Source organism: Lissotriton vulgaris, chromosome 4_1 (assembly GCF_964263255.1).
Source record: "Lissotriton vulgaris chromosome 4_1, aLisVul1.2, whole genome shotgun sequence".
NCBI classification, from domain to species: Eukaryota; Metazoa; Chordata; class Amphibia; order Caudata; family Salamandridae; genus Lissotriton; species Lissotriton vulgaris.
This window is the reverse complement of record NC_141691.1, coordinates 494174570-494246658: the sequence shown is the minus strand read 5'-3', so window position 1 is coordinate 494246658 and position 72089 is coordinate 494174570.

Below are 72089 nucleotides of genomic sequence, written 5' to 3'. Positions count from 1 at the left end.
GGGGGAGATCCCTTGGCTCCTTGGGGGCGACTTTAACGTGGTACTTGATGTCTCACTCGACCGTTCCTTTCCCCCTCTCACATGTACTACAGCCTCCTCTAACCTGCAGCTCTTAAAATACTGGATAGACAGTTGGGCACTCTCGGGCATCTGGTGGGAACGCCATCAGCACTCCAGGGTATATTCCTTTCATTCCCCGGTCCAAAATCTACATGTGCGCCTTGACCGCATACTAGTATCCACGGCTCTACTCATTCTGGTACAGCCTATTGACTACCTTGGTTGGACACACTCTGATCACAATCCCCTGGTGATGCACCAGACCTGGGAGGCGCAACCTCCTCAGATTCCGGCCTGCACTACAATACACAGGTGGGGTCCGCTGATTTCAGGTGTCACAATGACTACACTTAATATAGTAACCTGGAATGTCATCAGCATTCACACACCATCTAAGCGGTACGCCCTCTATGCCTATCTGCAGCGTCATGCGGCAAGTGTGGTGCTATTGCAGGAGACACATCTGTCGATGGTGGAGGCTACTCGCTTACGACGTTGCTGGCGGGGTCAGCTATACAATACCAACTACTCATCCATGGCTAGAGGGGTGGTGATATGGGTTAGGGCTGAGGTTCCATGGGAGGAGGAGGAGGTCCTGACAGACCCAAGTTTTAGTGAGCGGTAATCTGAACGTCCAGCCAACCAGTGATGTGGTTCCATATATGCCCCCAATGTCATGCAGGGCACCTTTCTTAGTGATCCTTCGGAGGTCCTGCTCCAGTGGGGGGAGATCCCATGGCTCCTTGGGGGCGACTTTAACGTGGTACTTGATGTCTCACTCGACCGTTCCTTTCCCCCTCTCACATGTACTACAGCCTCCTCTAACCTGCAGCTCTTAAAATACTAGATAGACAGTTGGGCACTCTCGGGCATCTGGTGGGAACGCCATCAGCACTCCAGGGTATATTCCTTTCATTCCCCGGTCCAAAATCTACATGTGCGCCTTGACCGCATACTAGTATCCACTGCTCTACTCATTCTGGTACAGCCTATTGACTACCTTGGTTGGACACACTCTGATCACAATCCCCTGGTGATGCACCAGACCTGGGAGGCGCAACCTCCTCAGATTCCGGCCTGCACTACAATACACAGGTGGGGTCCGCTGATTTCAGGTGTCACAATGACTACACTTAATATAGTAACCTGGAATGTCATCAGCATTCACACACCATCTAAGCGGTACGCCCTCTATGCCTATCTGCAGCGTCATGCGGCAAGTGTGGTGCTATTGCAGGAGACACATCTGTCGATGGTGGAGGCTACTCGCTTACGACGTTGCTGGCGGGGTCAGCTATACAATACCAACTACTCATCCATGGCTAGAGGGGTGGTGATATGGGTTAGGGCTGAGGTTCCATGGGAGGAGGAGGAGGTCCTGACAGACCCAAGTTTTAGTGAGCGGTAATCTGAACGTCCAGCCAACCAGTGATGTGGTTCCATATATGCCCCCAATGTCATGCAGGGCACCTTTCTTAGTGATCCTTCGGAGGTCCTGCTCCAGTGGGGGGAGATCCCATGGCTCCTTGGGGGCGACTTTAACGTGGTACTTGATGTCTCACTCGACCGTTCCTTTCCCCCTCTCACATGTACTACAGCCTCCTCTAACCTGCAGCTCTTAAAATACTGGATAGACAGTTGGGCACTCTCGGGCATCTGGCGGGAACGCCATCAGTACTCCAGGGTATATTCCTTTCATTCCCCGGTCCAAAATCTACATGTGCGCCTTGACCGCATACTAGTATCCACGGCTCTACTCATTCTGGTACAGCCTATTGACTACCTTGGTTGGACACACTCTGATCACAATCCCCTGGTGATGCACCAGACCTGGGAGGCGCAACCTCCTCAGATTCCGGCCTGTCGTCTGCTGACAGCTGCCTTGGAGGACCCCCTCTTCTGCAGCTCACCGAATGGGAAGCCTTTAAAGTAGTGATTAGGGGCCATTGTCTGGGTCAGACCTGGAGTATTCGTAAACAGCTCGACACCTCTTTATCCATTATTGAGAAGCAGCTGCTTCCACTTGAGACACGGGTTGCCCACTGCCTGGATCAACAGCAGCACCTGGACGCTGCTCATGTTGAGCGGGAGGCACTTCTGGACTGACTGAGGTGCAGCAATTATTTAGAGCACTCGGCCCGTACGCACTCTATGGCAGATAAGGCCGGGAGATTGCCGGCCTACTTGATCAGGCCGGAGCAACCCCAATGCCCCATACATTTAGTTTGTAGCTCATCGGGAAGGCGAGATTCAGAGCACTAAGAGAAAAACAACACCCATTTGGTGTTATAGAAAGCCCTCACTCACCGACCTAGTCGGTGACATGCTTCATCATTGGGCCCCACTGGGAGTGGCCGAGTGTCCCCCCAGTGTGCTTCAACGCTAGATTTACTGCGGAGCCGGTAATGTGAAGTCGTGAGTGGCTAGGTGGTTGTATAGGTGAATAAAGGAAGTGTAAGTGGTGAGGTTAAAAATGTCTTAATTGTATCAAATAAAATTCCTTTATTGCCTGATCAATAAGACATATTAAAATATGTGTAGGAAAACTGAGCCAAATAGATTGAATGGCTTGTTTACTATAGATTTACGTGCTGGTCAACATGTTTCTGCCAATGTTGGTGGTAATTTACCTGGCATTCATCAGGACCTATAGTGTACTAAACCCCGGCGGTATGGACACGCTAAGGCCCACTCTACCAAAGGACGTGAAAGTAAAAAGTTATGTAAAAAAAGTGCAACAAAATGATAGGTACTCGCAATTTTGGAGACCACGCAAAAATTAAAATGCACCTGTGAAGGAAAGGGAGACAGACAAACAATTAAATATCTTAAATCAGAGGTGTGTCAATTGTCAACAGTGACTCTGTGCTCTGGTGATACCAACCACACATTCCCACATGGGGGACTAGCGGTAAATTCGGGGCTCCGCCTGTGGATAGTGCAGGTCTGCGATAGTGTACAGCAGACCTATAATGCCTTAATCGATGGACTAGGCTCTGATCGATAGGTACAAGGATGCGCCCATCAAGGCGCGTGTGTGTATGAGAGCGCCTGCAGCCAGTGAGCTATAAGTGATCACGAAATACTAGCGCTACATATCCGGAACTGCGCTTGGTATAGCGCGTGGGAGCAAGTGAAGAATCAATGGGCCAAAGGCCTGTGAACTCTGTTTAGTGCAGGCGAAGTTAAAACAAAAAATAAAAACTTTTTAAAAAAGGGTTCTCACATGACAGGTGAGATTCTATCACACCATAGACCTCGGGAGGGGGGTGGTGACGCAATTGGCACACCCTAGGGGAGGGGGGGGGAACACAGGGGTTAGACTACATCAAGTTCGCGAAAAGGGAAGCAAACTACTTAGCTGATAGCGATTCTGTGGCGTTTCAAGCACTTACGCCCTAAGCATCAAGCACCCGCTTGGTACCTGCTACTACCCTCGGGAACCGGGTCTCGTGGATGCAGGGCTGAGACCGGTGCCGGGATAATATGGACAGAAAGCGAGGACGCTCGCATTTCGTGGGTGGGCGGGGCCTGCGAGGGAACTCTTACCGTTGACCAGTTCCAGGAGCTGCATTCGTCCCTCATGGAGGACAAAATACAAGGCACAATATGATCCTTGTCCTCCGGTAAGACGCTGGGTCCGGACGGCCACCCGGCCAAGTTTTTCAAAATGTACGCAGAACATTTAGTACCACATCTCCATTCATTGCTTGCATAGGCAATTTTGGATGGGGCTCTACCCCCGACCATGCGCACCGCTAATGTGGTTTCTTTGCAGAAACCTGGGAAGGACCCCACATCCCCTGGCTCTTATTGGTCGATCGCAATATTAAACACGGATTTTAAGATCCTGGCAAAATTCCTGGCCAACCATCTGCTCTGCTCGTCCCTGATCTGGTGCACTCCGATCAGAATGGCTTCGTTCCACAGCATAATACTGCTTTGATCATAGAACGCTACTTTCGGGTGGTGGAATATGCCTCAATTGATTGGCCATGCTCGGGCTGCATGGTGTTACACCTTGAGAAGGCCTTCGATTCGCTGACTTGGAACTTCCTTTTTGCCGTTCTGGCCTGTTTCGTAGTCGGCCCCTAATTCCTTAGTCTGGTGTGGCTGCTATATCACAATCTGTTGGTTCGGATCCGGACGGGACCCTACGTTTCAGATCCAATCCAGGTGTGACGTGGAACCCGACAGAGATGCCCGTTGTCCCCGCTCTTGTTCGCTTTGGCAGTGGGACCGCTGGCGGTCCAAATTCGCACCCACGTCAACATGGGGATTGCACTGGGGGATGGCATTCACACCATTCCACTATACGCAGATGACCTGCTGTTATATATTCAAGACCTTCATAACATCCCCTCCGCACTTGACCAAACTCTCAACCATTTTGCACATGCCTCAAAACTATGAGTCAATGCATCGAAATCTATACTCTTGCAGTTTCTCTGAGAGACTCCTGATCCAGGGTATGTGCTCGGGGGGACACCTGTGACCTGGTGTGTAAACCCTTTACCGCTATTTGGGGGTCCGAGTTTATTGTACAAGAACTGATCTCTTCAATGGAAACATAATCCGAACCCCCATGGCGATTCAGTCACAGATGAGCTTCTGGAAGACTGCCATTGGGGATCTCTGGGAGGATCGCCCTTATCAAAATGGTGGTTCTTCCCCGCCTTCTCTACTACTTTGCCACTCTACCTCTCATCATCTACCCCCATTTCTTCAGGCAGTTGCAAAAGGTTGTACGGGACATTATTTAGGAAACATGGGAAAACTTTATTTGCCTACCGAACTGGGTGGCCTAGCGGTACCTAGCTTCGAACATTACTGTTTGGCTTCCCAGTTGCAATGGGTTGCCAGGTGGCTATCCTCCCATCACTTACCAGACACGGCTTCTCTACAGCCCCCACTGACATTGGGTACCCTTTTACAAATTTGCCACCCTTGCTCCAAGTCTAGACCCGCGATATATTTCTACTCAATGTAGCATATAGGTGCTTCTCTAGGTGCCTTTTTCTCACTTGAACCACCATTCCTTATGCACCCGCTATCCCATTGCTGGGAACTTCACGAGGGGACACTTACGCAACAGTGACTGAGTTACAACACTGGGCCTCGGAGGGAATACAGGATGTGGGAGATCTTTTCCAGGATGGCACTCTCATCCAATATAAGGAACTCATAACGAAGGGGATCCTACTCCCTGGGCAGTTTTTATTACATTGAACTATTGTAGCTTCGTTATCATCTAAATGGGGTACGCTCATTCTGGAACCCCCCCCAATGCACCACACTTTCCAATGCCTTCATGTGATGGGACAGGGGGCCACCTCACGCGCTGGTTTGCATCTTTCTTCAGGCAACACACAGAATGTGACCTTACTCGGCTTCAGCATCACTGGGAGGGGGCCCTGGGGAGGGAGTTTACAGATAGAGAGTAACCTACCGTCCGAGGTAGCCCGACATACATTCCACGTTATCAACGGTTCAAACAAATTCAATTCTTCATGCTACATCGGGCTTACCTTACTCCAGCCCAAATTAACAGTTATTTCCTCCATGCAGATGCGGTCTGCCCCCGCTGTCCGCAGTTAGATGCTGACACTCGCCATATGCTCTGGCACTGTCCGGTCTTAACTGACTACTGGAACAATGTGACAATCACCTTGACTACTTGCACCTCCTGAACCATTCCCCCTAGCTGGGAAGCCCATGTATTACACCTTTTTAGTAGGAACTAAAAATATAAAGCTGCCATACGATTTCTAGACCTGGGTCTAATAGTGACCAAGCGATTGATCACTAGGCGCTGGAAATCACCTCTATTGCCTCACCCACTTACCTGGTGCCGATCCCGGCTTAATTGGGCTAAAGCGGAGGGTGCATCCATAAATTTCCCCTAGCGCCTCAATGGGACACAATGGTTTCCAAGCTTCAGGAGGTGGTCACTAACGTGGGGAACTCGCATGCTTTATCTGGGGCAGGCACTCAGAATCCATGCTTCACTGATAGAGACGTAAAGTAGTCCTGCCCTCCAGATTGCTTTAGCTCTCCTGTTTCAGAACTCCATCGCCTCTGGACCCCGGCAGCTCTGGCTCCCCTGGCTACACTAGATGTAGCAGCAGGTCTTAAGCGACTCCAGTTTCCCTTCCTTGGCTTATGTTGTCCTCATTTTGTTGTAACCTATGTCCCCAGTTGAGTTCGAACTGCACTATATTTGGTCCGTTTGCATGCCAACCACTGGTGGCACTCGTCAGCACTGATCCGCCCTGTCTAGGGGTATTGACTCATGACTTTATGTGATTGCTGTGAACTACTCGTAAGCTTCTTCTTTTGCTATTAAGTATTGCACATTATGCTGTTGGCCATCACTTTTCTTTATCTTTCTTTTTGCTGTATGAGCACTGCTCTGATCGTATGTTTCAAAATGTGCAAAAATGTTAATAAAAAAGATTTAAACAAAAAAAAAGTGAAATAATGAGGCAATTCTTGCCTTTTCTGGTACAATAATCACTCATGCTTGGCAAACTACTGGAACGTTTGAGAACTTTTTTATGTATTTCTGACAAAATAGCCAAATGAGCTTGATATATTGTGAAAATTCTCAACAAGCATTAATGCTAACCCTGCTATACCAGTAGCCCACTGTTACTGTGCACGTTGTCAACAACACTTTGGCTATCTGTGGCATAATAGACACCCATCCTTCACATACTCAAGGACAGCTACTGACTATTACTGATGCCGAAAAACCCGGCCCTATGATTGACTACCCTGTAAAATTGTTTTTATGTGTGATGTACCTAAAAGAGATGGAAATTGTGATCAATGAGAAATTCTGGGTAATATGCATTTTTGTAATTAAGGTGGCTACCTATCGCTACATAATGGCTCTTAGGTGTAATTGAACTGATTTAGACAGGTGACATTTGTAGTAGGCATGAGCGAATTTTGCGGATTCGCAATCCGCAAAATCCGCGAATTCCTGCGAATTTGCAGATTTTTTTTTTTGTGTTCGCCCGTGTTTCTGCCAGTTCGCGAGGGTTTTGTACACTTTCGCAAATTGCGAACTTACCTGTCGGGTCGCAAGTTTCGCGAACTTGTTGTTTCTACGTGTCCAGCCTGTTTGGGACACTCTTCTTCATCACTGCCACTCTCTGTCACCACTGCCACTCTCTGACTACTCATGCCACCCTCTGGCCCACCCATGCCACCCTCTGTTTCATCACCACACCCTCTGGTTGTCCAGTGTACATTATTTTCGGCAAAGCAAAGCACACCTTCCCTGCCTCAAGTGACCTGAATTAATTTGGGGCTGATTAATGTGTCACAGAATATTTTTTTAGCTGGCACCTGCTTCCTTAGTGCGCCCTGATTAGTGATCTTTTGCACTTGCTAAGTGCTTTCATTGTTGCAAAATTAGTTACAACACCTGCCCTGCCCCAACTGACAATAATGAATTAGGGGCTGATTAATGGATTTTAACTTCCAGCCTGGCTCCTGCTTGTCTCCCTTAGCTGTAATTCAGGACCTTTGTGGCATATGTGTAACTATTCTGAGGTTCAGAGCAGGGTCACATAATAGTTTCAACTGGCAACTGAACTCTGGAGGGGCCCCTCAGGAAGCACTACAGGAAATGGCTACTAATGATGAGCCTGAACTTTTGAACCTGGTAAGTAGTTACTTTCAGTTTTGCTAAGATCGTATTTCTGCAATTTTGCACTTATTCGCGGGGCGCGAACTCACGCGAACTCACGCGAACAGTGCGAGCAGTGCGAGCAAAATCCGCTGCTCGCGGAATTGCGGATTTTGCGGGAGATTCGCAAATCTCGCGGATTGCGGATTTCCCGAAAATCCGCAAAATCCGCGAGCGGAACGGATTTTCCGCCCACCCCTAATTTGTAGTTGATGATTATGATTAATGTGCCTATATACCCACTATTATTGTTACACCCACCTTAGTGTTATGGATGTGATTGTACATCATTGGTGCTGAGGATTAATTCATGTGTGAGTAAGTCACAAAAAGATTATTATTCCTACCCAGAATTGGTGGTTTGAACAATTTAAATATTTTAAATATAAAGAAATTGCCCCCTGGAAATCCATTGTATAAGCCGAAGGAACTATAAATAACGATTAAATTAATTGTAATATTTATTTTTTATTTATTTGCTGGTTTTTATAGCGCTATGAATAGACTCCCGGAGGAGTATCTCTGCGCTTATGACAGCCAGCCTGAGAAGCTATAGAGGTAGCAAAGATATTTAAAATTTATTTATTCAGGGCAAAATCTGAAGGAGGGAAACTAGCTAAAATAAGCTAAACAAAAACGTTTTCAGGTTCTTTCTGAAACAAAGATGGTTGTAACATTGTCTCAATGACAGTGGGAGCATGTTCCAATAAGTAGGACCCACCACAGACAAGGCCCTCCCGCCAAGCCTGGTTTTGCTGATCTTAGGTACATTTAAAAGCAGCTGTTCACTGGATCTGAGGGTACGGGCAGGGATATACGGAACAAATTTGTTCGACAAATATTCAGGTCCTTATTCATGAAGACTTTTATGAATGGTACAGCAGGTCTTGAACTTTACTCGTAAACGTATGGGCAGCCAGTGAAGTTTACGTAATAGAGGTTTAGATGGAGATCTGGGGGGTGCATTAAGCACCAGCCTGGCTGCTGTGTTCTGTACTACCGGCAGACGATCTAAAACCTCTTCATTAGCTCCTGCTAAAAGACCATTGCAATAATCTAGACGGCTGATCACCAAAGCCTGGACTAGAGTTCTTCTGTGAGAGTCAGGAAGGAAAGGAAATATCCTGCGGAGGAGACCTATCACGTGGAAACAAGATCCTACAGTGACATTGACATGCTGTTTCATGGTCAGCTCCGGTTCCAGACGTACCCCCAAATTCTTAATTATTGATTTGGGTTCAGGGACTGGGCCTAGGTCTAGAGGCCACCAATCAGGAGACCATTGGATCCTAGCTTTACCGAAGAGCATCACCTCTGTCTTCCCAACATTGCATTGGAGAAAGTTGGAAGATATCCATCGCGCTACTGCCTTCATCCCATCAGAGAAAGATTGTATAATCTCAGGGGTAAGATGTTTAAAAGGGAAGAGTAGCTGCGTATCATCAGCGTAGGACACTGGACAGAAGCCAAAGGTTCTGGTTATTTCTGCCAAGGGGGCCACATAGGTATTAAATAGAGTCGGGCTTAAACACGATCCTTGCGGGACCCCCTTGGTGATTTTAACCTCTTCAGATCTAAAATCACCCATGGTGACACGTTGGGTGCGGTTAGAGAGGAAGCTTTTAATCCAGTCCAGTGCCCTACCACCGATTCCACTCACAGACAGTCGTTCGATCAGGATGTTATGGGAAATGGTGTCGAACGCTGCCGATAAATCAAGTAGCACCAGGACAACTGAATAGCCATTGTCCTGGTACATACGTAGATCGTCCGTTATCGACAGCAGGGCCGTTTCGGTGCTATATTTTGGCCTAAAACCTGACTGTGATGGATCAAGGCTGTCTGATTGCTCAAGGTAGTTGGAGAGGTGTTTATTGGTGTACTTCTCAATAATTTTTCCTAAGAAAGGTAGAAAGGAAATCGGCCTCAGGTTGGACATATTGGTCCAAGGAAAAGATGTATTTTTCCTAATTGGTCTAACTAAGGCCGTTTTCCATTGCTGAGGGACATTAGCTGTATTAAGTGAGAGATTCACCAGTTTCTGAATGTCAGGACCAAGTGTTGTCCCCAAAGGACCCATGAGCCTGGCTGGGAGTGGATCTACCGGGCTCCCACTTTTGATGTCCATGGACAACTTCTGAACCTCTTGTAAGGTAATTTCAGGGAAATCATGGTTTCCATGACACTAATGAGACACTTTTATGGTATTATTTTTTGATTTGGCAGATGCATCAACAACGTGATGATTGAGATTGTATAGAGGCAAACTAAATTCTAATTATTCCGATAAAGGCTTGAAGTTATGTGGCAGAAAGTATGGATTTCTAGTCGACAACTAAAGGAGAATAAAGTGGCTATAAGAGAAAAGTCTTAGGTTATTTAAATGAAATGAGGAAAGTCATGAGCATAGAAAAGAAGAGAATGCCCTACATTTACTCGAACTCTCTCTTCCAAGATTTGTAATTATATGTAGTATGATTGAGAGGCTTGGTTAGGTTGTACAGTAGCTGAAATTATAGAAATTTGGATGAATTAGAGATGATATGTAATATAAATTGTTGTAATAAAGATGGTTATCTATCGATACATAATGTTTTTTAGATTTTAATGAATTGATTTAAATATGTCATTTGTAGTTGATGATTAACGTTGGGGATAAGCTCATGTGTCCATCATTAAAATCTTGTTTTTTGAAAGCTAAATGTGAATAAATTCAGAAACTGGTAAGAATGTATTTGATGGCAAAATGGTTGCATTACTCAGTTCGCAAAACTGACATTTCATTGATGATTCATATTGATTTTGTGGACTGAGGGCCCCATAACGATGCCGGATGGACTCCAGTCCGTCCGCCAACATTTCAGATTTGGGACCGGCCTCCTATGAGGTGGCCTCCCCACAATCCAAATAGCAATGCGACCGCCAATGTGCTGCAGCACACACCACAATGTACATAAGGCACTGTTTACATTTTCCTGCACTATAACAGGCACCATGCGGTGCCTGCCACATGGAGCATTGAAATGTAGGGGCAATCCCCAAAAGAAAGTGCTCAGGCTCGAGGGTCCTCAAGGTTCCTTTCCGCCAACTTGTTCATGGCGGGTTAACCAGCGGGCGGAGAGGGATATCGTTATCCCAACAGTGGTGCCTGACAGGCACCTCCACCATGCTGGGCAATGCAGCAGCTCCAACAGGCGGGAGGAAAATGACCGCCTAGCGGAATCGTGGAGGTCTGAATCTGGCGGGCAAAAAAAACGCAGTATGATGGTGGAGGGCCCGCCACTGACAGGTTGTCGGTGGCGGGCCTTCCGCCATCATAATCAGGCCAGGCCCTTAGTGCTTGCCTATGTTTCTTAGTAATCAAGTGCACTTATTGCTAAAACAGTTATTTTTTTGACTGGCATAGAGACATTTCATCATCTGTTGCGATGACATATTTTTAATATTATCACTACGGCTTTCTGAGGCCATATGGGTGCAACCTGTCTGCTTTCAGGTCTTTTAAAGGCTATGCAGAAGGAATAGGAACATATGACTGGTAACTTCTTGAAGAGGCAGGCAGAATATTGAAAGGAAGTGAAATGTACAAGTGAACAAAGAAGCTTTATTGATTTTGAAAAGGGATTGTTCATGTGAAATTGCATCTTCAGAGTTGTTTGGAACAGCTTGTAAGACTCACATCTTTATAGCTAATTCCTATGGAATATGCCCTATAAATGTACTTTTTGTCATAAAGTTTTTCAATATTTTTCAGGACTTTGAACGTTTTATGGCCCTGTGAAGGATATTCCTTGGTTTGCACACCGTGAAAGTATTGGAATATTTCCTAAGATCTTCTTCATAACCTCTGTATTTTTAAAATGAGTAAGTTGAGTTGGTAGGCACTCTTCCTAGCTGTATATTTATCAAAAGGTTTCACGAAGGGGCAGTTTCCTTACTGGAACATCCCTGACAAAAGTTAGACTTGCTTGTTTTACCCACTTACCTAAAGCTAGTCAGGTCAGATATTTACATCCCTACCCCAATTTCTAAGTTCAGTAGCCACCTCTATAACTGCAAAAAATGTAATTGTAGGAAAAAGGCCTTTTTCTCATCCATGTCTGCAGGAAAAAAACTGGACTCTCAACACAGGATTTCCATTAAAAGATATCCGACTAATATCCTTCATCAATTCCAAACAAAGAAAATTTAGTAATCTAGCCTACAGGACAGAAAACATGCTACCACTAAATCTACCCACTTTGAAGCTGGGCAATAGTAGCAAAATATATAAGTAGACCATAGGGACTTAGAAGGCTAGAGGCAAGTGAACAAAAGAATTGAAAGTTGGAATGCTTGAATTAAATTCAGGTACAGCTAATCACTCTGGGTCACATTCCAGCCCATCATATTTAGCCTGTGTTTGAAATCAACCATGTGAAAATCAGACTTGATAATACGCAAAAAAACGATGGATTTAGGCCCAGATCTCTGTAATGGGGTGAATGTATGACATTGTTCTGCATTCTGTCCATCAACTGTTATTTTTGCATTTGTCACCCTGAGTGGGATGGGTATGCTCAGACGTGAGTCCCATGCTCTCCACACCACTGGCTATCCTGGCTGAAGATGGCTGATAGTCAGAAACTGGTCCTAGGATGCTTGATTCGGGTCCAGGAAAGACAAGGCTTGGAAGTTCGGGCTGGACTGTTCCCATGAGGCAAAGGGTCAAGGCTGATTTGCATGTGGCCATGTCTGAACTGGGGTGGTGTGGAGTGCAAAAAAACAATGGATTTAGGCCCATATCTCTGTACTGGGGTGAATGTATGACATTGTTCTGCATTCTGTCCATCAACTGTTATTTTTGCATTTGAATTAAATTCAGGCACAGCTAATCACTCTGGGTCACATTCCAGCCCATCATTTTTAGCCTGTGTTTGAAATCAACCATGTGAAAATCAAACTTGGCAATACGCCCAAAAAGTGGTGTAGCCCAAAATGCTTGGCCAATTGCCACCTCTCTCGAATGTGAACACAAGCTAGTTTTGGACCCTTGTTGGCTTAATCGATGAGGTGCAGTGTTGTAATCAAACGAAGACCCAACTCCAGGGTAACTTAAGGTAGTAATTATTAAGATAGTAAGTTCAGGATAAAAAGTACGGATAGCCCCAACAAAAGCAGCCTTCCTGCTGCTCAGCCCATACACCAACTGATAGCCTCACTCATCCAACATTCCACAGCATCATCACGCCCCAACATTCCACACCACATTCACACTGGCCGAGCAGCAGCTATAACACTTCTACCTTCCGCACAGTGAACAAGAACACAATGCAATGGTCTGAGGAAAAAGCACACATTGGCAAAAATAACATGCCCAAAAATAAGAAGAGGATCCATTGCAAAGACCTAAAGATAGGCAAGGAAAACACAGTACAAAGAGCTTACAAGTTAACATCAAAATGCAACAAATAACAGGAGAAAGTAACAATGTGCTTGAATGTTAACACAAAGAAATACAATAATAAAAAATGACAATGCCCACAAAAATAAAAACAACAAACTGGACACGGAAAATCAGTCTTTAAGAAAAAGACAACACCTACCCACATCCACTCCCTTTCCACACAAAACACAAAAATACCTTCCACCTTTCCACAGAACACCAAACAAACCAGTAAACTATTAGACCACACCCAACCAACAAACCCCTTAAGCCAAGAACACACCGGCTGACCAGACTGAAAATGAATGTGAACACACAGGGAACCAAACACCAATGGTGCAGAAGATATCTTGCCACGGAAAAATAAATACACAACAAGGGACAATCCCCCAAGCTATGAAGGAGGAAGGAAAGGGAGGACAAGCACACAGACAATCCTCAAACACAACAGCAAGAGGTGAAACCTAATTCACTTCCCATCCACACAAAGGTGGATGACACGAGTTACAAAACTAGTCTACTCAAACACCATACCAACAGGGTGACTAACACACACCCAATACCAGGGCTAAAACCAAAAACATCCACCAACCATGCGAAGGTGGTAGACATGAGTGACTAAAGACTAATCAACTCAAAGGCCACAGCAACAAGTTGACTTACACATACCCAATTCCAGGGCTGAAACCTAAATCAACCACCAACCATAAAAAGGTGATAGACGTGAGTGACTAAAGACTAGTCAACTCGAAGAACACACAAACAGGGTGACTTACACACACCCAATACCAGGGCTGAAACCTAAATCAACCATCAACCACAGAAAGGTGGTAGACACAAGAGACTTCTACCAAGTGAATTCAAACACAGCACCAACCAGGGTGGCAAACCTAAGTCAACCCACAACCACAAAAATAGTGGTAGGCCAAAGAGACTCTGAAAGCAAGAGCCCTCTAATACACACACCACCATCAGTGAGGGATAAACTAATCCCCACAACAATGGTGAGGTGGTAATAAAGAGTGACTTCACGCCTAAAAGTCAACTCACATACACACACACAGTAGGTGACTCAGCAAAGCCGCCCACAACCACAACAAGGTGGTAACCCAGAGTGACTTTAAACCTAAAAGTCAACTCACAAACCACAAACATTCAAAAGGACAACATTTTGAAAGTAGATGTCCAAACACAGCATCAACAGTGGTTTAAGGAAAAAGTGACAACCCTTCCATGAAGAAAATGATATAACAAGCAAAAAGTCACAAAGCTTATAAATAATTAATTGTCCCTCAATGCCCAAAAACTTTCAGGAGTAGATGTTATACCAAACGAGCTTGCAAAGTCACAGTCAAATAAAAATGCAACCGTCACCAGAAGTCCAAGGATACGAAAAACGGCAGGCAGGTAGAGCATTAGAAGCAAAAAGCGCATTAATCAGCGGGAGATTAGGTGCATCCAAAATGATCAGCAGGAAAAAGATGGCACCACATAGGCAACACCCATGCTGGGAGTGTCCTGAGTGGCTCAAGGCACGTACAATTTGCAGAACGTAGGAGCTGGACAACACTCCGCGAGCTGCCGAAGCCAAAGCTCGCGCAGGAGTAAACGGACGGGAAAAGGCAGTTGAAGACAGGGGAGCCAATGGATTTTAAATGTTTACAAAAACGGGTGCAGCAGACAAAAGTTTAGTTAGTTACATCAAAAGCGCCAAACACCACAATTTACATCACCCACCTGGTTCAGGGATAAAGACAGAGAGGTGAGAAAAACTCCTCCTCTTGGGTGCACCACTGGAGTCGCTCTTCCTCACATGGACTGCAGGGACTCCTGCTTCTTGCCACCCTTCTTGACACACAGTTTGGGGACTCCACTTCATAGTTGCACTGCTGAACACAAACTCTGGGGACTCTTCCCAGATGCACTTTAGGGGTGGGCAGAATGTGCGTAGTCACGTTATGCAAAGTTCAGTGAAACTGTAAAAAATCTCTGCGAGCTATGCAGAATTCTGCTAGCATGCGGAATTGCTTTTTCAGCCTGTTCGCGATGCGTTATTCCTGTTCAGGGACTGTTTGCGTGCTTGGGGGGGAATATCTTGTAAATTATCCCATGCGATCGCGGCCATTTTGTTTCACTTGTCCCGCCCGCTCGCGATGCGTGTTCCCTGTTAGCGAGCGCAGATGTCCGATGGCACGTCCAAATGACATGTTCGTGATTGCACACTCTCGCGGGATTGCGCGGGCGGACGCAAACGATTAGAAAACTCGTCGGCGAACGCAGGGATCCCGGTAAGTCGCTCCTGCATGCACGTACACACATTTTGATAGTATACAACATATACAGAAGGAGCGTGAAAATATCTAAAGCAAATCAGTAATAAAAAATATTCAAAATTTCTATTTCCATAAAGAGTCCAAAGAAAAAATCTTCCAGTCAGATACTTTGTACTTCGTGTTCTTTATTGTGAATATTCATCAATTTCAGCCAACTTCTCATAATTAAATGCAATCAACAGCCGATGCGTTTTGTCCCTTAGTGGGACATTATCAGGGTTTTGATTGTCTTACACTTCATTTGTCTCTCAGGGTTTTTTATCTGTTGGTTATTACTCTGATGTACTGTACAATTAATTATTAACCTAAAAAGATTTTTTAATTGAAACATTATATATTAATAAAACATTTTTTTATTGTTATGGATGTTTGAGTTCCTTATCCTTGTGTGTATTATAGTTGTTTTTTGGGTTCATACAGGAATGTGTATTCTGTGAGTGTTTGAATATGCACTATAGATATGTAAACATAGATATAGTTGAAAATAGATTCACAGTAGCCCCAAGAGAGTCTTTTCTTCTTCTTACCTAGATCTGATGGCCACCAGGTGAAGTCCCATGGGCAGGTCTTTTTGCTGAAGATCAGTACTTCCATCTTGTCAGAGATGAACTGCAGGTGGTTGATTTGCATCCAGTCTGCTACCATGGCATGCAGTTGGTGAATTCGTTCTGGTGGTGGTTGTCTTGTCTGTCAGGAAGAGGATGAGTTGAGTGTTGAAAGGGCAGGTCCCCGAAGTTCTGGACCTATTCTAGAATCGCAATTTGATGGTTCGTTTTATTAGCATGTAAGCGTAGAGGAGAGAAAGTCATTAATATTGCTAATCAATTAAACAGGACTTTCTCTGGACACACAGCAACCACAGACTTAAGGTTAGTTAATGTGTTGCATATTCAATATTAACTGGACATAAAGACACATCAAGATGAAAATGTAGAAAAGGGTGCCAATGCAGTGAGCAGCTCTCACTGCGAGCTCCCGTCGGCCAGCCGCCATCGCTGATCATCCTGAACCCTCACAGGGGGCACAACACCCCACAGTGTACCCCCACAACTGGGATTGAAGCTGGGGCACCTAGGAGGTGAAAGAACTCTCCCCGAGGCTGTAAACTGCAGAAACTCAGCAGCGGCTAGCGCAATCGAGGATTGAGGTAAAATGGCGTTGCCCGGCGGGAGACGAGACGAGCGCTAGCTGCCTGCAGCAAAGTGCGAGTGTACAGCACTGGAGCGCCTCTTCTTCCGCCCCCCTGCCTGGAGTAGCCCAAAGGGCTGGTGACCCCAGAGAAGCACCCAACACACCGGCGCCTGAGAGACCTGATGCGCCACCAGCAGTGATGAAAGGCGGTAAGGTGGCGGCGCAGACGATAATCGGCGATCTTGGGACACTTTAACTGGAGCTGCTCTGCATGAGCCATAGGGTGATTCCTTTCCTCCTGCCCACTGAGTAGTGCTGCGTGCAGAGACCGGGGGCTACAAAGGGTGGGCTGGACTGAGGTAGCCTAGATGCTGAGGACCTTGGAGTTGGCCTGGTAGGCCCACGACCAGAAGGAGAGTAACAGCACCTATGGAGGTTCCCCCCCCGAGCAGAGAACGTAGCGCGCATGCAGCTGTGCTGAAACAATGAGAAGGTGAGCCCGAATAGAAACGAAGCTGGGGCGGGTGCTGGCTACCCAGGAGTGCAACGGGTGGATAAGACGCGGCTTTGACCCCCTCCTGCCTTCGCAACCCCTGAAGTGAAGATCCAGGGAGCACGGAGAGAAGAGTGGGCTAGACTCCTGGTGGGCCCGGGTGTCTACCCAGGTGGTCTGAACACGCGTTGCTGTGGAGGGGTACCCAGGGTGTCGGGACAGGTGTGGGCTTCTGAGTGGCCTGAATGCTGCTGACAATAGCGGACACAATAGACGACGAGCAGTTGGGGGCCTGGAGCAGGACACTTAGGCTTACAACTTTCGGTGCAAGGCGTGGCAGATACTGACAATGACGCCATACTGGGCTGAGGTGGGAGCGAAGGTCTGCTGGCAGGAGCCTGCACTGGGAGGGACCGGCCATCTGTGGGCACTGGGACAACCCCGTGGAGTGCGAGGGTGGTGATAGAATGACGGCGCTTGCTGGGGCCCCTCTTGGGCGTACGCCTGGATTGAGGGACATTGTGTGAGGCAATGGTTGGAGAGGCGTGGCGGTGGGCCCAGGCGGGGACAAAGCAAGGAGAGCCGCTGGAATCCCCAAGAGTGTGCAATCGACCCAGGTGCTGAAGCTCACATCACCTCCCAGGACATTGGAGTGTGGCCTTGAGGAAAACGAGAGCCTGCGGAGAAGTCCTTGCCCATTGTGCAGTAGTGCGGGACCCAGCTTCTGCCTGAGACGTCGGTTGCAGTGGACAAAGGGCAAATTGGACTTGGAGCTGTGGTTGATTCTGAGTGCGTTTCATAGCGGCTGGCACTAGCACTGATCCGAAAGATGAGTATGAGGCGGTGGCTCTCGAGCAGGTGCTCGCTGGAAGGGATCAACGTATACCAGTCGGCGGCGATTTGTGGCACCCCATAATCACGTGCAATACCAGGAGCGCCCCAGGACATGAGGACACTATGGGGAAACCCTTTAAAAAGGCAAGGAAGACCCCACCATGACCGCACCTGCAGAAGAGAGTGGGCTGAGCATGCAACAAGGAGCACAATCTGTAGTCCCAACACTGCAGGACATCCTACAGGCTATCACCACATCTGTGAGTGCTTGGAAAGTAAAATTGACACGTTGAGCTTGGACATGGGGCTCCTCCGAGAAGACCATAGAAAGCTAGTAAACATGGTCAAGTCAAATGAAGGGGAACCCGCGGAGGCTATGCCGGCGCTCACTGCCTTGCAGCAACAAATGACTCAATTGGAAACGAAAGTGCGAACACTGGAGGACAGGGCTGAGGATGCAGAAAACCGGTCACATATGATCAACCTGCGAATCATGGGACTACCAAAGAAAATCAAAGGCCACGACATGACGGCTGTTAGACGGGGACCCGGAGGGTCGGCCGAGCAAGGGGGGAGAGATCTCCTGGCGAGGGCTCTCTCCTTCAATCGTACGGACGAGCAACTCCCCCCCCCCACAGATAGACACCACACAGAGATGAGTTCTGCACACTTTTATATATCTTTAGGCAAGGTAGTTGACGGTACAGTGGAAGCAGGATACGAGGATCCTGCCAATTATAGTCTCTTTGGGGAAAGGGTAGCGGGACTGTCTTTGTACCGGACGGGTACAGGGGTAGCGGGTGTGGAGCTCACAATCCTCGAGCTGGTGGGTTCGCAGGTAGGGGCCGCGGCAGGCCCAGCAGGCCTTCAAGATGGTTCACGAAGAGGATGAGCCGCGGCAGCGCCAGCAGGCCTTCAAGGATAGTTCACGAGGGTGAGCCGCGGCAGCGCCAGCAGGCCTTCAAGATGGTTCACGAAGAGGATGAGCCGCGGCAGCGCCAGCAGGCCTTCAAGGGTAGTTCACGAGGGTGAGCCGCGGCAGCGCCAGCAGGCCTTCAAGATGGTTCACGAAGAGGAGCCACGGCAGCGCCAGCAGGCCTTCAAGGATAGTTCACGAGGGTGAGCCGCGGCAGCGCCAGCAGGCCTTCAAGATGGTTCACGAAGAGGAGCCGCAGCAGCGCCAGCAGGCCTCCAAGGATGAGTTTGTCTCGGGTCTCTCGACTCCAGGATACAACTGCATTCCTGCTCTGGAGCTACCCCAGTTATAGGTCTGGCGCCCTTTGATGTCCGGACCTTCGCACTTGGAGGTCGGGAGGTCCGGGATGAGGGAGTCCAGACACCCAGCAGGGGGTTGGAGCCAGCGCCCAGGGAGGCCGAGGGTGATCGATACCGGGCGGTGGGGAGCCATCGACACTCCTTCGCCCATTGACTTGCCAAGTGGTCTCTTTACCCCCTGGGTGGATGGTGGGGCCTCGATGTCGGGGCCTGGCTGGGCCCGAGGCCGAGGTCGACCCGAGGCCACGAGGCCTGGTCGTGGAGTGTCCAAAATAGTGGCTGCGCCGGAGACCATGGTTCGGGAGGGAACCCGGGCCAGCCGAGACTGTTATGTTCATGAGCCAATGTTCCATTGGGGACGGGCTGTGGGTTGACCCGACGGGTTGCAGGGGTTGTTCCTGCCTGGGAAACAGGGGTGGCAGGGGTCCGCGACCCGCCGTGCGGGGAGGGGACGGGCATGCCACAAGGCCTGTCCAACATGCGTCTCCCCCAACTGAAGGCAGGGAGAGTCACCCATCCTCTTGGGTAATCTCCTCGCCGAGGCGGAAGAAGTGGGACAGGCCGTCTGCGTTGGCGTGGTCTTGGCCTGGGCGATGCTCCACAGTGAAGTCCATCCCTTGCAGGGAGATGGACCAACGTAACAGCTTTGGATTCTCTCCCCGCATCTGCATCAACCATTGCAGGGGTCGGTGGTCTGTTTGCACCCGGAAGTGGGTACCGAAGAGATAGAGCCTGAGCTTCTTGAGGGCCCACACCACGGCGAAGGCCTCTTGCTCTATGGTGCTCCAGCGCTGTTCTCGGGCCAGCAGGCGTCGGCTGATGAAGGCCACTGGCTGATCAACCCCCTCGGTGTTGAGTTGGGAGAGGACGGCCCCAACGCCATGATCGGAGGCATCCGTCTGTACTATGAATTCCCGGCTGTAGTCGGGGGCTTGGAGCACGGGGCGGTGCACATGACGGATTTGAGTTTCTCGAAGGCCGCCTGACATTCGGGAGTCCAGTGGACTTTCTGGGGGTTCTTTTTGGACGTGAGTTCTGTGAGGGGCCCCACAATGCTGCCATGGTCTTTTACGAAGCGCCGGTAGTACCCGGTGAGCCCCAGGAAGGCTCGGACCTCTGTTTGGGTGACCAGGGGTTCCCACGCTTGAATGGCGGTGATCTTGAGTTGGAGGGGGGCCACCAGGCCACTTCTCACCTGGCGCCCCAGGTAGGTCACGGACCCTTGGCCGATCTGGCATTTGCTGGCCTTGATGGTTAGCCCAGCCTGCCGGAGGGCGTTCAGGACCTCCCGGAGGTGGTGGAGGTGTTCTGCCCAGTGGCGACTGTACACAGCAATATCGTCCAGATAGGCGGCGCTGAATTCCTCCAGACCCGCCAAGACCTTGTTCACGAGTCTCTGGAAGGTGGCGGGTGCGTTTTTCATTCCGAAGGGCATCACTTTGAAGTGGTAGTGGCCATCCGGGGTGGAGAAGGCGGATCGCTCCTGGGCACCGGGAGTGAGGCCGATCTGCCAATAGCCTGCTGTCAAATCAAAGATGCTCAGGTAGCGGGCGGCCCCCATGCGGTCGACTAACTCATCTGCCCGGGGAATGGGATGAGCGTCGGTCCTGGTGACGGCGTTCAGACCCCGATAGTCTACACAGAACCTGAGCTCGGGGGCGACGCCCGGGGCGGCGGCCTTGGTGACCAGTACGACCGGGCTGGCCCAGGGGCTGTCAGAAGGCTCGATCACTCCTAGAGCCAGCATCTTGGAGACCTCCGACTGGATGCAGGCGCGTACTCGATCCGGTACCCTGTACGCCCTGTGTCGGATGGGGGGGCTATCCCCGGTGTCAACATCGTGGAGGCACCAGGGGGTGACCCCCAGGATGAGGGAGAATAGGTCAGCAAATTGTAGAAGCAGGTCTTGGCAGCCTTTGCGTTGCACGGGAGACAGGGCCTCGGAGAGGTGGACTCCTTCCACGGAGCCGTCTTTCTCGAGTGTCTTCAGGAGATCGGGGAGGGGCTCGGAGTCCTCTTCAGCCCCGCTGTCGGTAGCCATCAGGAGGCTGAGTTCAGAGCGTACAAAGTGGGGCTTAAGTCTGTTGACGTGTAGGACCCGTAGAGGGTTCCGGGGTGACTCCAGGTCTACCAGGTAGGTGACGGGGCCCTTGCGCTCCACCACTTTGAAGGGTCCCGTCCATTTGTCCTGGAGGGCGCAAGGTTCAACCGGGGACATCACCCAGACCTGTTGTCCCGGCTCGAACTCGATGGACGAGGCGTTCTGATCATACCAGCGCTTCATGTCCTCTTGGCTGGCTTCGAGGTTGGCCTTGGCAATTTCCCTGAACCGCCGGGTCTGGTTCCGGAGGGCCAAGAGGTACTTGTACACATCAGGGGGAGTCTTCGGAGGGGTCACCTCTCACCCTTCTTTGACCAGGCTGAGGGGGCCCCGGACGGGGTGTCCATACAAGAGTTCGAACGGACTGAAGCCCAGGGATTTCTGGGGGACCTCCCTGTAAGCGAACAGGAGGCACAGGAGCAGCACGTCCCATTGGCGACGAAGGGGCTCTTCCAGGCCCATGATCATCCCCTTGAGGGTGCGGTTGAATCGCTCTACCAGTCCGTTCCCTTGCGGGTGATAAGGGGTTGTGAATTTGTAGGTGACCCCGCACTGTTGCCACAGGGACTTCATGTACTTGGAGATGAAGTTCGTGCCCCTGCCACTGACGACTTCTCGGGGGAAGCCCACCCGCGAGAAGATCCCCATCAAGGCTTGGCCCACCACGGGCGCTGTCACGGTCCGGAGCGGTATGGCTTCGGGGTAGCGGGTGGCATGGTCCACCAGGACAAGTATGAACCGGTGACCCTGCGCTGTTCGGGGCTCCAGGGGACCCACAATGTCTATCCCCACCCGCTCAAAGGGAGTGGTGACGATGGGAAAGGGTTGCAGGGGGACTTTAAGTTTTCGGCTGCTCTTCCCGCTGGCCTGGCAGGTGGGGCAGGCCCGGCAGTGGTTTGTTACATCGTTCCGCATCTTCGGCCAGTAGAAGTGGGTCACCAGGCGGCTGTACGTCTTGTCCTGCCCCAGGTGCCCGGCAAGAGGCACATCGTGTGCCAGGTTCAAGAGGAAGTCTCTGAATCGGAGGGGGACCACCAGCACCCGGCTGGCTCCCAGTTCGGCAATCTTTTGCTCACTGTAGAGCAGCCCGTTGTCCCAGTAGATCCAGTGGGCCCCCGAGGCATCCCCTGCGCTCTGGGCTATGGCTTGTTGTCGGAGGCCCTCGAGGGAGGGACACGCACTTTGTTCCTGGCGGAACTGCTCCTGAGTGGGGCCACCCTCTTGGCGCCACTGGGCCAGCTCCGAGATGTCTTGGAGTTGGTCCTGTTCTTCGTGGCTGAGCCCCGGAGGACCAGGCTCAGGGGTAGTTTCTTCTGTGACGAGCGGTGGAGGAGGTTCGGGCCACTCCTGCCCCTCTGGGCTGGAGATGGTGCGGGCGGCCATGGATCGGGTCGTCACACAGACCCATTCCGGGAGACCAAGCATCCCCAGGTGCTCTCTTCGCTCAACGGCTGACCAGGGCGAGCTCTCGTGGTCGTTCCCCAGAAGGCAGTCCACCGGGGCATCGTCGCGGACAGTCACTTTTAGTATGCCAGACCCCCCCCCACTCGAAGGGGACGCGGGCCATCTGGCACAGGCTTTCGGAGTTGTCTGCTGACCGTACTGGACAAAGTACATTGGGTAGGATTTGGTCGGGGGTCACCAGATGGCAGCGGACTGCAGTCACACTGGCCCCTGTGTCACGGAGGGCTTCAGCCCGGCGTCCATTGATGGTGACCCACTGGCTGTATTTCTGCGTGTTAGCGGGAATAGGCGCCCGCGGGACCATGTCCCTCTCCCCTAGACAGACCAGGGACATGGCGGCTGGCTCCCACTTGGGCTGGTATTGCTCGCACTCTTCGGCTTCTTCATGGCCTGGCTCTTCTCCCAGGGCGACGGCGGTGATCTGGCGGTTCATGGGACTCTGATTCTTTGGGCAGTTAGGATCATTGGCGTAGTGGCCGGGTCGCTGGCATTTGTGGCAGGTGACGTTGGAGCGGAACCCGGGCCGCGTTGGAGGGCTTCCTCTTCCGGCCGGGGGTGGGGGATTGCTAGTGGGGGGCACCGTGACGGTGTCCCGGCCCGACCCTGGCCTCCTCCTCCTCCCCGGGGGCGGTGGGGCCCCTGGGAGGCCCTGCTCTGTTCGCTGGACCAGTTCCGAGGGACCCGTGTGCTCTCCCATCGGTCTGCTTCGATGGCGAGTTTCCGAGGTTCGGTCAGCTTACTATCGAGGAGGTGCTGCCTCAGTTCTACGAAACAATTATTGGAGAGGTGCTCCCACACAATGAGGTTGAATAATTGCTCGTAGGTGGTGACCTAGCTGCCCTTGATCCATCCCTCGAGGGCTCGGCTAAAAAAGTTTACGTACTCCACTCAGGTGGTACCGGGGATTCTCTTACAGTCTCGAAATCGCTGCCGGTACATCTCGGGCGTGAGCCCATAGCGAGTGAGGAGGGCGGCCTTCATGTGGTCGTAGGATGTCATCTCGTGGTCGGGGAGTTGCAGCAGGGCATCTCTTCCTTCGTTGACGAACTTTCCCCATAACCCGGCTCCCCAGTCGCCCCGCGGAATTCGGTGGGAGGTCATGGCCACCTCGTAGGCCTTAAACCATTGCTGGATATCATCATTCCGGTAATATTCCCGGACGACGTCCTTGAGGATGTGGACCTTGGGGTCCGCAGGGGAAGCGGGACTCTGGTGCCCGGGGACGCTGAGGTCTTTGTTTTGCCGTCGAATTTCGAGTTCTTTTAAATTTCGTTCATGCTCGTATGCTAGTCTCTTTTCTTCCAGCTCCCTCTGGCTCTTTTTCTCTTCTCGTTCTTCCCTGAGCCGTAAGTGTTCGAGGGTTATCTTCTGTTCTGCCAGTTTGAGTTCTCCGTCTAAGCGGAGTCGAGCCAGCTCCAACTCGTGGAGCCGGCTTTTCTCCCGTTCTTGGGCCTCTTCGGACGAGAGGCCCGCTCTTCTTCCTTCCACGGGGGTGGTATTTGTTTCTGCGGACTCGAGGCTTTGATTTTGGGGTGGGGACGCTTCTGTCTCCACCCAAGATTCCAAGGCGTGCTTGAGGTCATCTTTTGTGCTCAGTCCTGTGGTAGCAATGCCCAAATCGATGCAGAATTGCTTTAGTTCTTTGTGGCTGTATTCTTCCAGCCGTTCCATCTGAAATTTTTCGGTGGTTCCACTCTCTTTTGTCGTCATGGCTGTTGTGTGTCGTGGGGTGAGTTACTCTCTGTACAATTATGTGTCGGCTCAAATTGCGCCGCTGGCCACCAATGTTAGACGGGGACCCGGAAGGTCGGCCGAGCAAGGGGGGGAGAGGCCTCCTGGCGAGGGCTCTCTCCTTCAATCGTACGGACGAGAAACTCCCCCCCCCACAGATAGACACCACACAGAGATGAGTTCTGCACACTTTTATATATATTTAGGCAAGGTAGTTGACGGTACAGTGGAAGCAGGATACGAGGATCCTGCCAATTATAGTCTCTTTGGGGAAAGGATAGCGGGACAGTCTTTGTACCGGATGGGTACAGGGGTATCGGGTGTGGAGCTCACAATCCTTGAGCTGGTGGGTTCGCAGGTAGGGGCCGCGGCAGCGCCAGCAGGCCTTCAAGATGGTTCACAAAGAGGATGAGCCGCGGCAGCGCCAGCAGGCCTTCAAGGATAGTTCACGAGGGTGAGCCACGGCAGCGCCAGCAGGCCTTCAAGATGGTTCACGAAGAGGATGAGCCGCGGCAGCGCCAGCAGGCCTTCAACAGTAGTTCACGAGGGTGAGCCACGGCAGCGCCAGCAGGCCTTCAAGATGGTTCACGAAGAGGAGCCGCGGCAGCGCCAGCAGGCCTTCAAGGATAGTTCACGAGGGTGAGCTGCGGCAGCGCCAGCAGGCCTTCAAGATGGTTCACGAAGAGGAGCCGCAGCAGCGCCAGCAGGCCTCCAAGGATGAGTTTGTCTCGGGTCTCTCGACTCCAGGATACAACTGCCTTCCTGCTCTGGAGCTACCCCAGTTATAGGTCTGGCGCCCTTTGATGTCCGGACCTTCGCACTTGGAGGTCGGGAGGCCCGGGATGAGGGAGTCCAGACACCCAGCAGGGGGGTGGAGCCAGCGCCCAGGGAGGCCGAGGGTGATCGAAACCGGGCGGAGGGGAGCCATCGACACTCCTTCGCCCATTGACTTGCCAAGTGGTCTCTTTACCCCCTGGGTGGATGGTGGTGCCTCGATGTCGGGGCCTGGCTGGGCCCGAGGCCGAGGTCGACCCGAGGCCACGAGGCCTGGTCGTGGAGTGTCCAAAATGGCGGCTGGGCCGGAGACCATGGTTCGGGAAGGGACCCGGGCCAGCCGAGACTGTTGTGTTCATGAGCCAATGTTCCGTCGGGGACGGGCCGTGGGTTGACCCGACGGGTTGCAGGGGTTGTTCCTGCCTGGGAAACAGGGGTGGCAGGGGTCCACGACCCGCCGTGCGGGGAGGGGACGGGCATGCCACGAGGCCTGTCCAACAACGGCCTACTTGGAGAAATGGCTCAAACATGAGATAGCACCTAGGATCCTACAGAGAAGTGAAGCGGAACTGCGTCAGCTGAAGTACAAGTATGTGACGCAATAACCAGCTACGCTCCGAGTGGTGATGGCTGGGGGCATGGAGTTCTTAAAAAACCCAGCAGGAGGCATCTGGCAGGCTGGATTGCCATGGCAGAGATGGAACATCACAGAATCTGTCGAAAGAGGACGTCGCGGACTCCGCTCCAGGTCATAGAGGTTTAGAGCAGACTCACTGGCACCATCACAGGAAGAGGCACAGCTTGAGCGACTGAACGCGATGCAAGTAGTGGCCCAGATCAGGGGAGGGGTGCAGAGTCAAGACGTTCCCGAAGGCAGCGACCATGCAGGGGGCACCGGCTCTTAGGGGGGTCCAGCGATTCAGAGAAGCATAGTAAGTCGCTTCCGAGTGTCACGCCGCAGATGGCGGATGGCATCATATGATGGTGAGACCCAGCAGACCTGGCCCTGTGGAACATGAACATAGAGGGATGCCCCTGCTGTAAAACACAGGTATTGGGGTAATTAAGGGAGAACTGCTGCGGGGTAGACCGCCAAAGGTGCGGAGAGCAATGGCGGCTGCTGAGATCGGGAGAACTTCAGCGGCTGGCCACCCTCTGGGACTGTCTACTAAGCAGTCACTTGTAGACTCTATAAACTGGTTTGGATGGGGAGTTGTTTTTTCCTACTTATCCTGGGGAGTGAAGTTTGAGGGTAAGTTTATTGTTGGGATCGGGGGGAATCGCTGGGTTGCAAAATGTTGGATATTATGTGGGCTCAAATGAGAGCCAGGCGAGGTTGGTGCTGATCAGCCTGGGAGTGGGTTCAGATCGCGGTAGTATTCGAAAATGGCTGACAACCGACAATACAAATACATGACCTGGAATATTAGGGGCATGCACACGGCGAGGAGCCCAGATAGCTCTTTTATAAGAAACTAATTTAACTTAAAAGAAGGGGCAGGTATTGCACAGGAGATGGAGAGGGCAGCTCTACTACACTACCTACTTGGCTTATGCACAAGAAGCATTGGCGTGGGTCCAGGAGGGGTCCCGATCCAGTTACTCCATTCAGTGGTCAACCCGGAGGGCAGGTACGTGGCCATCAAGGGTAGGCTGGAGGGCTGAGACATTGCCATGATTAGTGTGTACGCCCCCTAACATAGATTAGCCTGCATTCTTTGCGGCACTAAGCCACAAACTAGCACAATATCTAGTAGGCACTGTGATAGTGGGGGGTGACTTTAACAGTGTAGACGACTTACTTCTGGACCAGTCCCACCCCCGCTACCAACCTCCCAGGCAGTGCGCGCTTTCCATTCGTTCAGTAATTGGAGACAGAGCTGGGGGTTGTTGGACACATGGCGTGCCCTAAACCCGCAAACTAAAGACTACTCTTATTTCTCGGTGGTCCACGAGGTGCATGTGCGACTAAATGCTCCACTGTGCTCAGTAAATGTAAATGTAGAGGTACTTGTATAGCGCACAACTACCCGGCATCTCGGCACTTGTACGAATACCGCTGAGGAACCCTTCCTGGCCTTTCCCTGTGAAGTGCCCACTCCTGGGCACCCCCAAGGTGAAGCCAGGCATCCTAGCGTTGTTAGGGCCGTTGTCGAGATTAAACAAGCTACGGCCCAGTGGGACCCATGATTAGAATAGGCTCCGAGGCGAGAATTAACAGGTCCGAGGAAATTGAGCCCAAGACCCGCCGAGGCGGGAATTGAACCCTGGTCCCGGGCCAGACTTCTGCATCAGGGTCTGCCGCTCTAACAATTGAGCCACACTTCTCCACTGCTGTAGACGCCCAACAGCAGGTCCCATCAGCAGAATAGTTGAAGCGCACCATTTTGGATCATAATCCGCTGATTATGTCCCTGAACTGGGGGCACCTGCCAGCGGCAATCCCTACGTGGTGCCTTCGCCCAGACACACTGGAGGGTCAGGTCTTCAGAGAGGAGATCAGAGGTGAGATAGCGGATTATTTCCGCCTTAATACTGGGAAAGCGGCTTCCTTCACTACGGAATGGGACGCTTTTAAGGTGGTTTTGAGGGGCCAATGTATTACGTGTGCCACGGGAGTCAGAAGGGTCATTATGAGGGAAGTGGAAGGGGCAGAGTCAGCTCTCTGGGAAATGGAACACAAGAGGCAAGGACATCCAGAGCTCCAAAGAGTGCTCCTGAACCCCAAAGAGGAGGTAGCGAGGCAAACAGAGAGGCTCAGGAGCTTTGATTACAAAAAATATTTAGAGCACACGCATGCTGAACAAGACAAATCTGGATCATTCCTGGCATGACTGACAAATCCGGTGACTCAGGGTTCTCCCCTAGTAGAAATAGAAGACGAGCGGGAGATCAGGCCCTTTGCCCAGGGTAAGATCAACAAGGTTTTTGCACGCTACTACACCTCACTTTATATCAAAATGTGTGCATGCGAGGTGACAGCCATGGAGAACTACCTGAGTGATCTGCCGCTGACACGCCTGGCCCCTGAAGTTGTGGAACTGTTGGGGGCAGATATCATGCAGCCGGAGATTCGGGTGGCCATCAAGGGGATGGCGCGTAATAAAACGCGCCAATGGCCTGCCGGCTGATTTTTTTGCAATATATGTGGAGGAATTGCACCACACCTGGCTGTGCTATACCAGAAGGACTGAGAACTGGGGCAGTTACCTGACAGTACCAGGGAGGCCCTTATTATCCCCATACCTAAACCATGGAAGCAACCCCATGACTACACGGCCTACAGACGGTTGTCCATGTTGAACATGGATTATAAAATCTTGAGTAAGATCCTCGCGACCTGTTTACTGCCACATATGCCTCATATTGTCTATGTAAATGTAAATGTAAATGTAAATGTGCTTCGATTTATATAGCGCGCTTTAACCCAGGGGCCTCAAGGCGCTTGCTTAGGGAACCCATCCTGGTATTCCCCTGTGAGATACCCCGGCCGGGTATCCACAAGGTGAAAGCCAGGCATCCCGCCGCGAGGGGCCGTAGTGGAGATTAAGCAAGCTATTGCCCAGAGTCGCAGAGTGTGACCTCATGAGTCGAGTAGGCACCAGAGCGAGAATTGTCGACTCCGTGGAATTTTTGAGCCCGAGACCCGCCGAGGGTCTATCCATACCAGGCGATATTTATTCTGGGGTGGAACACTGCTACAAACATCAGATGCCTTTTAGCGGTAATAGATGGATGAATACAATAAACAGGAAGCAGCAGTGCTCTCAGTAGACATAGAGAAGGCATTTGACAGCCTAGAGTGGCAATACTTGTATGTAGTCTTGGCCGCGATGGGCTTGGGACAGGGTTTCCTGAAATGGGTGCAGCTCCTGTACGTAGCCCCTGTGCACTGGCAGAGTCATCTCACCCAGACTAGGGGTGGAAAGGGGGACGAAACAGGGATGCCCCCTCTCTCCCCACCTTTTTGCTCTGGCCATGGAGCTGCTGGGGTGTAGAGCCAGGATCGGCCAGGATTACAGGGGACTAGAGATATCAACGGGCCGACATCTGATAGCATTGAATGTGGATGACCTTCTGATATTTTTGCGTGACACTGCGGGTGAACTTCAGGGGGCACTAGCTATGCTGGTCTGATTCGGCACTGTGTCGGCCTCCAGGTTAAGTGGCAAAAATTCAGTTTGTTTGCATTACCCCGGAAGCCCCTTCGCCGCTTAGCTCCGGTGGGAGCTAGGCTGCCCGCCATATCTGGGTGTAAAAATTTACCATGACGCGTCGGACCTCTTAGAAGGTAATGTAGGCACAGCAGTGAAAGTGGCGAAAGCAGGCATGGATTTCTGCAGCACACTGCCGCTTTCCGTAACTGGTAGAGTGGCGGTGGTGAAAAGGATAACATTGCCACGCCTCTTATATTATTTCGATACACTGCCAGTGTGGATACCGCGGGCAGTGTTTAAAGACTTGGATTCGATGGTCACTTCATTTATTTGGGGTACAGGCAGGCGGAGAGTAGCACTATCATCACTGCGACACCTTACAGCAAAGGGCCTATTCCCCCGCCATACCACTGACAATGTTGCAGTATCTTCTACAGGGAGAGCACTGGGCAGGACTAGAGGAATGGGTAGAAGTGGGGATGAGGGAAATGGGAGACATTTACTGAGACTCCACACTATTACCCTTCGAAGACCTGCAGGCTACTTATGACATCCCTGGTGGCCACTTCCTGAAGCATACAGCCTTGATTCTGAAAATTAGGGCGCATTGGAGGAGCGTGGGCACTTAACCGCGAGCGCTGGCGGGGCGCAGATATGTGGCGATCTCAGCAGGAAGACTTAAAATGGTGTCCTGCCTATACAAGGCCATACAGACAGATGCACGGAAGCCGCTAGAATGACTGATGTTGCAATGGGAAGAAGACGTTGGTAAGGACATACCAGAAAGGTACTGGGGAAATTTTTTAGAACGCTTACCAAAGGCGTCAAGGAACGCACGTTTTAAATTAATTAACTATCATGGGCTACATAGAGCATATCTAACGCCAGCCTGCATTAGGAAGTACTTCGGAGTGAAAACAGCAGCCTGCCCGAGATGTGGGGAGGGGGACGCTGGCATTAAGCAAGGGCGAATTTTGCGAATTTGCGAATTTGCGTATTCACAAATTCGCAATCCGCAAAATCCACGACTTTCGCAAATTTGCGGATTTTTTTTGTGTTCGCAAGGGTTTCTGCCAGTTCGCAAGGGTTTTTTACCTGTTCGCAAACGCGAACTTACTTGTCGGGTCGCAACGGTCGCGACCATGTTGTTTCTAAGTCTGGTTCATCACAGCACCCTCTGTTTCACCACTGCCACCCTCTGTCTCACCCATGCCACCCTCTGGTACATCACTGCCACCCTCTGGTTCATCACTGTAGATTATGGGGGGAAAAGCACACCTGCCCTGCCTCAACTGACATGAATTAATTTGGGGCTGATTAATGTGTCACTGAATTTGAGCTGGCACCTGCTTCCTTAGCTGTAAGGTCTTCCTGATTAATGATGAGCTTGAACTTTTGCACCTGCTAAGTGCTTTCAGTTTTACAAAATTCGTTATCACACCTGCCCTGCCTCAACTGACATGAATGAATTAGGGGTTGATTAATGTGTCACTGAATTTGAACTTCCAGTCTGGCACCTTCTTCCTTATCTGTAATTGCTTTCTATTGCAGTGTAATTTTTTTTAACAGGACCTTTGTGGCATACTTGTAGCTATTCTCTGAGCCTGCTGTGAGGGTCAGAGCAGGGTCATAGAATAGTTGCAAGTAGGCAACTGAACTCTGAAGGGGCCCCTCAGGAAGCACTACAGGGGATGGTTACTAATGATGAGCTTGAACTTTTGCACCTGCTCAGTGCTTTCAGTTTTGCAAAAATCATTTTTCTGCAATTTCGCGGGATTCGCGGGGCGCAAATTTACGCGAGATCGAATTCGGAAGCCGCGAATTTGTGCGAATATGCGATTTGTTTTTTGCGGCGTGTTAGTTTTTGCGTTTTCGCAAGCCGCTGGTAGCGCAAAGAGGCGAAGTTACCCTAGCGGTCGTATATGGGCATGGCCATCTTGTTTGCGTGACGCATTTCCGTTTCCGGGCGCTATGTGTAATCTCGCAAAGTGTGCGGCTCTCTAGTGCAAGTTTGCGTGTGATCGCGGGGGAAATCTCGCGCGAACTTACCCACGCAGTCGTGAACGGGCGCGGCCATCTTGTTTTTCATTCATTGCTATGGTTCTGGGCATGCTTTCTGTATCCTCTTTCAATCTCTGCCATCCTTTGCTTGTTTGAAGTTTTTTTTGATCTATTTTACTTATTATCTATCCCTCTATTATTCTAGCTCTATATTTTTGTTTTTTCTGCTACTTTTGGTTAATTTTAAACTACTTTTTTAAACTCTTTTCTTTTCTTCTTCCCTATTCTATTTCTTATTTATTATTTACCTTCCTTTCTGCCCAGATCATGGTAAAGGGAGCCAGGAAGCAGCCCGAGAAGGGGAAGGGTCCAGCACCCCGTGCCCGGCTCCCATGCGGGCGTTTCAGGGGGGAGCTAGTGATGCCACGGGAGATCTTTAGCGCGGAGGAGGTGGCCGCACTAGTGTTCTATGTACAACGCCGCCTCCCCAGGACCATCATGGCAGGCGGCAGGATCGCAAGCAGCTACGGGCTCCGGGTGCGCCGGAAGCGGTGGGAGAAGGTGTGCCGGGCCATGTATTCTCACTCTCGGGTCCGGCGCACCTACACCAGGCCACCCACCGTTGGATGGATCTCCTGGACCGGGAACGCGACCTGCTCGACCTGCTCGGCATCGAGATCCCCGGGCTTGGTGAGTAGTAGAAGCTATTTCATCACTACTCTGTTTTCTCCTGCTCTGTGTGTTATTATATTGCAAATTTTTGTTTTTTACCAAGAGCAATAATGCTGCCGATTACATTGTAGGTAAATTACATTTCAAAATCTTCTGTGCATTTCAGGTGCACTGCTCTCCTTCTCAGTAGCGTTGCTACTATGCTTATTTCTTTTCGATTTTGTGTTAATTTCATTGGCCTGAGAAATTATGTATGAGTGTAGTTTACAGAACTGCGTAATGCTAGACACTAAGGGGCAGATTTGCAATTACAGGCGCATCCCTGCAAAGTAGCAGGGATGTGCCAGTAATTGTGCTCCACGCCACCACCACCCATGGTGCGCCCTATTTACAATGCGGCGCACCATGGGCCCAAAACGTCTCCGAAGCATTACTCATCTGTGCCGTAAAGGCGGCGCATTGCTGGAGTTGCGTCGCAACAATGGCGCAGCTCCAGCAATGCTCTGGGGTGCCCTATCTCCCCAATGCTGCGTCAAGCCGTACGTCTGCTTCAAGCAGGCGCAGGGTTTGAATGACGCATCATTGTCCTAAAAGTGACTGATTGAAATCTTGTAGATTTCCCTCAGCCATTTTTAGGATGCGCTCCTGCACAGGAATGCCCTCCCTTGCGCCGGAACCCCCCTGATGGCGCTGGGCTTTACAACGTGATGCATCTCCAATATGCGTCATGTTGTTAATATACGCCGCACCATGGCGCCTCTTTTGTTCTGCCGCTGCGTCACAAAAGTCATGCAACAACGGAGCAAAAGAGCCGCAAGGGGCTTGTAAATCTGCCCCTACAGACTCAAGTCCAGTCCTTCCTTTGTACACCTGGCAAGAAGAAGAAATAGTGGTGGTGGATTGATAGTTTGAGTTTTTTAATGACTGGTTATAGTAGTAGGAAACTTTTTAGTGTTGTCACTGATCTGCAATCACGATGGAGTTTGTCTGTCACTTCGCGTGCTGCGGACTGCTGCCTGCCAGTCCTAGGCAAACCTTTTTAGTAGTTTGTTTAGTGAGTTACATAACTTTCCAAGTCGATGGTCCGCAAATCAAGCAATACTAATATCGTAGTAGACCACATGAGATAGGTCAATATATCCCGTGGAATAGTTGTCTATTTGCTATTTCGCCAAAATATTTTGTTATTGTTCTTTTGAAATGTTTCATTTTGTTGACAACAATCATCCATGTTTTCGGGTCTTTCTTTCTTTCGTGTTGTACATCAGCTCCCCCCAGGGGCAAGATGACAGAGGAGGAGGGGGTATCGGCTGCTGTTGCTCTACAAGGCCAGGATCGGTCAGGCAAGGGCTCCTTTGCTGGCCCCGGTAAGTTTTAATTTTAATATAGAGTACTTATTTTTTCCTAGCGTTCCTCATTCAAATTTTTCTAAATCGTCTTTGATCTTCTTGTAGACTGTATCTAAATTCTTATCCTGCCTCTACTATGACTCCCTGTGGTATTACTAGATTATTCTTATTAGTCTGTCTGTGTAGCCATCTAAGATTGCACATTTGGCAAAATGTGTTAAACGAAAATCCCATTCCAGTCAGCAATAGCTCTATGCACTGAGTGTAGTCCTCGGGGATTATCCATATTGGGCCATATGTAGGTGGTCAAATACCGATCGGTAACACCGAAAATGGGTTATTTTCGGTGTTACCGACAAATATTTAGCCATGTGAGATGTACGTAATACCGAATAGATTTGATAATAACGAATCGGTAAAAAACATAAGTTACCAACTTAAAATTACCGAAACAATGAATACCGAATCGGTATAAACGATTCGGTAAAAACCCCAAAAATGCTATGTAGCAAACCTCGGTAATACAGTTTTTGCCCAAAATCGGTAATAACGAATCGGTATTTAGCATGTTTCAGTAGCATGTGGTAATAAGGAGGAGTCTATACAAACAGACCCAAAATGCATCAGTGTGAACACAATGCAGGCCTCTACCTCATTGCAAGGCGGCTACGCCTGAGAGCAGCAGGAATGAGGATCTGGAGACGTGAGGAACGGGTGTACAGATTACGCATCACTTTGTTCCAATTGACAGACCCAGAAATACATGAGAGATACAGATTGCACCCAGACACCATCCTGGAGCTAATACTGGACCTAAGACCCTATCTGGAGCATCAGGCGCCAAGGGCCCACGCAATCCCCACCCATGTCCAGGTACTCTGCTGCCTGCACCTCCTTGCATCAGGAAGTTTCCAGGGTGTGATAGCAGCAGTGGGTGGAGTGTCACAGAGCTGTCTATCCCGTTTCTTCAACACATTCCTGGACGCCATGATGGACAGAATGGAACATTACATTTCCTTCCCCAGTACACAGGCGGAGCTGCAGAGAACCAAGCTGGAGTTCTATCAAATTGCCCATTTCCCCCACGTGATCGGCTGCATCGATGGGACCCATATTCCCATCTGCCCACCTGCAGCAAGTGAATACATTTACAGAAACCGCAAATCCACCCACTCAATCAATGTGCAGGTGATCTGCAATGCCAAACACATTATAACAGACATCGTGGCAAAATACCCCAGGAGTAGCCACGATGCTTACATCTTCAGGAACAGTGGCATACATACACGTCTGCTTGCTGGTGAATTTGCCGACCGATACATACTAGGTAAGTAAATGTCACACACCCTGATGTACACCCTGGCACAAGCTGTTGGTCACACTAATCAATGCCACTTACTTCTGTTCATAGGTGACAGCGCATATGCCCTCCGGCCGTATCTACTCACACCATATCTGAACCCAACCACCCGAAGGGAGAGGAGATACAATGTGGCACATAGGAGCACACGCAACGTGGTGGAGCGCACTTTTGGTTTGCTCAAAAGCAGATTCCGTTGCCTCCACAAAACAGGAGGTGCGCGTCTGTACAGCCCCATCAAATGTTGCAAGATAATTGCTACGTGTGCAATGCTACACAATCTGGCCACTAAAAAAGGAACAGCAGTGAAACTAACTGAGTCAGAGGACGAGGACGAGGACAACCCTCAGCCAGAGCCCAGCGCGGCTGGTGCTGCTATTGAACATGATGGGAGACAGAGACGGGCAGACATTACATCAAACTATTTCTGAGTGAGTAACGACACTGAGGCATTTCAAATTACATGTAAAGGTGTTTATTTGGCACACCTCCAGCATTGTGAGCATTGTCCAATTGGACATTGGTTACATCACCCATCACATGAATGTGGACAGCCATTGTCCTTCACTTCTTGCGTCCCCGTGCTGCACGTGCACGTTCCCCATCGACACTGTCTTGTGAGATGGACCGTTCCTGTGCTGGGACGTTTCGTCCACTACGCCTCCTGCACTCGGTGGGTGAGGGTGTAATGCTACCACGGCTGGTAGCCTCCTCACTGTCCCCCCCCTTCCATATTGGAGGCCTTGGCATTCTGCATGAGCTCTAGCACTGAGGTCATGGACACCATCCCCCTGGCCACATCCCTGCTGCAATGCGCCATCTCCTCCTGCATGGCGATGGACCGGCGACACATCAGTGATGTCGTAGTGGCCAGCCGGTTCACCGACTTGGTATAGTCCTGGAGTCTCAGTCTCTCCCGGCGCATGCCAACACGGTCCTGCTTTAGCTGGCTGCAGAGGTTGTCCACCGAGGTTGATACCCTCTCCATCCCTGCAGTCAAATTCTCCCCCATGGCACTGATGCCCTTCTCCATCTTGTGCATATGTCTGTTAATGTTTGCCACCTCCCTGTTTAATGACTTCATCTCCCTCCATTGCAGGCGCTGGACCTTCAGCATGTTGCCTTCCAGTCCAGCAAACACACTGTCACCCTGCTCAGTTGCCACTGGACTGTCCGTCCTTGCCCTGCGGCGTCGTGATGAGATGTGGGCGCCCTCGGATGCAGAACCAGTCCGCTCCCTGTTGGATATATCTACGATAGGACTTTGTTCGCGCTGTCTGCCCTCCTCCTCCGACTCCTCCATCTGCTGGAGGGTGATCACAGCATACCTCCTGCCTGACTGTGGTGGTGGTGTTGGTGAACGTCACAGGTGTGACTGAGTGAGAGGGGATTGCGGCCCTCCCTGGCGCTGTGGTGATGGCTGTGGTGGAGGATTGGCTGGCTGCGATGGCGCAGAGCTGGTGTTCCCTGCAGGCATGCTGTCTTCTTCCTGTTCACTCCCCTCTGGCCTGGCTGACCTGCCTCTGCTGCCCTCAGCTGCACTGCGAGATGACTCGCCTGAAATGACACAAATGTAAATATACTCAATGCTCTGTCTGCAATGCCATTGCATTAAAGTACATGCCAACAGTGCACAGTGGTTGTCCTGACCTATCCAATTCTATTACCATGCTATTGTGTTAGCTGCCCTGACAGTCCTGATCATGAGTTCACACTGACTACATCACCCAGAATGCATTGCAGGTAACCAGTAAGACATGGTGTTGAGTGGGAGCATGGGCGGAAAATCCGTTCCGCTCGCGGATTTTGCGGATTTTCGGTAAATTCGCAATCCGCGAACGCTCGCAAATTTACCGAAAATCCGCAAATTCGCACGCAGCGGATTTTTTTTTCTTGGTGATACAATTTTGCGGCGTGCGGTGTAAGTTCGCAATTGCGAACATGTAGGTGCGGCGGCAGCAACAATCTCACACTCGCGAAATTACAAAAATTGCAATTCTGCACAAGAAATCCACTAGCAAGCAGCATAGACCTTCTGAAAATGATGATTTTTATCAGAATAACTCCACAGGTTGACATTTGCCTGCACTTTTTTGGATTTGAGGCCTTTTGACTTTCTTTGGATCACTTTTGGATTAGAAATCAACTTTCACAAGTAAGCTTGTTTGGGGCATTACAGTTGCTGTAATGCTGTTCTGCAGAAAAACGAGTCTTGCAAAAGTGAAAGCATTCAGCAGGTGCAAAAGTTCAAACTCATCATTAGTAACCATTCCCTGTAGTGCTTCCTGACTGGGGCCCCTCCAGAGTTCAGTTGCTAGTTGCAACAATTGTATGACCCTGCTCTGACCCTCACAGCAGGCTCATAGAATAGCTACAAGTAGGCCACAAAGGTCCTGGAAAAAAAATTGCACTGCAACAGAAAGCAAATTACAGATAAGGAAGCAGGTGCCAGACTGGAATTTTAAAACAGTGACACATTAATAAATCAACCCCAAATTAATTCATGTCAGTTGAAGCAGGGCAGGTGTGCTTGCTTTTCCCCCCATAATCTACAGTGATGATGAACCAGAGGGTGGCATTCTTGTACCAGAGGGTGGCATGGGTGAAACAGAGGGTGGCAGGGGTGAAACAGAGGGTGCTGGGAACCTGTGATGATGAACCAGACGTAGAAACAACATAATTGTGACCGTTGCGAGCCGACATGTAAGTTCGCAATTGCAAACTGGTACAAAACTCTCACGAACTGGCAGAAATCCTTGCGAACACAAAAAAATCCGCAAATTCGCGAGAATTTGCGGATTTTGCGGATTGCGAGTTCGCAAATTCGCAAAATACCTGAACGCCAGATTCGCAAAATTCGCCCATGCTTAACTTTTACCACTATGGGGGTTGGGGTTGGGGAGGGGGTAGGGCAGCATTCTGGGCATGCTTCTTACCTTGTTTTCTAGCAGCTCTGGCGGAGCTGTCTGCGTCTCCCACGCCACTCACACTCTCCCACTGGATGGTGGACTCCACCATCTGTTCCAGTGGTGTTGGTACTGGGGCTCGATTTTTTCCTCCTCCAGTTTTCCCTGCCAGCCTATGTCTCTCTGCCATCCTCAGTTTTGCTGTTTTTCTGAGGTCGTACCACCTCTTTCTGATGTCCTCTATGGTGCGCAGGGTCACACCTATGGCATTGATCTTGTCCCGAATGCCACTCCATATTTGCCTCTTCTGTGACTCTGGCACTTGGTGGGACTGGGCTCCAAACAGCTTGTGGTACTCTTGGGTGACATCCTGGATCAGGATCTCAAGCTCCTTGTCGCTGAACTTGAGTTTTCTTTTTCTTTCACCTCCCTCCTTCTCCCTGTCCTGGCTTGCCATTTCAATGCTTGTTCAGTGCTTTTTCTTCCTTTATTGTGGCTGTGTTGCTGCTGCCTCCTCAGCTCTCCTGCCTGCCTGCCTGCCTCACAGTGAGCTCCAGGCCCTGTGCACCTGGCTGGGTGTGGCAACTTCCTGTTTGGGAAGTAATTGGGTGTATCAGGATTGGCTGATTCACCAATACGCTATTTTTTAAATTACCGATTCGGTATTACCGATTTCGGGTGTGGATTCGGTAACACCGATTCGGTAATAGCCTTTCGGTATGTATTTTTATTACCGATCTGTTCACAATAGGTATTTAATACCGATTTGCAACGAATCGGTAATGTTTAACGAATTTTTACCTACATCACGTTTACCTCATTCTTAATACTGATTCGGTATAATTCGGTATTAAGGATTCGGTATTCGCAATTTACCTACATATGGCCCAATGTCTTTTCAAGTCTTCTAAATGTTTATGCTTTGACAATTACCAACAATAAAATGTGAATGACCACCAAGAAATAATAAGATGCTACTTTACTTTTGATTTGGATAGGAGGACAATCCATACTACTACTGTTGCAGGGACAAATCTGCACAAACAGAACTATGGACACCAAATAGTGCATTGTTTATCTATACTACTATTATAAAGGAAGAACTTTGAACCTTTGAGGCGGGTAAACTCGGGAACCACAGTGCCAATCCACACACCCGATACATCGTTGTAATCGTCAGGGGGTGCAGATGGACATAGGCTATATAAACGTAATAAATATACGTTATTTAAAAAATGTACCCAAAAAAAGTAGTCCCTTGGAAGAAGCGCCGGCCGCGACGTGCGTGCCCGACGTGAGGAGCGCAGGGAGGAGCGGCGTCCAGGAGCGCGAGGAGGACCGGCGGACATGGCGCGGGGAGGAGCGGTGAGGAGCGGCGGACAGGCGGTGAAGACGCGGCAGACAGGCGGTGAGGAGTGGCGGACAGGCGGGGAGGAGCGGTGAGCGGCGGATGAGGTAGGTTATTTATTTATTTATTTAGGAGCGGTGAGCGGTGGAAAAATGAAGCAAAAATGAAAATCGGGAGCAAGAGGAAGCAAACGGAGCATTACAAAAGTGAGCCAAACGGTGCATTACAGGAGGAAAAAGTTATTTGTGCAGGTTACAAAAGCGTACATTGTGAGCAAGAGGAAGCAAACAGAGCTTTACAAAAGTGAGCCAAACGGTGCATTACAGGAGGAAAAAGTTACATGTGCAGGTTACAAAAGCGTAGAAAGTAAACATAAAGGTATAGGAGGAAAAAGTGACGTATGCAGGTCGTAAGAGGAAGCAAACGGAGCATTAGAAAAGTGAGCCAAACGGTGCATTACAGGAGGAAAAAGTTACATGTGCAGGTTACAAAAGCGTAACATAGAGGTATAGGAGGAAAAAGTGACGTGTGCAGTTAGCAAGAGGAAGCAAACGGAGCATTAAAAAAGTGAGCCAAACGGTGCATTACAGGAGGAAAAAGTTGTGTGGGCAGGTTACAAAAGCGTACAAAGTAAGCATAGAGGTATAATACTGCAATATATGGAGGAAGGCTCCGGGGGACCCACGGACAACGTCAGGGCAGGCGGGGGCCCTGAAGCCTAATTGCTCCCGGACAACGTCGGGACGGGCTTCTAGTCAATTATAATAGGCGCAGGTAGACTTTTCACATACCTCAGTGATATAAGACTAGGAAGAACCCCCAATCTCCTTACTGACTAGATAGTGTGGCAGAGTCATTTAGCTTCCGAATTCATGGATAATTGATCCCCAATGATGATTATCCAATGCAAGACTAGAGTACGGAGTCAGAGTCCAGAAGTGTCAGAGGCACGGACTGATGCTTGCAAATTGCAAAACCTTTTGCTCCATCACTCTTGACCAAAAACCACAGAGTCTATTTAAGTTTTAAAGCTTTATTAAAAGTAAAAACATTTATTAAAATCAAGCTTGTCATAAAACATAAACGGTTGATTAAAAATGGAAAAGTGCTTAGTGATTTATTTCACACATTTATTGTGGACGAGCCGAGCCCTCACCTGGTTTGAACTTTAATTTTTCTTTTTGGTGCTGAATCGTTGGTCACTCCGTCCTAGTGTTGATGATCTGATCTTGCTCTTGTTCTTAGAAGTGAAGCTTCTGTCTGTTATGAGAAAAATGGTGCGTGTTAAAAAGCAAGCATTCATCAGTTGTGCTAAAAAGTGCAGCAAGACAACACCCTTCCCTGGAAAAAGGGACATTTTTACTTTAGAGTAGATAGTCACAAATTATTAGATTGGTTTCTGTATTCACATTTCTTCATTCCTAGACAAAATACTAGTGAGTAGAGTATGTCTATGACATCTAACATTCTTAAATGTACTTTGTAGGTGGAACATCTGGTGCCGGGCCCAGCGCGGAAGTGGAGGAGGACACTTCTGGGGAGGAGGCGGTACAAGTGCCGGAGGAAACTGCTGTGCGGGTTGCCACAGTAGTGGCGGGCAGTGATAAGCTCTTATATTCCTTAGTTATTGAGATTGCAGACTGCAGAGTGTGCTCTCTGCACGGGTGTAGTATATATGTTCAACAGTTAAGTTACTATACTGTTAAGCAGACTTTCAAATTTAGAACAAAGTTTTTATCAACTAGGTAGTAGCCTCCTCTAAATTTACTTCAACTCAGCGGTGATTTTTTTTTCGAGAATCCAAATCAGATCTGAGATGAACTTGATGGATGGGATGAACGAAAAGCGAAAGAATGGTGTAAGTAAGTGTGGAAGGACGAGCAATTTAAAAGTAATGATGACTGACAAAGAAGAATGATACGTGTTTGATTTGTGCCCGAGGTGGCTGGGAAGGAATATGATGCATGGCTGGGTGAAGGATGAAGCAAGGATGGGTGGAAGGAGAACAGCCTGGGTGGGTGAAACAGAAACTGTATGTGTGCGCAATATATCCTTTGGTTGAAATTCAAATGCAAGTCAAGCACGGATGTATGGCTTGCGGTTTCTCAAATAAAATGAAAAGGTTGTTTTCCCGTGAGAAAACGTAAGGTTTGTCCAGATGAGAGACATGAAGAAGAATGATTGACATATAGTTTGAATGGATGGATGCCTGGATCATGGTACTATCTGACTCTTAGATAGCATATGTGTCTCTAGAGAGAGTAGACGGTCACTGGATGAACTATGTGTTACTTTGAAGAGCATGTAACACCGCACCCGCACGTCCGTCCCAGTGTAGGAAAGGCAAGGAAAAGAAGTTTTAAATTAATTTTGTCCGAATACTACCATGAATAGTAGCAGTAATTTGTATTGCAAGCACTGCATATATCCGGCTATTACGATGGCCACTCACTACCTCTGTTAATAAGTTTAGTAGAACTCGGTCATTCATGTGTGGATGTATCACTGTTCACTCAATAAAAAGCAAAGCATCTAAAGTCATACCATATGTAAGCAAATACATACCATGTGCAGTGATAGATAATCAGAATATTTATCTTCTTCATTTTCCTTTTCTAGTATTCATTGGCACGGTAGGGTGAAAGTTAAATTAATTAAGCAGTAGCCCTTGTAACAGAGTATTCTCAGTGCCACCCGTAATAGAAAAGTAAGAGCATCACCACCTGCATGTACTGGTCTGGTACAGTAATGCAAGTCTGTGTCACTCATCATGGGGGGCGTCTGTTTTTCTCGGGTGCAAGTTGACTGCGCTGGCATTATGCCGGCTTGCAGAAGTTAACGTACCAATTTTGCTAAACAAGAGAGAAGAAGAATAAGACTGGTGTACTGTCATAGACAACTCTAATGGAGTGAGTCCATAGTGCTCGTAGAATTGATTGATTCCTTAAACTCCCACTAATGTTAGAGCAAGGATGAAGAAGTGGGAGGTTAGATAGATACTGGCCACAATAGTTATGTACTGCGCTTGCAAATTGCTAGTTCTACTGTGACACAACTTTCTGCTGAATCATTTTGTGTTAATCTTAAAGAGCATTGGTTACAGACTATGTCTTTCTTTCTTCATATAGATGCTCCTTCCAACCCAACACGGAAGGAGCTGGCTAAAAGGGCCCGGCAACGGAGGCTGGAGGCGACTGTCGCCGAATATCGGTGGCTGGTGACCCAGGAGGAGGAGGACACGCAGAGTACGTCGACAACATCCACGGCGACACCTGCATCCTCCTCCGCGCTCCCTGGGTCAGCCGTCAGCGCAGCAGGTCTCCAGCGGTACGGAGCTGGGGTACCGCAGCCACCCGCCACCGCCGAGCAGCAAAAAATCAGCTGCCCCCCACACCGTTGTACCAAAAAAAGGTTGCACCGCCTTTCACTCAGGGTGTCCTACCTCGAGCAGGAGCTGCTCAACACCAAAACCCTGCTCGAGACTGTCCGCAAGGAGCATGCCGACCTGGCCCGAAAAGTCAACAGCAGCCAGCAGTAGGAGGATACTGTCCCTTGCCCCTTTTTTAAAGACTTCTGGGGGTGGGAATTGGGAGTTGGGTTTTTGGGACTTTTCACGGACATTCGTTGGGGTTAAGGAGTGGGGGTGGGTTGGGTCTTGCGGGAGATTATTTATGTTAGGGATATAAATATACTTTAAACTTTATCTTAGCATACGTTTTTTTTTTACTGCTTTTGAGGCTGGTGGGTGGGGGTTTAACAGTAAGTTTGTTTTCCTGAAACTTAAGTGGCATCTTGATTCAAGTTGTGTAAGTAATTGCCCAAATGTTTTCAAAACTAAGTGCCTCTCACAGAGTAAGTGAATTCAATAGTCCTAGGACTTTACTAGTACTACTGTCAGTCTCTCGTCTCTCCTAATACTCCATTATACTACCTCCCACCAAACGCTTATCTTACCTGTGATTTGTGTTTGGAAATAGGGCTAGGCACAGGGCTGGCTGCACGGGAAATGGCGATTAAGGTTGGCAATCCTGGGCGGATGAAATGTCATCATTGCGGTGGTACTAGTGGTGTTACACAGTGGCAGTTGCAGCATCTGAAAACAAAGAAAGTAAAACCTTGTTTGTCCTTACCGTAGCATTAGAACGGTACGATAGAGAATATAGCAGGTGACAGTACACTAGAACAGTGCCACAATGTAGCCTAACAAATGGTAAAGTATTGAAAGTATAAATACTACTTGCGTTGAATTTCTTCGACATTGGCTACTACAAGAAATAGTACTGAAGGTGAAGGATACAGCAGCGTAATCATTTGCCACGTATAGGAGGAGGATGTTCTTGATGATCAATCAAGTTGATGGCGCACATGAAAATCTGCTTTCATTTGCCAATAGTCATGGGTCTGTGTCAAGCTGAGTAAGAATATATCCTCGGATTCCTTCACCAGCCTGTTGCTATGACCCTATCCTCCCCAGCAAGTGTGTGGAATTATTGCTGTCATTTAGTCATGCATCAATCAAAACCACACAGACCGGGGGAAGAGGGTAAGGGTTTGGAAAATGGAGGGGAATGGGGTTTTTTGGGAAAGTTTTGTTGAGAGAAGAAAAAAAAAGCACAGCATGGACAAACAATAATTGAAGATAAACAAATCTTTGGGTACAAAGCTATCCATAAATCTTTTTAGTGACATAAAGGAAGTGCCTGCACTACAGCATGCATGGTTACTGAAAAGTTAGTAGTAATTTCGACAACCGTGAATGAAAGAATGCGACAGTACAGGGCTGCAGTAATAATTATGCGTTTTCACTTGCCTATCTCTGCACTAAGAGAAACACTTCTTACATTAAATTAGGTTTAAAAAATAGCAGAAGTAAAACCTATACAATGGCTGTAGGGATGAATTTAGAAGCAGAGATCAAAGAAATGCAGAGTCACACTCATGGAAGTTCACAGCAATAACATTACTTAAAAGATAATTAGAAAAGAATGGATACTGTATCTGTATGTTGTTGTAGTTGTCCTGTTGAATTTGGTAAGTTGCATGCATCCAACAATTCCTCTTATTAGCGGGACTCCTCCATTCCATCTGACGCTCCGTCCATCAATGTTGGTGACCAGAAGACACCCTGTCCACTGCCTGCCTGGCGGATGCTAAATTGCAGCTCGCTAATGTGAAGCCTGACTTCAACCCTTTTTTCCCATTGCACAGGCTGAAATTGGCCTGTAATTATTGATGGAAAAACAGGAAGTGATATTAGAACACCACTGACAAATAAATATAAGGTATGTACGCTGTGTAGTGCAAAAAGTCACACTTTGAGTTTCCTAATAGACAGTACAATATTTTTGAAAGTGCGTACTCTGTCTGAGTCTCCTTTTGAAGTATAAATAAGTATGGGCGAATTAATTTAGCGGATCTTTCCCCTCAAGCTAGGTGTACTGTAAACTGTGTTTTAGAACAAAATTAGACCTTCCCAGCAGTGCTCCCAGACCCTTACTAAACCCAGTCGCAAAAATGTAGAAGACCCCCAATCAGATCTTCAAAAACAAGGCCTAGTAGAAAATGGTGACAAAACGTACTTTGAAAGTAAAGTAGGCCCAAATACCCCCTTACCCACCATGGATTGTATTCAAACCACTAGCAAGCAAGCAAAAGTATCCATACCCAGCATTGGTCCAAGACTCGCAAACCCCCCCACAAACACCAGGAACCCCCACAAACAGCCCCCCGAAAACGATAGAGTGAGCGGAATCTCAGAAAATGCAAAAACTTTTTCCCCAGGGATTGTCTCCAAAACACTTTCTTTCGGGTATTAGACCTTCCCAGCAATGGCCCCAGAACTGTCAACCCGGGCGAAAACAAGTTTAACCCCCCCAACAAGCCAAAAGGCAAAACCCGGGAAAAGCCACACTTAGAAAACTTTGGGCCTACCTGGAATTCAGTCCAAATGCGCTCTGCAGCTAGGCCCCAACTCCCCTTTTCCACCATGGATTTCCTGAAAAAAAAATGCAATCAACATTAGACTGTGCCAGCAGTGTTCCCAGACCCCAAAACCCACCCACAAAAACCTGGAAGCCCCCCAAACAGCACCCCAAAGACAGGCGAGTGAGCAGAAATGCAAAAACCTTTTCTCCGTGGATTTGGTCCAAAACACTTGATTCCAATATTAGACCTTCCGAGCTATGCCCCCAGACCCCTGCAGCCACCCGCTAAAAAAGCAGAACACCCCCAAACAGCCTTAAAGCAAAAATGGGCCTACTACCTTCCATTCAGTCCAAATACGCTGTGCAGCTAGGCCCTAACTCCCCTTTTCCACCATGGATTTCCTGAAAAACAAATGCAATCAACATTAGACTGTGCCAGTAGTGCTCCCAGACCCCAAAACCCACCCACAAAAACCTGGAAGCCCCCCAAACAGCACCCCAAAGACAGGCAAGTGAGCAAAAGCGCCACAGCTTTTTCTGCTCCGATTTTCTCCAAACCACTTTTATCCGGCATTAGACCTTCACAGCAATGCCCCAGACCCGTCAACTCACCGCAAAGAAGTAGAACACCCCCACAAGTGCAGAGTCTTTCTTCATTGGGAGTAATCCAGCCATCTGCTTTGAGGGAAATAGAGTCTGGAGGAGGAGGATAGAGGAGCATGTTCTTGTGAACTTGTGAACCTGAGGAATGCAGACTGCGGCACCTTCAAATCAATAAGCAAATAAGTGAAGACGTTCTGCTGATGGGCTTGTTTTTGTGATTAGGTGATTAAAGTTTTTTATATAGATTTTGCAAAACAAAGAAAGACAGACACACAGGAATAAAAGTGAATAAGGACGAAAAAGAAAGTTAGTGATTCATTGACTAATTTTCAAGGGCTCAGTGTCAGGGAAGAAGAGCTCGTCCTCAAACTCTGCGAATTCAGATGGGAGTAGGTCAGTTAACAGAGAAGAACTTCCCTCATCTAAGTTAGTGTCCTCCTCGTCTTCTTCCTGCGTGCATTCTCGTATTTTGTAATCTGGTGGTATGAGGTGCTGATTCATCTTGATCATTGTTAACCTCTCCACATGTTTGGGCGAGAGGCGGGTCCTTTTGGAAGTTCCAATGCCACCAGCAGCACTGAAAACACGTTCAGAAGACACGCTTGTGAGTGGGCAAGACAAGTAATTTATAGCCAGGTTGGTGATCTCCGGCCGACTGGCTGACACAGCTAGCCAATGTTTGCAATTTGTAACATCTGCATCATCAAAAAGAAAGAATACTCTGCCTGCCACTGCCTTTTTGTACCGTGGATCCAGAATAGTAGCACAAATGTTATGCTGTTCTGTGTGGATCTTTTGAAGACGTTCATCGCAAAGTAGGTGCTGTAATAACTTCTCTGCCAACTCAAATGCTTCTTGCTTTCCATCTTTTTGAAACGTAGAAGAAACCGCCTTCAGTTGATGCTCTAGCATGCGCAACAATGGGATAGCTTTTCCCAAATTACAGTCCTCCCTGCTGACTGCACGTGTGAAGACCTCAAAAGGACGAAGCATGTCTGTCAGGCTTTTAACTAGCTGCCATTGCTCCACCTGTATCCTCAGGTCAATCATAGGTGTACCCAGTTTAAAGAAATACTGATCGACTACTGCATACTGCTCATACAGACGCTCAAGCATGTAGAATGTTGAGTTAAATGTAAATTGATACTTGTATAGCGCTCTACTCACCCGCAAGGGTCTCAAGGCGCTTGTACAAATACCGCTGTAGAACCCATCCTGGCTTTCCCTGTGAGGCGTCCACTGCTGGGCACCCCCAAGGTGGAGGCCAGGCATCCTTGGCATTGTGAGGGCCGTTTTGGAGATTAAGCAAGCTATTGCCCAGAGTTGCAGAGTGGGCATGATTGGAATAGGCACCGAGGTGAGAATTATCAGGTCTGTGGAATTTTTGAGCCCAAGACCGCCGGTGCAGGGAATTGAACCCTGGTCCCGGGCTAGACCTCTGCATCAGGGTCTGCTGCTCTAATCATTGAGCCACACTTCTCCACTTCCAGTTCCAATGTGTTACCACCTCCTGGATGAGTGCTTTCACTGGCAGTTTACGTTCATGTTGCAGGCACCTCAGCTGCTTCAGGCCTTAAAAGAATGGTTGAAATGTGTGCACATTCTTCGGCAGGTGGTCAGTAACTCGCACACTGGACTTTCTTCACTCAAGAATTTTTTTACATTCAGGTTTATACAGTGCACCAAACACGGCACTCTGAAATAGTTACCCTTATCCATGGCCTTAACTACATTGGTGCCATTATCCGTGGAAACATAACCAATCATATGTTGTCTTGGGGACAGCCATTGAAAGACCTTTGTGTTAAACTCATGCAAAATGTTTTCTCCTGTATGACTTTTCTCCATGGCAAACATGGCTAGTGTTGCATGTTTCCGAGCAGCATTAAAAACTTTGTCTGGGTCAACACCTGCGTTTAGCTTTGCTTTAACCCCTGAAAAAGAGACCCAGTGTGCAGTGATGCACATGTAATCAACGGCTTGGCAACTGGTCCACATGTCTGTTGTCAGATGTATAGTGTGAACAGCACTCTTCTGCAAAGCTTCCCCAATCACCTCCAGCACATCTTCATGTAGTGCTGGAACCGCAACTCTGGCAAAATAGAACCGGCTAGGAACCTTACATTTAGGGCAGAGCGTTGCCACTAACTCAAGAAAACCCACCCCTTCCACAAAAGAAAAAGGGAGAAGGTCCAGCGCTAGCATTTTAGCCAGCTTACTGTTATACAGACGCGCCGTTGGGTGGTTGCGTTCAAATGGCGCATCTGAAAACAACATGCTTCTAATGGTGGGCTGGACCATTTTATGGGATGATGATGACTTCTTCGACCCAGTTACGCTCGGTGATGATGAACTTTTTCGCATTGGTGTCTCACTCTCTCCCACACTCTTAGTGTGGCTCATATATCTTGCAGGGGGTGTGCTGCTGACAGGGCTACTGGGTGTAAGTGAAGAAATGTTTGACGCTTCTTCCTCCTCGTCATCATCAGAAACATCAACGGATACAATTTGTTGACTTGCAATTTGGGCTGCCTTGATCTCCTTTAGGTACGCATGCCATTTGACAGTGTGCTGTCGCTCAAGATGACCTCTCTGGCCTCCGGTACCATAGTTGGTACCAAGCTTACCACGACTAACTCGAAACTTACAAATGGTACAAATGGCTATGTTTTCCCTTGTTGGGCTAACACTAAAGAAGTCCCAAACTGCAGACTTCAAATGTCTGTGGGGGGCGGAGGAGGCAATACTGGGAATGCTAATGCCAGATGAAGTGGAGGATGTGTGTTGCCGATATTTACTACGTTGTGCAGTTACAGCACCACTAATTGAGGAAATGGAGGTCGAGGTGGATGGAGGTCCCTTCTGGCGAGAAAATATGGAAGCGGTAGGTGGTGGTGTACTAGTTAACTGCATTGGTGGTGGTCCCATTGCCACGTCACCAACATCACGCTCAGCAGCATTTCGGGATAGGGTAAAAATGTCTGTTTGCTGCATGCCGGCTGAGGCTGGAGTGACGAGTATGATGACTGCGTCGTCGTCATGAGAGTCTTCATCAGCAGGAGTATACGCCACTTCTTGTTCAGCGTCATCATCACACTCCATAACTATGAGACTTTCGGGGACCTTCCTTTTACGATTAGCTACCTTTGTCAGATCATGGTGTGCCTCACTCCCAGACGGCCGTGGTGGTTCCCAATTTTCATCCATATCATCAGAACGAAGGGGGCTTGAAGAAGATGTAGACACCATCCTTGATCTTTTCCTTGCTAGGGATCTGGAAAACAATGAATGATCAGGGTAGGTGGCTTCCTCAAATGATACCTCGGCTTGAATGTCGATTTCCTGATGTGCCCCTACTTAGGAGAAAACATCTATTGTGGGCACTTATGCCGCTCCATGCACCTCTGCTTCGCATCTCCTTGCGCCGCCTCTCCTTCCACATATACTTGGGCTTGTACTTGCACATGTAGTTGTTGTTGTTGCGGCTGTGGTTGTTGAACACTCGTCAGATGAGTTACAACAACCTGTGTTGATTGAGGGATGCTGCTACTTTCTTGCGATGAGCCAACATCACTGGTGATTGAACAACTATACTGGCTGCCTCTGCAGCACTCAAGGGCTTGGACTTAAGATGGCATGGTGATGGTGGCACTGAGCCCAATGGAGCAGAGGCGCTGCTCCCAGCTTGGTCCCCAGCAGACCCCGCTGCTGCTGCAGGCGTACTTTTTTTTCCCCAAAAATGCGGCGGTCGGCACACCAGTCTCCTTGGTAAGTGGCACCACTTGCTTTTTCTGCTCCTAACTGGCAACTTTATTGCTAGTGGAGCTACGGGCAACTTTTTTTGGGGGCCATCTTCTTCAGATGTCAGAACAGCAGGCCGCAGTTGCACAAGTTGCAGAGTTGTCTGTGGCCACATGTGATGTTGTGCTGCACACACCGCAGCAGGACTTGTTCCTGGCACTGATGAAGAACGAGGAGGCTGATGATTTGTCTTTCTGCACCTAAAAGCAAATGAAGCCAGAGGAACATCAGTTAAATAAATGTTGCATATGTAGCTCTTCAATTAATAGTTTGCAAGTAAGCATTTTTATTATACCCACCCCCCAAAATGGAAAGACCAATAAAATGCACCACTGACAGAGTACCCCTGGGCATAATGGATGAAAGCATGGCAGACTGGGTGCAGGCCTATGGCACAACAAAGCACACTGCCTGGCTTCACAATGGCACCTAGACCCCCACCCACATGGCCAGGCCCTGCCTGGACCAGTCCTCAAAATGGCCCCCACCGACATGGCTATGCCCCATCAACAGCTCAAAAAATCGAAAAACACACAAGAATCACCACAATCCAATTACATCCATGCCCAGAATCAGTTTCAAATTCAAGACACCCCACAGAAAGACTAGGCCCATGCACCACTGAGTAACCCTGGGCATAATGGATAAAAGCAAGGCAAACTGGATGCAGGCCTATGGCACAAAGCACACTGCCTGGCTTCAAATTGGCCCCTAGACCCCCACCACATGGCCGGGGCCTGCCTGGACCAGGCATCAAAATGGCCCCCACCCACATGGACAGGCCCAAACACCACCCCAAAAAATGGAAAAGCACACAAAAATCACCACAATCCAATGCCATTCATGCCCTCAATCATGTTCAAATTCAAGACACCCCACAGAAAGACAAGGCCCATGCACCACTGATTATCCCTGGGCATAATGGATGAAAGCATGGCAGACTGGGTGCAGGCCTATGGCACAACAAAGCACACTGCCTGGGTTCAAAATGGCCCCTAGACCCCACCACATGGCCAGGCCCTGCCTGTACCAGTCCTCAAAATGGCCCCCACCCACATGGACAGGCCCCAACACCACCCCCAAAAATCAAAAAACACACAGAAATCACCACAATCCAATGGCATCCATGCCCACAATCAGGTTCAAATTCAAGACACCCCACAGAAAGAATAGGCCCATGCACCACTGAGTAACCCTGGGCATAATAGATGAAAGCAAGGCACATTGGATGCAGGCCTATGGCACAAAGCACACTGCCTGGCTTTAAAATGGCCCCTAGACCCCTACCACATGGCCAGGCCCTGCATGTACCAGTCCTCAAAATGGCCCCAACCCACATGGACAGGCCCCAACACCACCCCCAAAGATCTAAAAACACACAAAAATCACCACAATCCAATGGCATCCATGCCCACAATCAGGTTCAAATTCAAGACACCCCACAGAAAGAATAGGCCCATGCACCACTGAGTACCCCTGGGCATAATGGTTGAAAGCAAGGCAAACTTGGTGCAGGCCTGAGCACACTGCCTGGCTTCAAAATGGCCCCTTGTCCCCCAGCCACATGGCCAGGCCCTACCTGTACCAGTCCTCAAAAGGGCCCCCACCCACATGGCCATGCCCCATCAACACCTCAAAAAATCGAAAAACACACAAAAATCACCACAATCCAATGACATCCATGCCCACAATCAGGTTCAAATTCAAGACACCCCACAAAAAGAATAGGTCCATGCACCACTGAGTAACCCTGGGCATAATGGATGAAAGCAAGGCACATTGGATGCAGGCCTATGGCACAAAGCACACTGCCTGGCTTCAAAATGGCCCCTAGACCCCCACCACATGGCCGAGGCCTGCCTGGACCAGGCCTCAAAATGGCCCCCACCCACATGGACAGGCCCCAACACCACCCCAAAAAATCGAAAAGCACACAAAAATCACCACAATCCAATGCCATCCATGCCCTCAATCATGTTGAAATTCAAGACACCCCACAGAAAGACTAGGCCCATGCACCACTGAGTACCCCTGGGCATAATGGATGAAAGCATGGCAGACTGGGTGCAGGCCTATGGCACAACAAAGCACACTGCCTGGGTTCAAAATGGCCCCTAGACCCCCACCACATGGCCAGGCCCTGCCTGTACCAGTCCTCAAAATGGCCCCTACCCACATGGACAGGCCCCAACACCACCCCCAAAAATCGAAAAACACACAAAAATCACCACAATCCAATGCCATCCATGCCCTCCATGATGTTTCCATTAAAGAGACCCCACAGAAAATCGCAGTCCATGCACCACTGAGTACCCCTGGGCAAAAGGCCCCAACAACAGCCCAAAAATCGAAAAACACACAAAAATCACCACAATCCAATGCCATCCATGCCCTAAATCATGTTGACATTCAACAAAACAGTTGTATCATGCACCCATAACTAACCCTGGTCCTACTGGATACTGTGGCTACCCACAATATATTTTATTTAATATTCTGAAAAAGTTCCAAAATTGGAGTTGCAACAACTGCAATGCCCCAAACAAACCTACTTGTGAAATTTCTAATCCAAAAGTGATCCAAAGAAAGTCAAAAAGGCCTCAAATCCAAATATCCAGCAGCATCCACAAAAAGTAATCCTTCCAGGTCAAGATCCAAATCAAAGTGACCAGGACATGAACAAAGCACTGGGAGGAGCCTGCTGGACAGGAAGAGGAAGTTGGAGACTGTGGGGCACTTGCTTCCTCCCATCCCCCCCCTCAAATTGGACTCCTTGCAAAAAAAAGTGCAGGCAAATGTCAACCTGAGGAGTTATTCTGATAAAAATCATAATTTTCAGAACGTTTATGCTGCCTACTGGTGGATTTCTTGTGCAGAATTGCAAATTTAGCAATTTTGCGAGTGCAAGATTGTTGCTGCCCGCCGCATCTACGTGTTCGCAATTGTTTACTCCCGCGATGCGTGATCACGGGCCTTTATGATGTACTCGCGTTGACAAACTCTCGCTGTGCAAGGTGGCAAGCCGCGATGACGTAATCGCGGTCGACAAACTCCCGCGGGATCCCGCAGCAAGATCCAAAAGGGCGCAGCACATGCAAAACATGGAGAAAAACAACTCTGCAAACGCTGAATGACGGTAAGTGAACACTGCGCGCCGCAATATTGTATCACCAAGCAAAAAATTCCGCTGCGTGCAAATTTTCGGGAAATTCGTGAGAATTTGCGGATTGCGAATTTGCCAAAAATCCGCCAATTCCACGAGCGGAACGGATTTTACGCCCATACTTAGCTGGCATACTCCACATGTTCTGGGACTGCCCCCTACAGCAGACCTTCTGGGGAGACATTTGGCAGATAGTGGGCGACCTGATAGATAAAGAGCTGCCGCAGACATCAGAACACTTCCTGTTAGGATGGTTTCCGCACACAGCCAGGAACAAAGTGACGGGGAAGTTTCAGGACCTTGCTTACGTCCTAGACAAAAGGGAGATAGCTAGAAACAGGAAAACCCAGATAGGCCCGCAGATCGCCACTTGGAGGGGCGAACTGGAAAAGTGGGCGGGAGCAGAAAGAATGCTGCTACTTTTGAGAAGCCAGCCGAGGGATTGGTAAGATGGACGGGACCAAAGCATGGGGAACTTTGGTAGATGAACTAATAGGACGTTGAAGAGCCGGGCTCCCCAACGGCAGATGATGCAGCTCCAGGCAATGGACTGGGAGGACACCAAATTTAACACATCCGATCTAGGCCAACACCACACATGGCCGATGGGCCCCGCATGTACGGGCAACTACTGGCACACTTCCCTTATCTACTGTTTGTTCAATTGCAACACAGGGAGGGGAGGGGAAGGGGGGAACTGTTTTACTGTTCTACTGTTTGACCAAGTAAGAAGCCTGACTGTACTACTATGTGACGATCACCTGCACACTTGTCTAGTACGTAATGGATTTCTTCAACATCAAGACATTTCTGTGATATTAAGAATTAAATGCCAATAAAATATGATTAAAAAAAAAGATGAGAATATACATCGGAATCAGCATAAAGCTAAACCTGCCTATCCAGTTTAAATGGTATAGCATAAACAAAACAATTAATTCAAGAAGCATGATACAGAGGATCAGAAAGCATGGGTCCAAGTTTCCCTGCATTGAGAGTTGATGAATATAAAGCATTAATCTATCCCTACACTAACACTAAAATAACATCCCTACTTAAGCATCTTCAGGGAAAATAAAAAGTTGTCAGCATGTGGAGACTTCATAAGAAGTCTCTCCACCATTGATGGGTCAAATGGCATAAAGCTATTGAAACAGATCTTTCTCTAATGGTCTCTCTCTCCGAAGGCAGAAGGGGAAGTAGGCACTTTGCTTACTCCCAACGACACAATTTTGAAGAGAAATTTCCCAAAATCCTTTGCAGGTCACGCCATCTACTCTGGGTACTGTCCTAAAAGTAGTTTTACACACGATCAATCAATCAATCAGGAATTTATAGAGTGCACTACTCACCTGTGAGTGTCTCAAGGCGCTGGGGCGGGGGGCTCGGCCAGCTCCGGTCATCTGAAACGTCAGGTATTGGGGCTCTTCCTGAAAGCCTGCAGTGTGGGGCTTTATCTGATGCTGAGGGGGAGTACATTTCAGGCCTGGGCTGAGAGATAGGAGAAGAATCTGCCTCCCGTTCTTGTTCTGGTTCTGTGGATGTGTGGGATTTGGCCAAGGCCTGTTCAGCGGAGCGGAGGTTTCTCTTGGGGGCGTAGAAGGAGATTATATATTTGAGGTATTGGGGTCTGGTGTTGTGCAGGGCTTTGTAGGGGTGTGTGATTAGCTTGATTGTCACTCTTTTTTTGACGGCGAGCCAGTGGAGGTCTCAAAGGTGCTGGGTGATGTGGTCTTGTTGCAGGATGAGGAGGATGAGTCCGGCTGCGGCGTTCTCGAAGGTCTTGAGTATGTGGAGTAGAGATTTTTTGATTCCGACATAGAGGGAGTTCCTGTAGTACAGCCTGCTGGTGATTAGTGCTTGGGTGATGGTCATCCTGGATCCAGGTGGGATCCATTTGAAAGTCTTGCAGAGATTGCAGAGTGTGTTGAGGCATTTGGAGGATACAGCGTTGACCTGTTGGTTCATGGTGAGGGAGGAGTTGAGTATAATGTCGAGGTTGCAGGCATGGTCCATGGAAGTATGGGGGGGCCAAGGGCTGGGGGCCACCAGTTGTTTACCACACAGAGGTGGTGGATCTGAGGATGAGGACTTCCGTCATCTCCGAGTTGAGCTTCAGGAAGCTGCTGCTCACCCAGGTTGTGACTTCCTTCATTACTTCCTGGAAGCTCCTCCTGGTGGTGTCTGGTTCCTTGGTGAGGGAGGGGATGAGCTGGGTGTCATCAGCGTAGGATACTATGCTGAGTCCGTGTTTTTTGACGATGGTTGCAAGAGTGTCAATGTAGATGTTGAAGACCATGGGGCTGAAGGAGGATCCTTGTGGTACTCTGCATTTTATCTCTGTGGGTTCGGAGAAGAAGGGCAGGAGTCTAATTCTTTGAGTTTGAGTAAGGAACGAGCGGATCCAGTCTAGGGCATCTTCTTGTATGCCAGCGCCGTGGAGTCTGGCGGCTAGTGTGCGTGTGGGAATGTGGCGTTCTTCTTCTCACCACATTTGTCTTTGGTTCCCAAATCTTGTCCCCTGTACAGAAAAATGACGTTCCCTTATCGAATCAGACCTTACAATGTAATTTTTTATCTCCTTGTCTGACTAATAAAACAAAGACATTCTTCTAGCTAACAAGAGCACTTCTTTCACCTGCAATACAAAACGTGAGAAAGAACAAATTACACAGCACACGTGAAATTCAAACTGTAAATTCTAAAGCGAGAGCTTCCAGGGAAAATGCTTTTCAGGTCTACAAGATTTGGCTGACATAAGAAAATGGCATGTGATCTTTGCAAAATTGCATAGGAAAATAGGGAACATTCAATTAATGCATTTACCTACATGTAAAATGACAAGATTAATAAACACTTTTAGTACATGAATAATTGTCAGTTTTGCAACATGAACTCTTCACCTTAATGTTTTCTGCTTGTTACATTAACCTTCTAAGTTAACTGTTCAGGTTACTATTCAGTGGCCGAAACACATCACATTTCATGTGATTACGTTTCGTAATTCTAAACGCTTTATAAAAAAAATTCTTTATTGATTTTTAAGCATAGGTGATAATATGAAACAATAACCAATACTACTTATCATGTCGACATCGCAAATTGACCAATCATACAGCATAGATAAGACCTGAGCTTTGCATAGTAGATGAGCTCAGGCTTGACAGGTGAATTGAGGTCCATGCATCATGGTTAGGACATTTATGATTCAACACAACTGTCATATTTGGTCCCCATCAGCTATCCGGGTAAGGCTCAGTAGCTTGATCAGCGATGGCGGTCTGCTCCAGGAGATATGACTGTAGGGGAGTCCAAACGTCTCTAGAGCAGGAAGGGGCAGTAGAAGTTCAGGATAGGTGTACAGTTGTTCTTGGAATTATATGAGATCATTCAACCAGTCTTTGAATTAAGGAGCCCTTCCCCAGCCCTATCTGCAGGCCACTCTTCACTTGGCAAGCAAGAGTGCCAGGGAGGTGTATTTCCACAGCGGGGAGGTCAGTGCTTCAGTAATACTGTGACAAAGGGGTCTTCAGGGACGTGCAGTCCAGTCATTATATCAAGCGCCCCCAACACCTCCGTCCAGTATTGTCAGATGCGAGGACAGTCCCAGGCCAAGTGTCTGAAGTTTGCTCCCTACCTCCAACAGCGGTCGCAGCGATCAGTGTCCTGGAGATGAAGGCGCATCAGGCGCTTAGGTGTATAATAAAGACGGTGTAAGTACCTACAATGGATGATGCACAGACTGATGCTAGCGGATATTTTCCTGGTTTGTTGACAGCAAAATGACAACTGGTCATCAGTGATGGGGGATTCTAGCTCTTCCTCCCTACGAGTCCTAGCCGAAGGGGGGTCGTGACTGCAGTTTTTTTATGTGGTGCGGTAGAGCAATGAAATAACATGTGCAGGGGTGTCTCTCTGCAGGAGGTTATGCAGTGGAGACAGGGTAGGGGGTTCCTCTGGGGAGCAGAGTGAGAGTTTTGACATCTAGTCCCAGGAAGATATAGTAGAAGCGTTCTAGGGGAGTGGGCATGGAAGTGCCGAAGAATTCTTCACTGGTGCGAAATGTGCCGTTCATGTAGAGCTGACCCCCATGTCTTGATAGAAGCTTTCGAAGAAGGAGGCAGCAGCCTCCCTCACGCGCGCCCAGAAGGTCCAGCCGGCCTTGGAGAGGCAGCAAGTGGGGATATAATGTGGTGATGTGGAGGCGACGGGCCAGGTCATACCATATACTGGTAGTGCATTCTACTATGGAGGAAGCGAGTCGTTGCGGGATGGCAGGTGCGCTTAAATATGCAGAGCAAGGGGTTGGAGCCATATAGCCATCCTCGATTGCTAAGTGAGGCATATCCCGGGGGTTCCATCCAGTATACCGCAAAGTGGGCTTGGGCACAACTGAAGTACAGCTCCAGGTCAGGGATCTCAAAACCCCCACACTAAAGGGTTGAGTGAGAGTGTCCCAGCGCAGCCTAGCGTGTTTCCCTCCGCAGGTGAGGCTAGTGAGTTGACTTTTCAGGGCTTGGAACAAGTGTCTGCCGGGGGCATAGGGGATGTTGATGAAAAGGTAGAGCGGCTTGGGGAGGATTTCCATCTTTATAAGTGAAGCTCTCCCAGCCATGGAGATTGGTATGGCAATCCACATGATGATTTTATCAGTGAGGAGGTCCAAGGCACGCCCATAGTTTTCCATCATCAAGGCATTGCAGTTACGCGTAACAACTATCCCTAGGTACTTGATGGTGTCCTCACACCATGCGAGGGGGTAATCTGGGGCGAACCGTGGATTAGTCACAGATTAGGACAAACGCTAAATAATCCCACTCGAGGTAATCAAAGGCCTTGGTGGTGTTAATGAAGACAGCCACTGTGTTCATATCAGGACCAATGTCTTGTAGGATGGCAAATAGCGTCCAAAGATTATGAGAGATGCCTCGGCTGGTCGGGGAGGACCAGGGCAGTCGAGAGGGGGCTAATGCAATTTACAAAAATTATACTTAATATTTTTGGGTCTACGTTGATGAGGTAGAGGGACCTGTAGGAGACGCATTGCGCAGGCGCTTTTTCCGGGTTTGGTAGGGATATTATGAGCACCTCCCGCATTGCCTGGGAGAGTACACATGTCTCTCTAGCCTCCTCGTAGGCATGCTGCAGGACAGGAATAAGGATATGGTCAAAAGTTTTGTAAAATTCAGCCGGGAGGACGTCTGGGCCTGGGGCTTTGCCAGACTGTAGCTGATTATGGTGGCAATGATCTCTTTGTCCTCATGGTGGGCCAGGAGGAATTCCCTCTGGTTATCCCCAAGCCAAGCAATCACAGTGTCGTCAAAGAAGGGGGTGAAGTCGGCAGGGTGTGTTTTGTGCGATGTGTACAGAGTGCTGTAAAATGGCAGCGATTTCCGAGGTGTCGCTGCGTGTGTGTCCTTCTTACTCCGTGATTTCTAATATGATTTTGGAGAATCCAGGGGGATGAATCAAGGCCACCAAGGCTTTGCCCAGTCTCTCACTCTCCCTGTACCGGCTGGCTTGAAAATATTTCCCTCTGAACTTACATTCCCTTTCAGCTGTCTCTTGATAGTCATTAAGTAGTTCTCGCAGGCGTGTCTGTAACTCTGGGGTGGGTGTAGCTTGCATTTGGGCCTCAGTGTACTTAAGTTCGCCCTCTATTTTATAGAGTGTGGAACGGATGTCCCGCAATATCCCCCACTTTTGGCAATGCAGATTCCGGGCACAGTGACTTTGAAGTCTTACTGTGGAGTATTGTGCCACCAAATTGTCATTGCGGGGAAGAAATCCTTGATTTCTTGTTCAAGTTCAGCTTTTCATGAGGGGGCGCAAGCGTGAGAAGTAGTAGGTGTATGGCAAATGGGATGATTGGGGCAGCTAAGGGATTAGTCCTATGGAGATGAGCCAGCTGTCTATCCGGGACCAGGAGGAGTGGACAGTGGAGAAGCAGGTTCCCTCTTTGTTCAGCGGGCGAAGGCTACACCATATCTCCACAAGACCATGATCTGCAATGATCTGGTTAAGGTTATGGTGTGCAGTGGTGTAGTGATAGGGTTGCGGGTGCGAACGATCAAGCATTGGATTGAGAGTGACAATAAAATCTCGCCCCAAATGCCATGTGGGTGGAGCCAGAATCCAGGAATTTTTCCCCCGAGGACCCAGAAAAATTTGGGGTCATCTGTTCGGGCAGTAGCAGGATACAAGCGTGATGGATTGAGCATCTAGTCTGCCCCGTAGAATACTGTACCTGCCCAGTGGGTCAGCATAAGCCCCAATGAGGGTAAAGGGGAGTGTGCTTTTGATCAAGACAACTGTGCTGCGTGCATAAGTGGAGTATGAGGAGAAGCATCAGCTGCTTGTCTATCGGGAAGCAAAGGAGGGTGAGGTTGTGGGGCTAAGATGTGTCTCCTGGAGCAGAGCGCAATGTATGTTGTGTTGGTCAAGATAGGAAAGGATGTGATGGAGTTTGCGGGAGTCTCCCAGACCTGGCACGTTCCAAGTCAAGAAACTAGTGTGCATCATTGTGGTCGAGCAGGTCAACTGCGTCAGTAACATCTAGTCTTGTCAGGTTAACAATAAGTGGCAGTGAACAAATTCTCCCCCTACCCCCACCCACATCAGCAGCCCAATCCTGCTGTGACGTGATTCCCTCCCTCCCTTCCCCAATGCCTCATGTATCATGGTCCCAACGGAGGAGGGTAGATACAGGGCTGCAAATTTTGATTACCAAAGCAAAGTAGGGGTTCCCTGAATGGGTAGCGGCCGGAGGGCGAACCAGAACCAGATCGCATTGGCGAGGGTGCTCAGGGGAGGATAGTGAAAGGTCTCATCTTGTCCAAAATGTTGCGGTGTAGTCTTCGGGTGGGGTAGTTTCCATTGCACTCAATGAAATTTAGAGGTGTTGCATGCCATCTGTAGCATGCTGCCAGTAGGTAGATGGGCTCATTACTCAACATCTGATGTGCCGCCAGTGTCATGGGAGCGAGTGGAGGGGGAGGCATGATCAGTGGTCTTTTTAGGCAAACTTTTTATGAAATCCTGTACATGTTGGGGGTTTGTGAATAGGTGTTGCTTCCCCTGGTACGTACCTTTGAAGTGTGCTGGAAAGAGCATGACATAGGCGATGTTCATTTGTTGAAGTTTCTTCTTCATCTGCAGGAATTTCCTACGTGCCTATTGGGCGGCCATGGTGTAGTCCGGGTATAGAGACACCTCAACAAAGTCAAAGTGTACCTGACTGTGTTCCCTGGCGAGTCACAGTGCAGATTCCCGGACTCTGTAGTTAAGGAGCCTCGCAATGATGGGGCGAAAAGGGGCTCCAAGTACAGGACGGGGGGCCAGGGACCGATGTGCTCACTCTACAATGAAGACCGACGAGAAGGCCTCCCTGCCAAAGGTCGTGGTGAGCATGCACTCCACATAGTCCTCCATTTTTCCCGTGGCGGTTGACTCTGGTACATCTAGGATCCGCAGGTTATTGCGTCTTGAGCGAGATTCTAAATCTTCATTCTTTGCGGCTTTGACCCTCAAAATGTTTTCCATGTTGCCTGTTTTGTCTGTATTCGTGGTGGAGGTGTCCTCCAGGTCAGAGATGCAGCGCTCAGTTTCTTTGATCTGCTCTTCATGTTGCTCACTCTTATGCGTGAGGGAGTCCATGCGAGCCTTAATCGCATCCATTTTGGATTCCATGGATGTCAAACTAGATTGCATGACTTGGAGGAGTTCTTTCATATATTCCGTTGAGATGGGTGGATCAGACGCGGCGGCGCCAGATTGCTCTCCCTCCACCTCCGCCTGCATTCATGTCGATTTGGGGGTGCCCCATCTACACAATGCTGCGTCAAGACCTACGCCTGCTTCAAGCAGGCGCAGGGTTTTGACGCAGCATTGCCCTGAAAGTGACTAAGTGAAATCTCATAGATTTCACTCAGCCACTTTCAGGAGGCGTTCCTGCACAGGAACGCCCCCCCCTGCGCAGGAACGCCTCCTTATGGCGCAGTGCTTTACAACGTGACGCATCTCCTAGATGCGTCACGTTGTAAATAGGGCGCATTGTTTGTATTGTAAATGTATTGGCATTTATATAGCGCACTACTTACCCGTAGGGTCCCAAGGCGCTTCGACCGCTGCGAAACCCTTCCTGGCTTCCCTGAGAGATGGTCCCTTAATGGGTATCTCCAGGGTGAGACCAGGCATCCCCGGCGGTCTGGTGGGGCCGTTAGTGAAGATGAGGCAAGCTAATGCCCAGAGTTGCCGAGTGTGATCGCTGATCAGAGTGGGCACCGAGGCGAGAGAATTATCGAGTCCGCTGACCCTGGTCCAGAAACCTGCCGCGCCGGGAATCGAACCCTGGTCCCGGGCCGTCCTCTGCTCTCGGGTCTGCCGCCTCTAACCAGCGAGCCACACTACTTCACACACACTGTTTGCGCCGCAGTTGCGTCAAATAAAGTGACGCAATTGCGGCGCAAAGAGGCGCAACGGCCTCATAAATCTGCCCCTTTATATTATTATAACAAAGGATTATATGCTGGAGCACCCTTTAAGTGTGATTAGAATTCACCCCTATAAATAAACTTCGATTTCCGGTACATCAGTGTCATCGGCATATGAGATGATTGCGGTGTTAAGTCCGCCTAACTCGCTTCTGCTTTCTAATGACGTCCTATTGTTTTTTGACATTAAAATACAGGTGAACAAACTTTTAACGCTTAAGTAGTTATTGGAATTATAAAAGTCTTCCTAGGTGAAGCAACTTAAACTCCTGGCTTACCCATCCCTGACACGCGCCTTGTTTGAACACCGCACTTTCCTCTACTCATCCACCTTCACAAGTTGGCTAAATTGCCTTTGATTCCCAATTTCCTGCATCTCTGAACAACAACCAGCAAGCAGTTTTGGAAACTTACCCTATCATAATAATCTTCTAATATTGCCTTTTTCCAATTTAACTGAGAATTAGATTTCCAAGGCTCTCAGTATCTCAAGCATCTTTCACAGCACCCTTCGCTTTCTGCGGTTTTAATTTTCTCCTGTTCCTTCATTTCCCTGCGCATGCATTAGACCTTCAGGAACGGAATGCAAATGAAGGCAGGCTCCGGAGGAGCTTGTCTACACCGCAGTGCCCGCCGGCCTTCCATATTCGGTCTGAGAATTAAACAGCCATTCACCCTTTTGAGCTTTGAATCCTGGACTGCGTTCAACATGTACCTGGACAATTTAGCAAAGTCAGAATTGTCAGAGCTAAATAGATGCCCAAGAAACATGCGCAGAACATCTTCCATAGTTTGATGCAAATATCGTTTATTTTGTCGGCCTCCTTAATGTTGCTAATAAATGCATTTGCTACTTTCACCGGTTTGAAAGACACATACAAATTGGCTAAAATGAATTTCTGAACAGTGTTGTGTGAGACGTGCCACGGGAAGTTTATTAGGAGATCGCCAATCTGCTCTATTGCTTAGAGCATTAGACCTGCACTGGCATTTAGTTTACCACTGCTTAAAACTGCAGAGGATCAGTTCTATTTATGCTTTACCAACATGTTAGACCACCTTCCTACCTGCGAAGAAGGAGAGCTAAAAATAAACAAAGATCCGCCTCCTAATTACTGAGAAACAATCTCTCGCTCATTGAGACACAACGGACCTGAATCACAATGGTAAACTTACACTTTTGGGTAAGTTTACTATTGTTTGCTAATCACAAAAGGATTTACGAGTAATATCTTTACGAATACGGAGTGCCTCGTAAAGATATCGTGTGGGTATGTGAAGTGAACTGCCCCTAGGGAAGGGGAGAAAAAAACAAAATAGCGCATGGGTCCAGGGAAAACTATTCAAATTGATGAGGGTGTTAAAGAAAAAACCCACGAGGAACGGGGGGGGGGACGTATATTTACAATGTTCAGTGGGTATATTATAAATAAATGCAGCAAATATCCTCCAAAACAGGTCAAAACAATTCCCCAAAGTCCCAGAGAAAAGTTCAAGTCCCAAGGAAATGTCCAAAGTCAAATATCAAGTTAAAATTAATTACCCAAACCAAATGGTGAGTCAGAAAGTCTCTGCTAGGTTGAAAGCATTCATTTTCGAGACATCCTATGGTTCTGATATAGGGACCACCTGTAGATTAGGACACCTCTTGACATTAAGGACACACTGGGGTAGTTGTAGGGGCAGAGGAGGAAATCGTACTGGGAGATGCAGTAACAATGCTTTGCAACAGATGGACCACTGGATGAGATGAGATGGCTGCAGTCCAGGAGGAAAGGAGGCAGCAGAGCTCTCTATGATGGTTTAACCCATAACTCTTGCTGGGCCTCCAATGCTTCTCAGTCAAATCTACCCCTTGAATGCCCCTAGACAGAGCATGATGACCTGAAATCAACTGCCGTGCAGTCTCCAGAAAAAACAGCCATGCTGACTGAGGGGATTGGGTTGATGTTACACTGGAGGGGTCTAGGGTGACCTTGAGGGTGGCACTTGGAGGTGACAAAGCTGGAGGGTTATGTGTTTGTGGAAGATGCTGCTTCATGCCCAAATGACCGAGGGGTCTACTTCAGAGACACCACAGGTGTTTCTTCTTCCATTTCTCCCAGGCCAGGAGGAACCTCATCATCAGACTTCTCTTGGTTGTGGTGTCTAGCTCAACCACCCTCTTCGTGCTCTCAACAGCCTCTCTGCCCAGGTCTTGTAGATTGTGATAGAGTCTCTCTTTTGGGGCGCATGCCTTTCCTGTCTAAGACTTCCCACTGCTGTGTTGTTATTGTGTTCATCCCTGGTGCTTTCATTCACAGCTTAGTTCTTAGCTGGCACTGAATAGTGAAGGCGAGGAAGTCCTTTTTTGAATGCATATATCCACTACTTCATGAACATAACAATTACTTATGTCATTATTACATTAGACAACGTGACCAAGTCTGACATTGTCACACACCCCACTCCCCTGTCCCATGCTAGGTTGATCATCTTTCATGTCACTTTTAAAAGTTGTCTACAAAGTTACAGCTAAAGGACATGATAATTGCCCTAAAAAACAATCAATTATTTATACTCTACACAAAGAAACATAACCATAGCTCATAAGATGCCTCAACTTACTTAAGCATTGTCTCCCCACATTCCATCATGTCGGCATACTGGAATCTAATCATGATTTTGAGATCAACAGGTGATGAATGATGGGTGAAGTATACGTGCTTCTTAGCTGATCAAGTGACGGCTGATACTTCTAAGTGCACATTGCCTATACATGACTTGACAATGAACATTGTGTGTATGATACTTTTTCAGAATAGCCTAGATTTCTTTTCACAATATGATCACTGTCTGACATGATATAATTAAATATGACTGTAGGTTTCACCCATCATGATAATTGGGCCATATGACAATTATGACCTGAACGTTCTGCACAAAAAATACATTATTTATCATCACCAAGCTCCTATGTAGCAACATATAATACAACAATACTGCTATTATTTTATAAATATATATATATATATTACCTACTGGCGATAGCCAGTAGGTATATATAGTTAGGATTTTTTCTCTATGGAACTTTTGAAAATTCCATGCCTAATAACTTTGGCGTTTGTGGACGGAATTGGCTGAAATTTTCAGGAAAATGGCACATTTTGTTTCTGAGCAGCTCCTGGAAATTTGGGGGGGGTTCGTCAAGGGGGGGCCGAGAAAAAAGGGGGGTCCCAAAACGCGTTTTTCCCATGTTAATTTCCATAGGGCGGTTGGCCTCACTTTTAGCCCGAACGGCTGAATGGATTTCCACGAAACTTGGCAAAATTGTAGGGACTGTTAGCCCGATGTGCCTCTGCTAGGTCTCAATATATGTGCTTCAGTGGATTTTGAGAAATTAACGTTTAAAACAAGATATATATCTTTAACAGCGCTCCGGGCTGCGCTCCGGTTCGCGTACTTTTCGCGTATCGGAACTTTGCGAGGCGAAGCTGATTGGCTCTCCGGTGTCTGTCAACATTCTAAACAGTCCGGAGCGGCCACCATCTTGTCTCTCGGTAGGATCGAGAGACAAGAGGAGGCCAAAACAAAGGGGGAAATGAAGGAAAGGGGGCAAGGTAGACCCCTTCTGACCCCCTAGGATTGATGAGGGGGATATTATAGAGCCACGCGGGGCCCCCCAAAAAAAAAAAAAAATCTGATTTTTTCACCGTAGAGACGCGTCTTGGTACGCGAACCGGGCAGCTAACCGTGAAGCTAACCGGCAGTGTAACGGGAGTCTGAGGAGTAGCTGATTGGCTGTCAACATTGTAAACAGTCCGGAGCGGCCGCCATCTTGTCTCTCGGTAGGATCGAGAGACAAGAGGAGACCAAAACAAAGGAGGAAATGAAGGAAAGAGGGCAAGGTAGACCCCTTCTGACCCCATAGGATTGATGAGGGGGATATTATAAAGCCACGCGGGGCCAAAAAAAAAAAAAATCCGATTTTTTCGCCGTAGAGACGCGTCTTGGTACGCGAACCGGGCAGCTAACCGGGCAGCTAACCGGGAAGCTAACCGGCAGTGTAACGGGAGTCTGAGGAGTAGCTGATTGGCTGTCAACATTGTAAACAGTCCGGAGCGGCCGCCATCTTGTCTCTCGGTAGGATCGAGACACAAGAGGTGGAAAAAAAAAGGTGTAAATGAAGGAAAGGGGTAAGGCAGACCCCTCCTGAACCCCTAGGATTGATGAGGGGGCTATTAAAGTTCCCTGCGGGGCATAAGAAAAAAAAAATTGCGATTTTTCGCGGTAAAGGTGCTTCCTGGTACGTTAACCGGGCAGCTAACCGGCAGCGTAACGGGAGTCCGACATATTGTGTTTTTTGAACGTTTGTGATATGTGCACGTGTGGATTTTGTCTAATTAAGGTTAAAAAAATATATATATATCTTTAAGCGTGTTCTGGCGCGCTTACGTTTTGGGTTTGGTTTGCGCTGCAGAGACGATACGTCACGGTTATGCGATGCATCATGAGGCGTCTCACGGGCTACGTGATACGTCACTTAATAAAGAATATATTTTACAGCTATAGATATTAGCTTTTAAAAAACCAATGAAATTCACAGAAAAAACCATAGGTTATAGACCATATATAGTTAGGAATTTGCATTTACAAAACCTTGAAAATTCACTGAAAAAACCATAGGTTATAGACCATATATAGTTAGGGATTAGCATTTAAAAAACCTTATTTTATTTGCACAAAACCATTGAAATTCCATATATAGTTAGTTGCACTAACTATATATCGCGGACCCGCAATCCACTGCTAATGATGTCACACATTACATCATTCATGACATGGTCAGTGACATCACTGATGACATCACTGATGACATCTCAAATGACATCACTGATGACATCACTGATGACATCTCAAATGACATCACTGATGACATCACTGACATCTCATTTGACATTACTGATTACATCACTGATGATATCATTTATGTGATAATACATCTTCAGACTCTAATAAAACCTTAGATACACTCAGTGTAAACAGGCACTCACAGACTGTCACACATCCATGGAGTTACTCACACACCTAGTCAGTCATGCAAAGAATCAATCACATCTCCATTTCCTCAACTATACAGTTATACACACCTTACTTATTCAAACACATAGTAACACATATTTACTCTCTTATACAATCCTTGATACAAGTTCACAATGATTCATACAGCCACTCACACATTCACTGGCTCTTATGTTCAGTTATTTATATATGTCAACTCTCACATGGAGTGTGTTTTACATATGTACTTACTTTGACATGTAGCACTGAGATATCCATTCACTCACCAATATACTAATGCACACAGTCAACTGTCCATACAGCTGTTTCTACATGCACTTTTGAACCCATACACCTAGGGAATCAACTGCTCACACATCTATGCACAGAGTTATACACCTCCCAGCCACCCACACACATACTCAGTCTCCCATACAAATACTTGGGCAACCATTCAATAACCCATATAGTTACTGATATAGCTACTGATTTAAACATGCAGCAGTTTACAGAACAACATAAATAATGATTGCCAAATTAAGACACTTTAATCACTAACCCATCACTCAGTGAGACACATTTAATCATTCTCTCATACAGTCAGTCATGCACCTACTAAATCCTTCATCCAGACACTTATACATCCACTCATTCTTCAATATGTAAGACATATTTTAACTTTACAGAAACATACAGTCACTGGGTGTTGTCATCAGTGATGTCATCAGTGATGTCATCAGTGATGTCATTTGAGATGTCATCAGTGATGTCATCAGTGATGTCACTGACCATGTCATGAATGATGTAATATGTGACATCCTTAGCAGTGGATTGCGGGTCCGCGATATATAGTTAGTTCAACTAACTATATATGGAATTTCAATGGTTTTGTGCAAATAAAATAAGGTTTTTAAATGCTAATCCCTAACTATATATGGTCTATAACCTATGGTTTTTTCAGTGAATATATATATATATATATCCACACGGGTTCTCAGCAAGGAGCGGCGAAGTATCCTGCAGCAACGCCGCTTTCAGAAAACAGCAGACCCAAAGATTTTCCGTGAGTTATTTTATTCTGCAACAACCAGACAATATATATATATATATATATTACCTATTGGTGGTCGCCAGTAGGTATATATAGTTAGGATTTTTTCTCTATGGGACTTTTGAACATTCTATGTCTAATAACTTTGGCGTTTGTGGACGGAATCGGCTGAAATTTTCAGGAAAATGGCACATTTTGTTTCTGAGCAGCCCCTGAAAATTTGGGGGTGTTTCATCAAGGGGGGCCGAGAAAAAAAGGGGGTCCCAAAACGCGTTTTTCCCATTCATTTTTTCATAGGGCGTTTGGCCTCACTTTTAGCTCGAACGGCTGAATGGATTTGCACGAAACTTGGCAAAATTGTAGGGACTGTTAGCCCGATGTGCCTCTGCTAGGTCTCAATATATGTGCTTCAGTGGATTTTGAGAAATTAACATTTAAAACAAGATATATATCTTTAACAGCGCTCCGGGCTGCGCTCCGGTTCGCGTACTTTTCGCGTATCGGAACTTTGCGAGGCGAAGCTGATTGGCTCTCCGGTGTCTGTCAACATTCTAAACAGTCCGGAGCGGCCACCATCTTGTCTCTCGGTAGGATCGAGAGACAAGAGGAGGCCAAAACAAAGGGGGAAATGAAGGAAAGGGGGCAAGGTAGACCCCTTCTGACCCCCTAGGATTGATGAGGGGGATATTATAGAGCCACGCGGGGCCCCCCAAAAAAAAAAAAAATCTGATTTTTTCACCGTAGAGACGCGTCTTGGTACGCGAACCGGGCAGCTAACCGTGAAGCTAACCGGCAGTGTAACGGGAGTCTGAGGAGTAGCTGATTGGCTGTCAACATTGTAAACAGTCCGGAGCGGCCGCCATCTTGTCTCTCGGTAGGATCGAGAGACAAGAGGAGACCAAAACAAAGGAGGAAATGAAGGAAAGAGGGCAAGGTAGACCCCTTCTGACCCCATAGGATTGATGAGGGGGATATTATAAAGCCACGCGGGGCCCAAAAAAAAAAAATCCGATTTTTTCGCCGTAGAGACGCGTCTTGGTACGCGAACCGGGCAGCTAACCGGGCAGCTAACCGGGAAGCTAACCGGCAGTGTAACGGGAGTCTGAGGAGTAGCTGATTGGCTGTCAACATTGTAAACAGTCCGGAGCGGCCGCCATCTTGTCTCTCGGTAGGATCGAGACACAAGAGGTGGAAAAAAAAAGGTGTAAATGAAGGAAAGGGGTAAGGCAGACCCCTCCTGAACCCCTAGGATTGATGAGGGGGCTATTAAAGTTCCCTGCGGGGCATAAGAAAAAAAAAATTGCGATTTTTCGCGGTAAAGGTGCTTCCTGGTACGTTAACCGGGCAGCTAACCGGCAGCGTAACGGGAGTCCGACATATTGTGTTTTTTGAACGTTTGTGATATGTGCACGTGTGGATTTTGTCTAATTAAGGTTAAAAAAATATATATATATCTTTAAGCGTGTTCTGGCGCGCTTACGTTTTGGGTTTGGTTTGCGCTGCAGAGACGATACGTCACGGTTATGCGATGCATCATGAGGCGTCTCACGGGCTACGTGATACGTCACTTAATAAAGAATATATTTTACAGCTATAGATATTAGCTTTTAAAAAACCAATGAAATTCACAGAAAAAACCATAGGTTATAGACCATATATAGTTAGGAATTTGCATTTACAAAACCTTGAAAATTCACTGAAAAAACCATAGGTTATAGACCATATATAGTTAGGGATTAGCATTTAAAAAACCTTATTTTATTTGCACAAAACCATTGAAATTCCATATATAGTTAGTTGCACTAACTATATATCGCGGACCCGCAATCCACTGCTAATGATGTCACATATTACATCATTCATGACATGGTCAGTGACATCACTGATGACATCACTGATGACATCTCAAATGACATCACTGATGACATCACTGATGACATCTCAAATGACATCACTGATGACATCACTGACATCTCATTTGACATTACTGATTACATCACTGATGATATCATTTATGTGATAATACATCTTCAGACTCTAATAAAACCTTAGATACACTCAGTGTAAACAGGCACTCACAGACTGTCACACATCCATGGAGTTACTCACACACCTAGTCAGTCATGCAAAGAATCAATCACATCTCCATTTCCTCAACTATACAGTTATACACACCTTACTTATTCAAACACATAGTAACACATATTTACTCTCTTATACAATCCTTGATACAAGTTCACAATGATTCATACAGCCACTCACACATTCACTGGCTCTTATGTTCAGTTATTTATATATGTCAACTCTCACATGGAGTGTGTTTTACATATGTACTTACTTTGACATGTAGCACTGAGATATCCATTCACTCACCAATATACTAATGCACACAGTCAACTGTCCATACAGCTGTTTCTACATGCACTTTTGAACCCATACACCTAGGGAATCAACTGCTCACACATCTATGCACAGAGTTATACACCTCCCAGCCACCCACACACATACTCAGTCTCCCATACAAATACTTGGGCAACCATTCAATAACCCATATAGTTACTGATATAGCTACTGATTTAAACATGCAGCAGTTTACAGAACAACATAAATAATGATTGCCAAATTAAGACACTTTAATCACTAACCCATCACTCAGTGAGACACATTTAATCATTCTCTCATACAGTCAGTCATGCACCTACTAAATCCTTCATCCAGACACTTATACATCCACTCATTCTTCAATATGTAAGACATATTTTAACTTTACAGAAACATACAGTCACTGGGTGTTGTCATCAGTGATGTCATCAGTGATGTCATCAGTGATGTCATTTGAGATGTCATCAGTGATGTCATCAGTGATGTCACTGACCATGTCATGAATGATGTAATATGTGACATCCTTAGCAGTGGATTGCGGGTCCGCGATATATAGTTAGTTCAACTAACTATATATGGAATTTCAATGGTTTTGTGCAAATAAAATAAGGTTTTTAAATGCTAATCCCTAACTATATATGGTCTATAACCTATGGTTTTTTCAGTGAATATATATATATATATATCCACACGGGTTCTCAGCAAGGAGCGGCGAAGTATCCTGCAGCAACGCCGCTTTCAGAAAACAGCAGACCCAAAGATTTTCCGTGAGTTATTTTATTCTGCAACAACCAGACAATATATATATATATATATATTACCTATTGGTGGTCGCCAGTAGGTATATATAGTTAGGATTTTTTCTCTATGGGACTTTTGAACATTCTATGTCTAATAACTTTGGCGTTTGTGGACGGAATCGGCTGAAATTTTCAGGAAAATGGCACATTTTGTTTCTGAGCAGCCCCTGAAAATTTGGGGGTGTTTCATCAAGGGGGGCCGAGAAAAAAAGGGGGTCCCAAAACGCGTTTTTCCCATTCATTTTTTCATAGGGCGTTTGGCCTCACTTTTAGCTCGAACGGCTGAATGGATTTGCACGAAACTTGGCAAAATTGTAGGGACTGTTAGCCCGATGTGCCTCTGCTAGGTCTCAATATATGTGCTTCAGTGGATTTTGAGAAATTAACGTTTAAAACAAGATATATATCTTTAACAGCGCTCCGGGCTGCGCTCCGGTTCGCGTACTTTTCGCGTATCGGAACTTTGCGAGGCGAAGCTGATTGGCTCTCCGGTGTCTGTCAACATTCTAAACAGTCCGGAGCGGCCACCATCTTGTCTCTCGGTAGGATCGAGAGACAAGAGGAGGCCAAAACAAAGGGGGAAATGAAGGAAAGGGGGCAAGGTAGACCCCTTCTGACCCCCTAGGATTGATGAGGGGGATATTATAGAGCCACGCGGGGCCCCCCCAAAAAAAAAAAAATCTGATTTTTTCACCGTAGAGACGCGTCTTGGTACGCGAACCGGGCAGCTAACCGTGAAGCTAACCGGCAGTGTAACGGGAGTCTGAGGAGTAGCTGATTGGCTGTCAACATTGTAAACAGTCCGGAGCGGCCGCCATCTTGTCTCTCGGTAGGATCGAGAGACAAGAGGAGACCAAAACAAAGGAGGAAATGAAGGAAAGAGGGCAAGGTAGACCCCTTCTGACCCCATAGGATTGATGAGGGGGATATTATAAAGCCACGCGGGGCCAAAAAAAAAAAAATCCGATTTTTTCGCCGTAGAGACGCGTCTTGGTACGCGAACCGGGCAGCTAACCGGGCAGCTAACCGGGAAGCTAACCGGCAGTGTAACGGGAGTCTGAGGAGTAGCTGATTGGCTGTCAACATTGTAAACAGTCCGGAGCGGCCGCCATCTTGTCTCTCGGTAGGATCGAGACACAAGAGGTGGAAAAAAAAGGTGTAAATGAAGGAAAGGGGTAAGGCAGACCCCTCCTGAACCCCTAGGATTGATGAGGGGGCTATTAAAGTTCCCTGCGGGGCATAAGAAAAAAAAATTGCGATTTTTCGCGGTAAAGGTGCTTCCTGGTACGTTAACCGGGCAGCTAACCGGCAGCGTAACGGGAGTCCGACATATTGTGTTTTTTGAACGTTTGTGATATGTGCACGTGTGGATTTTGTCTAATTAAGGTTAAAAAAATATATATATATCTTTAAGCGTGTTCTGGCGCGCTTACGTTTTGGGTTTGGTTTGCGCTGCAGAGACGATACGTCACGGTTATGCGATGCATCATGAGGCGTCTCACGGGCTACGTGATACGTCACTTAATAAAGAATATATTTTACAGCTATAGATATTAGCTTTTAAAAAACCAATGAAATTCACAGAAAAAACCATAGGTTATAGACCATATATAGTTAGGAATTTGCATTTACAAAACCTTGAAAATTCACTGAAAAAACCATAGGTTATAGACCATATATAGTTAGGGATTAGCATTTAAAAAACCTTATTTTATTTGCA